This window comes from Chlamydotis macqueenii, chromosome 1, assembly GCF_036417535.1.
Source record: "Chlamydotis macqueenii isolate bChlMac1 chromosome 1, bChlMac1.mat, whole genome shotgun sequence".
NCBI classification, from domain to species: domain Eukaryota; kingdom Metazoa; phylum Chordata; class Aves; order Otidiformes; family Otididae; genus Chlamydotis; species Chlamydotis macqueenii.
The window spans coordinates 48,442,908-48,514,996 of record NC_141556.1 but is presented as its reverse complement, the minus strand read 5'-3'; the positions used below and the strand labels follow the sequence as shown (position 1 = coordinate 48,514,996).

The 72,089-nt window shown below is 40.0% G+C and overlaps 1 long non-coding RNA gene across 1 annotated transcript; it reads right to left on the bottom strand.

Moving 5' to 3' along the window:
- Positions 1-48,120: 48,120 nt before the first annotated feature.
- LOC147602020 (uncharacterized) lies at positions 48,121-64,871 on the bottom strand. Its single transcript, XR_015257566.1, has 2 exons — positions 64,808-64,871; positions 48,121-50,075 (listed from the first exon to the last, which is right to left on the bottom strand). It is a non-coding gene; the product is annotated as an uncharacterized LOC147602020 (long non-coding RNA).
- Positions 64,872-72,089: the final 7,218 nt, after the last annotated feature.

The following is a 72,089-nucleotide window of genomic DNA, read 5'->3' as shown; positions in this document are numbered from 1 at the left end:
TGTAATAGTTTTAACAGCTTAACTAGAACAAATAGCCTGATTCTTTGGTATGGAAATTCCAGCTTTGTCAATATTCACAGGGCACTGAGTTTATCTGTACTAGGTTGAAAAATGTACAAGGTGTGCCACTTGTTATGTTCACGTAGTGTATTCACACATCATGTTAAAAGTAAGTAGCTTCAAATCACATCTGTTAACAGCTAAAGATAGCTAAGATTTTAAAAAACCCCACTTATTAATCCCTTTTCCTGTGAATCTTATAAATCTTTTTGAGTGGGAATGGGCAAGACAGAAACCAAGAAGTTTGCTTCCTGTATAAGTTTTTTCTAGGCACCTACTTCAAAGTTTTACAAAGCTTCTTCTGAATAGGATATATTCAAAATGAAAACAGGGGAATACTAAACTCTGTGTTCACTGTTAGGACACCACTGAGAAACCATCGCCATTGGGGGAAGGAGCTACCACTGATCCTGAATGTAACTGTCACTGAGGAATTAAATATAGGAGAATCAATCCATAATCTATATTATTAGTAGATTTTGCGACAGGAAGTTTCTCTGTTAAAATAGTCTTACACCAACAGCACTCTTCTCCCCTATTTATGAAATTGCATACCACACCTAGGTTAATCCATTAGATCAGATGAGGAGTTAGGAACACAACTATCCCAAATACTAAAATACAAGTCAGGCCTCAAGTTTTCCACTGCTTAAACTATGAAAATGTGGAGGAAGCAGGAATGTCAACTGACAGAGGAAAGCGGTGCTGGTGGACTGCGGCCATGAGCCTCTAGCCAGGAGAGTCCAAGCTGATGGGGTTGACAACAACAAAGTCTTGACTCCTCATACAGCTTCTGAAGACGACTACAATTCCCGGTATGGAACGTCTGTAACAGCTGCGTGGAGACCACATTCTGACCTGTTTGTACATGCCAAGAACCTTATCATCAAATTCCTACAATTTTTCAGCAAAATAAATGCATCGCTAAGGACTGAGAGCAAGGTATGGAAGCGGTAACATCCTCCTCAGCTTTATCTATTTAAAAAGCTAGGCCTCTACTGTAAAGCAACTGCTTTACCTTTCTGCAGCTGGTGGAAAAGATGACACCTCAAAACAGCACTTAATTCCACTTAATTCAGACATACTTTAGCTAGTTGGATTGTTCTCCAGAGACTAGTCTCCCTCCATTGACCACAGAAAGAGCTTCAGTAACTGCTTTACACTAGATGTCTAACTTTTAAATTGCTGAGGTTAGTGAGCTGAATCCCATTTCAATTCTGCAACTTCAGAAGGGTGGGGAGCTGGCTTGAGTTATTATTTGTTTGGTTATTTTGCCAGTGCTGTGGCTAAGCAGATGTTTCTATTGAGCTGTCCACAATGACTTCAGAACTTCTGAGTGCTTATCATTAGTTTAAAAGTCACTTATGTGTGAGCAGTTTAGCTTGCTTGTCCCAAAATACCTTTGTACTGAATTTTATCTATTTAAACTAATACACATAGGCCTTGTTTTATCTAAATATCTGTTGAAACAGTATAATGTAATAATCTGAATCTGACCCACAATGCTTTTTAAAAACCTATGTGTGCTAGCATACATGGGAAACTTTCTTGACTCTGATTTTCACTGTATATGCAAAGAATAACAGAGATGCAGATTCAGATAATAAAATTAATAGATTCACAATTAAATACCTGGCAGTCTGCCTCAGGAATTCTGAAGAATAACATCTCCCATCATTAAACGGTATTATTTCAAAGAATATAAACACACCTTGTGTTCATCATCAGACCAGAAATAAATATTATCAAGAGACATGAAATCAGGCCAGATGGAGCACAAGCCCAAGAGGCAGTTAACAAATAAATTAATTAACATTCAAATTAAAATAATTACAATTCTGATCACATACAAATATTGAGCTGTCAGATCTAAGCTTTGTTTGGAAATACAGCATTTGCCCATATTGATGGATGGAAGAATCAGAGTCACTATTGACTTGAAAGCTCAAAGTCTATTAAATACATCATCTCAGGATTCCACCCTTTGTTCACTGACACATCCCAGTGACAGTTGGTTAACGGTTTGGCCTTGATGATATATTTAGTGTAATCTCTCCCACAATGTGATTAACTGTACTGGAAACGCAGATGAAAATGTGTATTCAGTGTTTTGCAAAGGGTCGCAGATGGTGAGCATTACCTTCAACATTTGTAGCTATCTAGGCACAGAAAGAGATAATCCATACTCAGTGGCAGACTACCAGGACTTTTCATGCTACATGTAATGACCACACTTAATAGATTTCAGAATAAAATCTCATCCAACCTAGGGACAATAACAATCCCTAATAATTAAGGAAGGGGAGCAACAACTCATTATACAATGCTTAATAGGAAGGGTTGGAGGATATAATTACCAAGAGTTCTCACTTAGGTTCAGCCAATAATAGAGGTCAGACATATAAGAGTAACCTGAGTCTGCAAAGGGATGCGTATGTACAAATACTCACACATACTTGCACAAAGATATGCACAACCCATTGTGAACAGCATAATTGAAATCAATGGGCCTACTCACAGGCTCTGTGACTTATTTACTCTGTGGTTTCTCTAAAATGGTCTGTTAGCGAGATTGGTCTGAAAGTAGTCATGAAGTGTGTTTACGCTTATTACAATGATGTAAAAAGGCCTCATTTTAACTAAGAATAAGGCCCAGGGTACATTAAGTTAAATACATTCATAAATTTTTGCACAATTGGAGCTTAAGTGCATTATGCAAAAGGTCATGCTTTCAGATGCAGTAATTTGATATAAGGGCTGAGCATAATTCATGTTACTAAACAAATATGAAGAAGGCAAGAAATGTATATTTAAGAGAAATTACTCTGAAAAAGCTCATTACTTTCTGATTATTATTTCTCCTGTGCCCTTTCCTAGTTCACTCTTTCGTAAGTATATGTTGATATCTTCTATGCCAAGGAAAATGAAAACATATTATTCTCTTTGCTTTAAACTACTGATCCATAATTTCAAAGACCAGGAAAGCTTCCTCTCCCTTCATTCTCTCTCCAACAGGACACATCTTTTGAGCAGCAAAACAGAAGCCACATTTAGTTATCATTGACTTTCTTACGGACTTCCCATGCACCTGTCTGAGCACAGAACTGATGAGAAATGAGACTGTCCATTCTCCTCCCCACACTACTACACACAGAGGATGGGGTCTACGCTTTGCAACTGCACACTACGCAGTCCTCACCCATGTCCATGCTGTGACAGTAGCTGCCCAGGCATGAGCCATTCACCACATTCACAAAATATTTATTCTTTATATACATGTTTGGCCCCTCTTGTGGAAATATTATTATGATGGCTTGCTGTTTATGGGCTGGATGGAGTGGAAGTTTGGAAAATTATCATATCCCCTCACATATGGAGAACATACATGAATTGATCTATCTGCCAAAGGCATAGATTGAGTTCACTTGCCTTCTATCATTCATCAGTTATTAATCATGAACAGTTTGGTCTCAATTTGGCCTACTAGACAGTGGTTTAGGCTGCTGGCATTTTCTCCTTCTCCTCACTGTTTTCTTACAAAAAGAACCAGATAAGGCAAATTTTACAGTGCTGATAGAACTGAAGTAACGCAGCAGCCCTTCCCAGTCTGGGCAGCGTTACAGCGGTATTGAGCTATGTGAACATGATTATGTGCGTGTTTACATACTTATCACTAAAAGATAATCTATACTGGGAGGGAAATAAACTACTGGGGTAAGCATATTTATGATACTGAATCTATGCCCATCCCAGTCAAGCTATATTAGTAAAAATACCAGTATGTCAGCATATAGGGAAATAAAACCTACGGAGTTTGGCAGCTTAATAAATTGGTTAACAAACCCTGTGTATGCTGTAGCTGTCACAATTGCAAAGGGATGTGCATCAGCTTAAATCACCTGTGTTGAAGTTGAGCTGGTCACATTTCACTTTGCAAGGCGGACTGCTTAAGCATACACACCCAACCAGTTAGTGCAGCTCATATGAAAGGTTGAAATTTAGTATACTGTGATAGCTAGGCTCTTCAAAATGTTCAATTGCATGTCTCTATCTTTCATTAAAATGGCACAGGAACTGCTAACGTCTCTAGCTGTTCCAGTTGTGAAGAAAACTCATTAGTGTACTTTGTAGCTAACCAACGTGACAGTTTCAAGTTTTTAGATTACAAGAACGGACATCTCCAAGAAGTGTGGATAGCACTGCCAGAGAATGAAAGCTCAGATGCTCAGTGGTGGCGGTTTAAATACACTATTTATTAATTTTACTCACAGTGGTGGAGCAAGTATCATATTCAGAAGGCCAGCGCAATGTACTCTTCTGTATTTCGTTGCCTTAACTGGGTATTCTCCAGGGAGCTGAATTCCACAGTAACAGCAATATCCAACCCAGATGGGTGCCTGAGCTGCAGTGAGGAAAGCTGAGATTCATGAGTACAAATGGCCGGAGTTACATGAGTAGATCCTAGAAAACTAGCATGGATTACATTCAGCACATCGCTGAAGTCTATCACAAAGATAATGAAGGGACTGGAGTATCTGAGACATGAGGAGAGGCTGAGAGAGCTGAGACTGTTCAGCTTGGAAGAGAGAAGGCTCTGGGGGATCTTGACAATGTCTATAAATATCTGATGGGGCAGAGCAAAAAAGATGAAGTGAAATTCTTCTCAATGGTGCCCAATGAGAGGACAAGAGGCAATGAGTACAAATGGAAATACAGGAAATCCCACTTAAACAGAGGGAAAAAAAATAAAAATCAGTGTGAGGGTGGTCAAACACTGGACTAGGTTGCCCCGAGAGGTTGTGGTGCCTCTGTCCTTGGAGATGCTCAAAATTCAGCTGGATATAGTCCTGGGCAACCTGCTCTAGCTGACTGCTTTGAGCAGGAAGGTGGATTAGATGATCTCCAGAGGTGCATGACAACCTCAAACACTCTCTGATTCTGTAATTCCATATTGACATGACAGAGTAAATTTGCCTCTGGACGTAGCAAGATCTCTACCCTTTCTTTCCATCCCTGGAAACATTCAAGGCCAGGTTGGATAAGGCTCTGAGCAACCTGATCTGGTTGGAGATGTCCCTGCTCCTTGCAGGGGAGCTGGACTAGATGACCTTTGAAGGTCCCTTCCAACCTTAACTATTCCATGATTTTGTGATTCATATCAGTGTTGCTGTTTGTCCAGATTGTGATTATTTCCCTCTACTCTCCCACTGACTTCAAAGGGAAGTAGATCATGTTCTACAGGACATAATGTTAAAGCATCAAAGATGCCCACAGTCTCCACTGAGGAAATTGGCAGGTGTGAGATACTTAGCCCACCTGTGAATTTCTGTGAATTCAGCTACATTCCTAAAAAATTTTTAAACATTTTTGTCCATACAAATATCTGGCCCTGATAGTTTCCTGACCCAAATCAAACTCTTCTGTGTTAAGAATTCATCCCCTTTGTGAATCTACAGCTTTAGTCACATCATTTGTTCCATTCACTACTTTTCCATTTTCTATATTATCTATTGTGGCCAAAGTTATCTTTTTAAAGGTGAGTGTTTTACAAGCCCTTGTTAACTCTATTGCATTGACTCCTGTTTTCCCTTTTTACTTCCTCCTCCACCTCCATCTAGATTGTCTTAGAGTTTTTTTTTCCTGTCAAAGTAGAATTTCTTTAATAACCACAAGACTCCTTTAAGCATGAAAAATTCATCTGCAGCGAAGCTTACAGAACTTCTGACTGGACTTCAGCAGTAAAAGCTGAAGTTGTGTTATAGCAGTCAAAGTTGGTTTTTGATTCTGACAGGAATCAGTTCAAGCTTTTGAAATCTTTGCATGAACTGATTACATGCCAAGTAATTGTGAAAAAATAACACTAGGACCCCTGAATAAGAAGAAATTTTATGGTTTTATGATATAACTCTCTCTTCAGATATAAGAGGAGAGTGCGTGCAAGCAAGCAAGCATATGTACATACGTGTATATGTGTAATATGAATATACATATATATTTCATTCATATATATACACACAAATATATATATATGTACACAAATACATATATGTGAATATATACACACGTACTTCACTCAGTTCTAATCACAATATAGTTCATTGATTTTGGTAAATGTAGCCATCATTTCCCTGTAATGAAAACACCTCTGCATGGCTGATTAGGAGGCAATATTGGATAGCACCGACTTCTCTTTACTGTACTGCAGGTGTTAATGCACTTAGAAGTCCTACACGTCCATGATTAAATTTGCCCTCAGGAAAAAAGGAAGTATTTGCTCTTCATTAGCATTTTTGCTAGATAGGATCCCACAATCCTGTCTCAGGAACAAATGAGGCATTTTCACTCATAACTGCAGATGCAGTATATTTGTGAAATGGGCTTTTAAGAAATGTAAATTAAGCAAAAGCTATGAAAAAACATGCAGACAGGAAAAAATCCCAGACTACTGATACGAGTACCACTCCTCTTTGGCAGAACACTCTCCTGGCAAACTGCACCGTTCAGGGCTTGAAGTCACCACCCTGACTGCGCTTGGCTGGCAGCAACTATGAATCCCTGCAGCTCAGTGCCTGTGAGTTTTCAGCAATCTATAGGAAACAGGCTACTGTTTTCAAATGTTTTTTGGTGGCCCACTGCTCCCATCACAGAATCACTACACTGACCTATCTTGTAACCTTGGCACAGAGAACAGTTTGCAGGGAGATAAAACTGACCAGCTCCTTTAACCCTGAGGGTGGTTTGCCAGACCACATTATGAGGTACTGTGGTGAATTTTTTATGGCAAAGCATCTCTTCAGACATAATGCATTCAGGCTGAGAGGCTGTTAATCCATCCACTATCATGAGCAGTGTGTTTTTTTAATTATGTTCCCAGGCAAATAAAGATCTCAGTTGGCTGAATCCTCACCTCTCCTCTCCCCTCACCACCCCACCTCGCTCCCATTTATTAATAATAGAAAGGCCCTTAAATGTGGTTAAGTATCTTCTTCAAAGAGTCATTTACTGTAAAAATCAGTAGACTTCATGCTGGATAATATGTCACTCAGATTACTAAGGAAAGATCTAGTGTAGCATCAAAGATGGTGGGAGTCACGAAATAAAATTCTCAGGGAAATCTTAATGTTTCAGAATATGCCTTACTTCTCATCAGAAATTTCCAGAAGAATATGAAGTTCAACAATAAATACTGACTAAGGATTACTGGAGCATTTATTTTCCAGGCAAAAGCAGTCTTCTCTATTCATGTAGTACATGGTACATTGTGGTACATTCTATGCAGGATGATATATTAATATGACTGAAAAGCCTAAACAAAAGGAGCTAGAAGTAAAAATGGAATATTTTTATGTTTTTATGTCAGAACAGCTCCTTGCAAAGATTTACCCCAGAGTATTTAATTAGAACGGATTTATTAACTCAAAATATTTCAATTTCAATGAAATGGTGTTTTCCAATGGAAGCTCTTTTCCGCACTTTTTTTAATCCCCTTTCTTCGGTATTTTGTTAAACCTGAAAGCATATTGCTCAATCTTTTCTTCCTGGAGGGAAATGCTCAAGTCCCAGACACATTTCATTTGGTTAAACTTAGAGATACTTCTAATATTTCTTAGCACATTTTGCACCTTCCTTGTCAGAAAGCTATTGAAATGAATAATTTTTTAAGCCATTACTGAAGAATTTTTATTTAATAAACCTCCACTCAGTAACTTAAACACTACATTTTCTGTCTCACTTTTATGTAAGTTTCACACAGGTAATATCTGAATTCCTTAAAAAACTACACAGATTCAGAGTTCAAGATACTACTTCTGTTGCCTGCCACAGATATATATTATCAGACCGAAATTTAACGCTGTGTTGCTAAATGTTTCCTTTCATCACACTCATGAAATATTGACAATATGCCCTGGAGAGGCTAGACTTTGTTCCTATGCAGTACTTTTTTTTTCTGTGAAGCTGTCATAAAATCCTTTTTTTCTTATTTTATTATCTCATTGGTAATATCCTGGACGCACTATTCATTTTTTATGCATGCATACTCTTTTCTTTCATTAGGCACAGTTCAACTCCCTGCAAGGGCTGGTCCATGGCACATAGATGAGGGAGGAGAACCCATTTGAAGAAGTTGTTGACTGGTTTGCTTCCCTTATATGAGCTGCTTATTCCCATTGCCACTTCATGGTTCATTTTTTTCCACCGGCTCAGCAGTATCTGTGGCACTGCAACGGCTGAAAAGAAAGGGTTATTTTGGGGAGAGTCCTTCTTTTAACTATTTCTGTAACATACAGCGTGGCCCCATAAACCACTCCTTCCATGGTACCAAGGGGGTGAGGGAGAGGAATCAGCAGCGGGACGGATGGGAGATGAATGAAACTTCATAACCCAGCTTTGCTGCCGAAACACGGCTGCTCCTGAACTATGGCTTCAGGCAACTTTGCTAATGTTATGGTAATTGATGGTTTGGAAGAATAAGGGCTACATGTCAGCTATTTAATTTTTAGTTTTGTGCTTGACTAGTGTTAAGTAAAATGATACAGGATACACAAACCAATCAACCCTGAATCCTTTGCCCAGACCTGATTAAAATAAAACATTTGGCTGGTGCAAATCAAGGGGATCCCATGACCTTTTGGAAGAAGTAGAATGGTTTAGTGAAAGGAAGGAATGCAACAGAAAGAGAAGTAGGTGACCAAAGCAGACATTAGAGCCCTCTTGAAGCCAACACGAGATTATCTGTTAGCTTCAAGAGGGTACAGACACCACACTCTGCTCCTTGATCTGAAACAGAACTTAATTATGCTGGCTGCTGTGTCTTCATTTGCAACTTTTCCAAATAATTCCCTAAATACTTCCAGCAATTTAAACAGAGAATAAGCATGTGGATACAACTCCTCAGTGACCCCAGAGGTCTGCATAACGCAGCTGAGGTGACTGGATTTTTGCCATGTTTTGTGCTCATCCAGGCTCCAGGCCAACATGTCTGTGAAACACCTGTCTGTCTTTAGTCAGACAAAAAGTATTTTACCTAGTACAAAGTAACTCTGGGTTGGACTTTATAATAGATACAGAATTAATTAATAACTGGACCAAAACTTCATGCTTGCTCAAGGACTGGTCATCATGCACTGCATAAAAATAAAGTAATGAGACCTTCCAAAGAGAAAGGAAAAAAAAAGAAAATGGCTGGAGACTGAAGTAAGGCAAAATCAAAGCAGAAATTATGTACAGATGATTAAGAAATTAGTACGTCAAGTATCTTGTGTTGTGAATTTGACCTCTCCTGGCCTCCCAAATTCTTCACACTTAGGAAACGTTCGTTAATAGAAAACCAGGAAAAAGTGAGTTGGATTCCTTAGAACTTCAACCTTTAATATAATAAATTTCAATTTAAAAGATGTCAGAAAAAAAAAGAAGAAAAACAAAATTAAAAAAAAAACCCTCAAAGCACTAAACAGCATTTTCACAAAGCTAATTTTGTGACAAAATAGTCTGAAATGGCATGCCAGAATCTGTTTGCCTGTCAGCTCTGCTGCTATGTAACTTACAAATATACGCTATTAGCATTCCAGCACCTCATCCTAGCACTTACTTTCATACAAAATTAGCCTTGCATACAAGATGTACACACATGTTTTCTTGTGACATAGCAACACTGATTTAAAAACTGGAATTCACAGTAACCCAATAAAAATGAGGGCTCTAAATTAACTGGGCATGATGTTGTCTTTGCAGTTCTGCAGAGTCCTTGAACAAATAGAAAAAAAAAATGAAGAAGAAATGTAAGTGAAAAGAAATAGCTTTTTCTTCAGATGGTCTGCATTTCTAATTGAAAATTTAGGCTGGCATTAGTTGGTGGGAGTATGGAACACACAGCATGAGAGGACAATAAATGAGTCTAACACATGAAAAAAATGCCTTACTGGAGCAGCTGATGGACACAATCTGTTTTAGAATTACATGTCCTGCTTGTTTACCCATTTCAAAGCTCTTCCTAACACCAGTGATACAAGTCCATGATATTGACTGACAAGGACCTAATCAATTTAGGCTCCAAACTAAGAGATACAGGGGAAAATATGTTACTACTTAATGTCTATTCTGTTCACACAGCTTGTAGAAAAAACATATTTGTAAAAGGTATAATGCTGAAGAGAAAATACACATTTCATTCTGTAACAGTAATAGGCTGTGTCAGGGGTATTTTAATGGCTTGGAAAATGCTAGTGGTGTATAGGAAGAGAAAAATTAAAACCAAGCCTTACAAAACATACCTGAATCATGGCAACACCTCACATAAATCCAGTGCTGTGTTATTTAACAATTCACAGTAATTGTATTTTAGACTATTTTGTGCTTAGCCTCAGGGAAATTCTCTGTTGACTTCTACAGTACAAAATGAATATCTTTATTTAGACAATGAGTCCTCCAGTGGCAAAAACTGTCTTTTATCATGTGTCTTTTACTGGGCCTGGGACAGCGGGTTTTCTCTTGATGGTGGTGTAATACAAATAAGTAACGTGTCTGAAAGCCAGAGGTGCACTGTAATCACCCACTTTGATCTCCCCCACACAATGGGATGGGTTTAGAAGGATGCAAGATCTGTTTGCTTAGGAAACAAATATGAACTCTACAGTGTAAGGAGTTTAATGGCTTCCTACGTAACAAAGTAATTAATCACTAACAAGGAGAATACGAATCCTTTTGCATTCATTCCACAACCCCAAGCCACTCACTAATAATAATAATGAATAATACCAGAAGCAAGCAAGATATATTTGATTTCCTTTCATTCCATTCTTTTCAGAAACTCAGCAGTGGTTCTGTATGAAATCTGGTGGTTAGATTAAACTAAATTTTCAATAGTGTTTAAATTCACAGAACTAGAGAGTAGAAAACCTGCTGCACAGGGGTAAGTCACCCTCACTCTCAGGCACCCATCCCCATTCATGTAGGTTCCACTGCAAACACTGTCAACACTGGAAACTTTTGGGTGGTTTCTGGATGGCAGGGGTTTGCAGTGGGAGATGTGCCCAAAATGTTCAAGATTTATATGAAGAGAGATGTGCCCTGACTTCTAATCTCTGCTTCAAGGAGACTTTCAGCATCCGCTGAAGTTGGTAGTACATCTGCATTTTACAAGGAGCCCTGTCCTTCTGCATTTGTGGTCAGCACCCTGAATAGACCCACGGGGCAAAACAAGCCGAGGAACAGCCAAGCCCAGGCGTGAGGAGGTGCTGAGCCACTCCAAAGCCAGTGCTGTCTCTGGGTATGGGCACTTCTCTGTGCTTGGAGACCTTCCCATTACAGAAAGAGGAGGCCCTGGCAAGCTCAGGCACAGCCAGGATTAGGCAGCAGTTATTATGTTTGTTTTCAAGGTTATGATTTTGTTCTGTACTCCTTTTGTTTTTGGCACTAAAGTTCTTTATTAGAGTCAGCCCCAAGAGACTTGCCCAAGGTTGCGAAGCGGCAGTTTATGGGAAAGCCAGGTCTTCTCAGTGCAAGTCACAGCAGAGGATGTGGTCATGGACAGGCAGGAAGGTATCTATAAAAATGCAGTGACCTGGGATGAATCAGCTCTTTCTCTCTGAAGATCCCACCATGGCAACACTGACTTCTGCTTGTATGGGAAGAAGAATGAACAGCAAGAAGCAGGGATAGATTAGCCAGGAGGTAAGGAAGGAGGTTTTACAGGCAGCAGGTCAGGAATCATCTTTGTCCAACCTGCCTACATTATGCAGTAACACAATATGCTGGATTTCTGTGAGATAAGCCACTGTCAGCTTTATTAAGGAAGAATTTTCCTTTACAGATTAATGCAGGCAACAGGCCATTTCAAAACACCACTGGACGGATTGTGGGAATGAACATTTAAGTGCAGCTTGTTCAGGCTTGTGCTGGTATTTGATGCTGAAAAGAGCTTTCAGTGATGTCTGTAGGAAACTTCAAATAACAGCTTTAAGAATTTGCCTGACAATGAGCCTAGAGAAAATACCCTGGAATTACAAGATATTTTCCTTTCAAAATAATCACATGTTAATCATACACATTATAATGAGTAATATCACTTCTTCACTAAAGAAAATTCAATTTCTATATTTCTAACACTTGAATCTGGGCTCAAATCACAAGTAGATAATACTGTTTGCAGTTACCATTTTCAGTTAGAAGTGTTTTTTTAACTTTGGTGGAATGAGTAAGACAAAAATATATATGTGTTCAGGAAATGTATCTGTTTTGCCTGTCACTCAGAGTGGAAATAAAAAAGGAAGAAAATTTATTAAAAGAAAAAAAGCCAGAAATCCAAATTCAAATCAATAAAATATTTCCTACAGTTTAAACACGAGATTCAGCTCATTCAATTATCGTTTACAGTGTGAGCATTTACCTTGGAGCTAGTTATCGTACATCTCTTTTACAATCAATAGATGGAACTAAACATTTTTAAGGTGCAAAAATCCAACCCATTTTTGATATCTACTTCAGGAATAAATTAATTTGCCCTTAGTTTCTTTCCACTGACCATCAAACAATGTCATGCAACTAGGCATCTAACTTTAATCTGATTAATTCTATTTTAATTGACTAACAAAATCAAGCTCCATTGAATTTAAGGCACAGTTGGAGTTTTGAAGTGTTTTAGCTGAGGGCTTTTTTGCTGTTTTTTTTTTTTTTCCCTCTCCTATGAAGCACTACACTTGTGCCACAGCTAGCTATGACTGAGATGCACTCATGTTTCTAAATGCATTAAACCCCCTTGAGTGGTTGCTCTGCTAATCCACTCGGGCTAAACCACAAGCAGTGGACACAAGGAATATTTTTACCCTGGATCAAATTGGCTGAAATTTGTGAATTTTTTTTCCTCTCTGTGAAGCAGGGAATTTGCTCCTCTTTCTAGGCTTATCTGAACATTTTTTTTTTTTTTTTTGAGCTCCCTCTTACAGGTGTCCAGATTTTCACCTCTGCTTTCCTTCTGTCCTGGTCTATTCCTGCGCTGTGTTACAGTTCTGGCTGGGTTTGCTCTTGTTGAGATGCTACTCTGGACTCTTGAAAGCGCTGTGTAGTGGTGAGGTGGTGCGACGAAGATGTAGGCCCTTCTAAATTAGGCTTTTTAATCTAATATGGCACACATCATGCTATGTTAACTAAGATCACAGAGAACTGGATTTGAGGGCTTGGATGGTCCTCTTGAGCCCTCTGTTCCCATGCTCCCACAAAAGCATGCAATACAATCAGCATCTTGATAAAAAAAATCACTGAACTGAAAACTCATGAGTAGTCATATTGTCATCAATGGCATGAACTAAAGTTAGGCACATATTTGTCAAGGGCACATGCAGGTCAAGAAAGTATAAAATGGCCTTTTCATAAGGTAGACATACTTGTATAATTGAAGGTATCATAAATTTTCTGAATTATTTGCCAGAAGGTTTATATCAAGGTTCATAATTTTTCCTGGAATAATTCCTAGGTCCCTGTAGAAGTAAAAGCAAATACAAGAAAACCAGAGAATTCACCCAGTTTCATACTAAACCTAAGGAGCCCCAAAGAGATTTTATTTTTAACATCATCTAGATAAAGCCAATCTCATTCCCTGTGTAAATTCCCATTGACTCAGATGGCATCTGCTTTACCTGAACATAAATATCTTCATGTGATAAGTATTCATACAGGGCATAAAAAGGAAGGAAGGTCATCAATAACATGATAGAAAAACAAATCAGAATATGGCTTGAATTAATTTTGAAGATTTTTTAGGAGATTTTCATGTTAGTCCAGCCCCTTCACATCATGTAAAAGGGATGAGGCAGCAGGAGGTGTTATGTAGGCATTGATAAAACTCTGCTTTCACAGGAGGATATTTTCTGTAGCTCAAGTGCTGCAGAAAGCAATCAAAAGTTTTCAGTCTGGATCAGTCCTCTTAGGCCCTGGAAATGATAGAAGTATATTCCTGAGAACATACCTGAGACCTGTCGTAGACCTGAGACCATCCCCCACCCACTCTGTGTCTTTCTCCTCTCTTGAACAGTAGTTGAAGAAGTGGGAGGTGATGCACTAAATCTCGTTAATACTTTTGGTTGGTTTATCCTTTCCATCTTGACATCATATCTTGTATCTGTCATTTTTATAGATGTACATAAAATTGGTTTAAGGAACAGATTCGATTTGGCATCCGATTTTTAACCAGTGTTGCACATAAGTCATATGCAGTATGTGTCAGTTTTAAGAGGAAAAGGCAAGGATGTCCATGGCTTATGAATTTCTTGTGGCTCATAAATTCTCTTCGAAACCCAGCTTGTAGTAATGTGGGCATACAGTTTCCACTTCTATGTTTCTGTAACTTTGACTAAGCCTCAGACCAAACTTTAAAACTTGATTTACCATAAAGAGGTCATGAATGGCATCTGTTTATTAATTTTGTTAGAAACTCAGCACTACTAAACCTGACAGATTTTTCTCTGTCTTTGACTAAACTGATAATATTGCTGTAGATACATTGGATGAAGGGGAAGGTTTACTTTCCTAAATTAGCTATGGAAGTTTGAAAGTTGTAGAACCACTTCGTATGCCTCCGATTTCCAGAAAAGTTCAACTTGCATTTTTGCAAGTTGCATTTTTGCAAGTTGCATATCAACTTGCATTTTTGTGCACCAGAACTATATCTTTGTCCTTTTGCTTTTCTACATCAGTTCTCTCATCTCTTAGGCAACTCTTAAAACCAGGAACCAAACCAGTACAGATCTCTTAAAGGTGAGTATTAGAGAAAGGGCATCTTCTCCCAGGAAAGTATCTTTGATATCATAGTTCTATCACACCAGGAAGAGTTTTACACACAGACTGAAGCTAACCATAATTTCTGAGACTGAAATGATATTTTTGTTGTTTCTGGAGGAAAACGACATTTCTTTCATAGAAACAGTGCTGATTTCAGTCAACAGTAACAAAATACTTTTCTAGCATACTGAAATGCATAGGTGATGTTTAGTGCATATCTGAAGGAAAAACGGTGACTATTGACATTTTTGAGAACTTGACATTTTTGTCATTAAAACTGTCAGGAAAAATCAAAGCATTTTCACAAAGTCATACTAAACATTTTTTTTTTAGAGGGGAGGGATCAATTAAAAGCCTTTTCATAAAAAAAAAATTCAATAGTGATTTAATTTAAAACAAAACATGTCTGATAATACATTTTCACTTTGAGGTTCATGAAATTTAAATTTCGGACTTCTGATTATATCAAATTTATGTCCTGCTTTAAGACATTGAAGACTTCATTTCTTCTTATTCCCATGAAATGAATAATCCTTTTCTCGGTTAGCTATTAACTATTACAGTCACTCCATGTTTTCTGAGCTCTTCATATATGCATGGTACAATGATCTTGTACCTGGGTCTCTTATACCTCGTTTTGCAAGGGAAACTCTTGTCTATTTGGTTCAAGCTTCATAAAACTGTAGTAGTTTAGATCCAGAGATTCCCATACACGTGAAAAATTTACACAAATGATTTCATGAAGAGGTTCCACTTTCACTCCACATAGAAATATTTGTATGCCCATTTTTTTGCACTTATTGAATTCTGTAACCAATGCATTTTTAACTCTAATTTGCATCATATGGGTGGAGGTTGACTTCCTGCTTTAAGCAGTAGCTGTTTTTTTTCACCTGCAGTCTGGGACAATGATAGTCTCTTATTGAGCTGCTGTGCTTTTTCTTCCTAAACTAGTATTTCCAGAATTACGGTCCTGACCTCAAGTCAAGACACTTTGTCACTTTTTATTTGTGACTCTTACAAGGAATGCAAGCCCAAGGGAAATTCAACTGCAGAAGTGAGGCTCACAGGTGGAAGTGAAATTACGGTTTGCAAGGGAGGGAATACAGCTGAATAGGGTGGTGTGATTCGTAAGTACTACTAGAAGGTGTTTTTTTTTCCCCCTAGTCCTACTTTGCAGCCTCAGTAGCAGCTCCTATTTCAGCTAATTGTCTTTCAGAATGATTTTCTGAGAAACTAAAGCCCATCTATGATCAAGGATGTGCAGAAGTAGCAGAGAATCAAAAGCTTTTCTCTCCCTGGCTCAGAGAGGAGAGAATTTGTGAGATCAATTTCCCCACAGCATGGGCTTGTCAAGTTTACCTGCATACTCTTCCAGAATTTCTTTGTTTGGATTCCCTCTCATCAGGAAATCAAACCATCTTAAAAGTGGTTCCTTTGTGGACTGGCTTGGGTGTTACTTGTCTGGAACACTCTGTCAACGACATTAATTACAGGCAAATGTTATCAACACATAGCCTTTACATTGCTAGAATAAATTCTCCCTGTGATTTAAAATCCAATTTAAAAACAATGCATTGCTGATAGTCTACGAAGGTCCTGGTGCATGGAATAAGTTTATTCTGATAGACAATGAATGTTCTTTTACTTGCTTGGATTTAATTTAATTTTACTTATTTTTAGGACCCTTCACTAAATGCTGTTCCTTTGAAATTAAACATGAATTAAGAACTAAAGATCTCTACCAACTCAGGTGTTCAGTGATACATTCTCAATTTATGTGACGTACTGGTCACAGTTTACCATTTTCTGGCAACACTAGGATTTGCAGTGTAGCTGCTTATATAATATTATGCAATAAATATATTAAGAATCAATCGGGAGTTTTCTTGCTTTATAGGTATTAGACCCATGGGATAAATTAAGTAAAAACAACATCCAATAAAATAACCTTTAAATTATTCTTTTCACATTTTATGAACATAAAAACGTACATAACTTGAAGGCAAGTTAGATAATATAAATATTACGCTATACTTGCATTTCCAATTCTTTGGCTTGATTCACGTCAGAAACTAGGAGGCCATTTAGAAGATGGGCAAGGATTCCCTTTGCAGTATGATTCCTAATGCTTCCAATGTGATGACGTAATTTACAGTGAAAAAGAAAGCAAGCAAGCAGGAAGTAGAGGATTTTTGGCTCAGAAAGAACATTTAAATAATCTGATACAGTGAGGGCTGTAGGTTAAATTATACCTCACATAGCATTTCCCGAGGCAGGAAGGATACCAGTTAAAGAATTATTCCTAAAATCCCGTAACTTTAAACAGAATGTTGAGTTGAAGAGGTGCCATTTCCAGAGAAAAGTAAATATTTGATAGGCCTACTAAATATAATAACACACTGCTGACAGAGGTAGTGAGTTCAACAATGCTTGGAGAAACCTGTCTTGCGTGCTGTAAATTGATTACATGATTGTTTATATAGAGGACTGGTCAGTGGGGGAAGTCAGCCTGCTTTTATCCTCTAGTTTGCAGTTGGAAAAAAGGTCTTTCCAAACCCATGGAAGGTGAGTGAATCTGCTGCTGGGCTTCTGCTGATGCCATTCTCTAGTAGCACAGGCTGTTCTTGCAAGCACACAAGTGATCAGGTGAATTAAAGGATATAAATGATTAAAAATGAAAAGGAGCTATTTCTTTTACACTGTGACATGTCAATGATTTCTTTTCTAATACAGAGGGTTTAACGTTGCTGATCTGGAAATCGTAGGTTTGATTGTTTAACATGCTGTTTTTCTGATCTGGTCATCCCACTAATGCAAATAGAGATATGGGGACCAAAATCGGTGTAACAGAAGAGCTGGTACCATAATTTTTTTTTAAAAAAAAAAATCCTGTCTTAAGTGCCCAATGACTGCCATAAATTTCAGCTTCCTCATTTTCTTTTAAATAAACTTTTTATCCTGCCTGTGTTTTGTGGAGTAGAAGTGGTGATTTAAAGCAATATGGCTGGAAAAACAGATGACAAAGTAAAAGGAAACTGCACATATTGGGTTTAAAATATCATTATTTTTAAACTATTCAGTGATTTTGAAAGCAAAGACTGATTGTATCTCCTGTGACTTTAGCCGCAAAAGTACACAGCACTGGAAACTGCAAAATGTTCTCTACAAACTCCCAATTAAAAAAAAAAAAACTATGTATGTAATTGAGTAATGTAATTTCATTGTACATATTCTGGCATTTTTTTTCTGCATATATATGCATCTATTTCCGTATTTGCTTCCGTTAAAAATATTTCTGTATATGTATTTCATCCTCTGTTCTTCAGGAAGAGTTCCTGTCCAGTCTTTGTCTCTGCATACCTACCACACATTCAGTCAAAACCAATACGGGAAACAAGAAAAGAAAGTGTTAAAGATTCTTCTGTGTAGCACTATTCATCCTTGTCTTTGCTATTAACATAACGGCAGAAGCTATCAGATCAGGGTATTTTTCATGTCTGTGAGCATAGTCTGTATCTGACCTTCGCTCTTTCCTGAAAGGGTTTGGTTTAAATAATCCCTGTAGTACAAAGTCTCGCATTCGTAGTCTTCTATTTTAGTTCTACTTTCAAGGGAATTACTGCAATTTTAACCTGCCTCTTCCTCTCTTTCCTAGCGCAAAGCTGTGTGATTACAGGGGAGGGGTGATGAAGCACATCAGTTCTGTCCCTTAATCTTCTTATAAGCCCTAACAGATTTTGAAGATGAAATCTGGGAAATGTTAATTGTATGTGCAGAATTCATGCTGGGAAAATCTCCTTCAGGAAAAAAAAAAAAAAAAGAAAAAAAGAAACATGAGAAAAGCTCAGTGTACAGCCGGACTGTTACATAAGATGTTTATTTCCATCAAATCTAGACCAGTGGAGGCTATGCAAAAAATAGGCCAAAGCTGCAGAGTAGTGACATAATAACATCATCAGAAAGGTCAAAGAAAACACTGGCACACTGAGAAATACCGGTTTGCAGTACTGGTCATTTTGTTCTATATTTAATATCTTTTTTTTTTTCCCCTACATACTGGAATCGAGCCTGATAGTGGTAAGCAAGCCTGGGCTGTTCTAAAATTTCCAAAGAAATGTGTTTGTAATGGTACACGGCAGCACAGGAACACAGCTGTGAGAACTGCTCACTGTTTTGATGACAAAACTGAAAACCAGAGAAAAATAAGAAAATTTGATAGAATGTGAAAAGCTGCATTTAGCTAAAACTTTATTTTGGAATTTTGTCTTAAGAAATTGAAATATATTATGTACAGATCATGTGAATTTGTGATTTCTTAAAGAAAAACCCTATTTTTTTTTCCTCAGTTAGTTCAAGACCAAAATAATGAATTAATTTAAATGTCATGAAACATTTTTTTTTTCTGTTGAATAACTTAATGATTAGAAACATTTCTCCAGTTCTTGTTGTATCAGTATCAGGCTCAGAATGGCACTGGTGCACATTTGCTGTTCTTTTCTGTCCTTGAGGAATTTCCAGTTTAGCCAGGCATCCCATTACATTCACATGGATGGCCTCTTCTCATGTTATGACTAAAGTGAGGCATATATATGCTCAATTACATAATAAATTCTACACAAAGTAAAAATTGTTAATCCAGATTTATTTTAGCTTTCATACCTCTTCACACTTGTGGCGAGATTTAAAAAACACCCAAACCAAAATCAGACAACTGTGTTCACAAAAATACGTTACTATACAGACACAATTGTCTGAGTATAATACTAATTTTAAGTAGTTTCTTACATACTGGTTAATGACTATTTTTAAAATTGATTTTGTTTTCTTATATGCGGTACATGAAAAAAAACCCAAATACCGGGGTGTTTTAAGTCATCATATGTATGTATTTTGGCTCGGGTACAGGAGAAGGCACTGTTAATTCATCTTTTAGTCCCTGCCCTGTGTGAAGTAAGTCATTTCAAGAAAGGAAAGAACGCGGTGCTGATAGGCTAGTGCTAGGTTCTTATGAACCACCAGTGTGACCTGATAGCAAAGGGCAGTCAGGAGAGGTCCATCACGTTTTGGGGCTCCAAGCTGCCGCTGCGATGCGGGCAAGGCCTCAGGATGGGCCACAGGACGTGCAAAGGCACCTATGTAATACCCACTAGATGCCTTGCTGCTCAAGAAATAATGAAAAACATTTAATCTATGCTTCATTTTTTGTTCTTGCTTTTTTAGCTACACAGATTGGATGACAGTCTTCTGTAGACTCTCCAAACAGAAATTTGGAAACCAACCTCAACAGCAGATTGTATTTGCCTCAGCTTGTCTGTGCGAGGGGAGGAGAAAGCAACAAGGATGAGGATTCATCTGACCAAGCGTAGATACCTACTGCACAGTTGCCGGATAGGCTATTTGCCAGATTCATGGAGAGAAATAAGCACTGCTAGAGAGCAACATTTCTCATCCTAAAGCAGACATCCAAAACAGGTCAGATGAATCATGCCATAAAATATCTACTCCAGCTCTGCTGCACAAGGGGAACCTCGGGTGACTAAAACACGGGAACTGCACTATAGATATCTAAAGTCAGATGAAATGAATCTCACTCCAAATCTCCTTTTGCATCTTCGTCCCTTCAGGGAGAAGGAGTCAATGTAGCTTCTCACATGGAAACTTCTTTTGGGCACGCACTTTTGTGGCACTTGTATGGTGCCTGGCACAATGGAGACTACTTCAAGGATTTGTTCATATGGTGCAACACCTACCTCCCAGGGATTCTGGGACAATATCCTTATCTCAGGGATATTTTCCAGGTGCAGAACAGATCTTTTACCATCCAGCTCCAATGCTCAGTGATATTTCAGTATTTCTAGACTGACTTCTGTGATTAACACAAATTTTTGAGCCAAAAAAAAACCCCTAAAGATCTTATTAGCCTGAAGTTTAATTTATGATGGCAAATTTTTAGCTCAGTACTATAAGCCTTTTTTTTGGGGAATGCAACCTATTATTGCTTGATTACTTGCTGACGGGCACTTACACACATGAAATGACCCCAGAAGTACCTGCAGGGTCATGGCTACAGGTCTGTGCTGCCTTGGCAAACTAGAGGACCAGTCTGTGCTCTTGTGGGAACCTTAAGGCACATACTCAGTGTCTGTAATTTTGTACCTTGTTTGCAACTTTACACCTCCAAGCAACACCCTTGTTGCTACTGAGGAACGGAACATGTAGATAGAGGCACACAAATATTTATTTCACTCCTGTGAAACCCTCCGGCCTTTAAGTCTGAATGAGCTGTGCCCTTTCCTATTTGCAATGTGTAAGCCAATCTCCCGGGCTGATGCCGGACTCTGAAGGCAGTAGAGGAGGTGCTTTCAGCCTTGAAGCTGTTCAGATAGCTTGGCCTTCCCTTTTGCTATGTTTCTTCTTCATTACAGACTAAATACTCATCCCACAAAGGTTAAAACTTTGTATGCCAGGAAAATCAGTTCTCGATTTACTGTCATTTGCTGTAGCTCTGTCCCTTGGCTAACTTCCAGTGGGATTTATTTGATTAAGGTTTAAATGAGACAAAATGGAAGTGTAATAGGCATTCAAACAAAACCAAACTTTGTCATGATTATTCTGTGATTTATAGCTGATATCCAGAGAACAGAGCAACGCTAATCAAAAGAGGAAAATTTTGCATATAAAACCCAGACAATCCCAATGCAATCAAAACTGAATCAAACAAATGACAATTCAAATTAGCCAACATCTATTTTTCTCTTTTCCTTCCAGGCACAGAATGACTTTCAACCTAGAAAGGGCTTGAGATTATTACAAATTTAGGTCTGCTGTACTTTTATGCTTTAAAATAGTTTGATATTTTGATTACACTAATCTTGCCTCTGTCTTAAACCATGATGGCTCTCACCACTCTTTGTAAAAATAGCTGCCTCACGAAGGCTCATTCTGTGTTGAATTCCAAAGAGTACAAGAACTTACCACTTCTTCAGTATGTGTGAAGTGTGCGTTCACAAAAAAAAGCTTTAAATCAAACTTCTCTGTGCATCTTCTCGATGGTGGTGGAATGACCAGTATTTTCGTATTTTTTTCAGAAGGACGGTCCTGATAACTGCTTTTTCCTTTCTAGTTCCCTCAGCTGTTATTTTGCTGAACAAGGAAAATAACTTTCCTGAACATTAGCATACTTTGAAGGCCTTATGTATTAAAAGCCTGCACATCTTTATGCTTGCCCTTTTGATTTTTATGTGAGTGACAGTGAAAGTTTGACCTGATAAAATTGTTAAGAGGTTTCATTCTGTTATCTAACATTCCCTTTTCATCTTCCCAACCTCTGCACATCATCAATATTAATGTTTCAAGTTACAGAAAGCTCGATTGTTGGAGCTTTCAGATGGCAGCTATAGATGAGATTTCCCAATATTGATCCCCTCTCCCCTAATTTCTTTTTTTTTTTTCCGTGTCTGAATCACATCTGTCTGAATTATGAGCCAGCACAGATTTCTTGCTCCAGCAGATTGCATTAGAATCACCTGGCGCTGGGCTTCAGGTTATTGATAAGTAGCAGACTGATTCCACTGCTTACCAGCCATTTCTTCTTCTGCCAGAGACATTTCCATTCACAAATACCTGCGTGGAGACACAGAACCTGCTGCATTCTGGGGAAAGCTGCTCTGCCATTGTTTGAATGGATGTTAGCAAAAGGACCAAAACTATTCTCTGTCTTTGATGGGCATCGGACTTGATATAGACATTGTAGAGCCTCTTTTGACAAGAGGTGTGCACGTTGGGAAAGACTAAGTGACCCCAAGGTCTCTTTCAGGCCTTTGCCTCTATGATAAACAAGTAAGAAAACCAAGTGCTCCATGGTTACTGATACAAGTGTAGTGACTTAAATGAGGTTAAATTTGGGGAAACCTAGCCAAGACTGTTAGGCTTGGTTCACAAAAAGAATTAAACATGGCAGCACTCAACCTCATTTTAAGGTGCCTTTTTGTCAGTTGAATCTGAAGGTGACTCACCACATCATGCATGGAAATGCAAATGCCTTGGATGGATTCTCATGGTGGGGATGTGCATGCAGCACACAGTAGTACGTGGTATTGATTTCCCCGCAGCATGTTATGTTATTCACCAGAGCAATTTTTGTCTTATATTGTTATTTTAAAGGGGTCATCCACGAGTGCCAACATTCTAAGATAGAAATGAATGCAGAATGCTAATTTTATAAAGCCTGAAAAAGGTGCACTAGAAAGGAGAGTCAATAGTGTACTATTTTAATGAAGCAGTTACGAAACGTGGCTGAAGTAAAATAAATAAAAGACTCTACAATATAAACCAATATAAAGTAGTACTGGTACAAAGGGTATAGCCAAATGACTACGACTCTTTCAAATACAAAGCTTGAGAAGTATAACACACAGCAAGCGACAGAATTCCTACATGTAGTTCCCTTATTCTTCCTTCTGAGGAAGAGTAGTTGTGAAGACAGATTCACATAGTGAAGTGCCAACTTTGGAAGAACAGTCACCTGAATCTCCTAACATGTCAGTGGAGAAAGACAGGAGATGCAAGAAGGTAGCTCCAACTCACATGTGCTGGATTGCCTTCTAGAGCTGCCCGTATTCCTCACTGATCACTTTGGACGCACACAAGAGGCAACAGTGGAAAGTCCCAAAAAGGAAATTATAGTCGGGTTACAGAAGAAAATCTCTTCAGGATGAGGGTGGTTAGGTACTGGAGCTGCTCAGAGAGGCTGTGGGTGAGGCCCTGATCAAATTCACCTTGCTTTGAAGTTAGCGGTGCTTCAAGCATGTGGTCGGACTAGAAGTTGGACCAGGGACCTCCAGCTAAAACCCAACCTCAGTTGTTCTATGACTCTGTGTACTCTTAGCTTAGCTACTCTGCCTCCATCTCCAGATCCTCCTGTTTTACAGTAGGATTGATCCTGGACATATTTACAGCTGTACGTGGTCACTGATCTTGCTAAGAGTATCTGTATGCACAAAACTAAGCATATTAATGGTACCAGGCTATATAAATTTGTGGATATTGGTTCAACATTTTCCCTATCCTACCTTTCCCCTTTCCATAAATGCTTCAAGAGCTTTTAAATTTTATTTTTTCCTAACTCCCATTTCAATTGCTGTTTGCATATTGCTATAGCCCTTTATCTTGATTTTTTGTCTTGCTCCTACTGAGATTGTAAATGCAGCTGATGATACAGAAATAAAAGATCAGTGATCTTAAGAAAACATCTTGAAAATGACTGAAAAAAAGACATTATTTTAATGCCTCAGAAATGGCTTGCAATTTTTGAGTAAGAAAGGTGACTGTTTGAATGATATCTGTGAATGTTCAGAGACTGCCTCAAAGATGACTCACTAGAACTGGCAAATGCAACCTTGAAAATGCCAATAAGCTGTTCTTTCTGTTTGTCATTACACTGACTGAAATGTTACCTTGATGTAATTTTAATATACTAGTATTATGGTCTCCTATATTACGCTCCATGCAAATTGTGTTTACTACTGTTCTTCAAATGGTCAGAGGCATATTATTTATGTTAAACATCACAGAAAAATTTTACCAGAGGTGGTAAAAATCCATATAGCCTCTGATAAAATCTGCAGAGCCTTGCAGGACCAAGTTAAATTTACTTATCTACATAAATTGAGTAGAAAGGATATTTTCAGCTATATGGAGGGCAATGCAATTATGTGAATGCTAACAGTAAGAGACTGCACATGCTTTTCTCATAAAAATATATCCATATATGTGTGTCTAATTTTACCCTTAGTACATACTCATCTTTTCTTCAAAAAGAATGGGAAGGCAGAGCAATTGATACTATTTACTGACTTTAGTATAGGCCAGATAAGCAGACGATGGACTGGCTGAGCTACCAAGCTCAAAATGTTGTGATCAGCAGCACAAGGTCCAGCTGGAAGACAGTGACCTGTGGCACACCCCAGGGGTCAATACTGGGGACAACACTGTTGAAGCTCTTCATTAACGGTCTGGATAGTGGGATCGAAGGTAGCCTCAGCATGTTTGCAGATGACACAAAACTGGGAGGAGCAGCTGATACACCAGGTGGGTGTGCTGCCACTCAGAAGGACCTCAACAAGTATGAGAAATGAGCTGACAGGAACCTCATGAAGTTCAGCAAAGGCAAATACCAAGTTCTGCAGCTCAGCAGGAATAACCCCACACACCAGTATATGCTGGAGACAAGCTGGCTGGAAAACAGCTCTGCAGAGAAGGATTTTGGGGTCCTGGTGCACAACAAGCTAAGCATGGGCCAGCAATATGCCCTTGCGGCAAAGATGTTCAACAGCATCTTGGGTTGCATTAGTATCATGGTTTAACCCCAGCTAGAAACTAAGTACCATGCAGCTGCTTGCTCATCCTCTCCCCTCCTAGGGAGGGTGGGGGAGAGAATCAGAAAGTAAACTCATGGATTGAGATAAAGACAGTTTACTAGGTCAGTAAAGGAAAAGATAATGATAACAATCTATGAATATATTAATAATTATAATAATGATAATATTTTTAAAAATTATAATAGAATATACAAAATGAACTACGCACAATCTTTCACCTCCCAATAACCCAATGACTAATACAGCCCACCCTGAGCAGTGATCATGAAATGGACCGAGAGCAATCTCAGAGCGATCCTGAGCAGCAATCTCAGAACAGCACTTTCCTGAGCAGTGACCTCGGAACTGCAATTTCCCAAGAGAGAGCAAGCTGCCCACTGGTCACTCCCTCTTACATACCGAGCGCGATTTCTATGGTAAGGAATATTTCCTTTGTCCAGTTTGAGTCAATTGTACTGGCTATACCCCTCCTAGCTTCTTGCACCTGCACATTACCAAAACATGGGAAGCTGGAAAAAAGTTCTGGATCTCTTAGCAACAACTAATAACATCATTGTATTATCAACGTTCTTCATATACCAAATCCCACACTAAATCCAAAACACAGCAGCTACTGAGAAGAAAATTAGCTCCATCCCAGCCGAAATCAGGACAATTAGGAAGACCTCAGGGTCAAGGAAGATGATCCTTCTGCTCAACTCACCCCTGGAGAGACACAGCTGGAGTGCTGGGTCCAGTTTCTGGACTCCCCAGTAAAAGAGAGACAAACTGGACCAAGTCCACAAAAGTGCCAGGAAAGTGAGTAACAGACCAGAGCATCTCACATACGAGGAGAGGCTGAGAGAGCTGGGACTGTTCAGCCTGGAGCAGAGAAGGTGCAAGGGTATGTTATCCATGTGTGTAAACACCTGATGAGGGAAAGTAAAAAAAATGGAGCCAGGCTCCTCTCAATGGTACCCAGTAACAGGATGACAGGCAATGGGTGTGAATTTAAATACAGGAAATTCAACTTAAACACAACACAAATATTTTTTACTGTGACAGTAATCAAACACTGAACCAGGTTGCCCAGTGAAATTATGAAGCCTCTATCCTTGGAGAAACTCAAAACCCAATTGGACATAGCTCTGAGTAATCTGCTGAAGCTGATCTTGCTTTGAGCATGAGGTTCTCAGTAGATATCTCCAGAGGTCCCTGCCAACCTCAACCATTCTCTGATTCTCTGTTATTTCATAAATATCCAAGAGTAGCAGTTGGCATAGTCATGAACTCAGGCAACACGACAAAGAAATTATCTAAAAAACTTGTAATTAAGTTAGCTACTCTGAATAATTAGGAAAGATCATTGTTCAGCACGCTTATAATAATAACTACAGCTAATAACATATGGACAACTATTTTGAAATACTATAAAGCTAAAAAGATGTAAAACAAGAACGAAATTTATGAGCTCAAGAAATCACTCTTTAGAGAAAAGTTAGGGAAAATACATTAATATGACAGAAAATGCTAACCTTCTGAAAGGTTTTTGCACCAGGCCATACAACATAATGGAAAATTTTACTTCCACAGAACTCTATGGGATACTTCAGAAAATCTAAACAAAGGCTTCCTTTTCTATCAAATCTGAAAGATATTTAGTATCATTATCATAGAACCATATTACTTCCCTATAGAAGACTCCTGGCTTCCTCACATCATTCAGATCCTCAACAGTAGTGTGAACACTCATTTATTTTATTCTTATTATTTTTGACTTTCCTTTACTTTCACTGGATAAAAACCTGAAATCCTAATAACGATAAACTCAATTCAGAGTTGTGTCTAGTTACTAGAGCATGCCTTGTACCTGTCAGTCTTTTAGCCTCAGAGAATGAACAAATGCTTTTAGCCTTTGTGACTCCTTACGAAGAGTGCATACCTTACAGTCTGTTTTTATACCTACTTCATGGGCATGCAGTTTTTTTTTACTCTCTGGTATTCTCTCTGAGGCATAACAGCTAAAAACACTATTTAGCTTCAAGTCTAGAGCAGGATAGCTATGAAAGATAGGAGATAGAAGAGTTTTGTCTTTTTTTTTTTAAGATGATTGTCTTAAGAACTTTCTTTCAAAAGTTACGTAAAATAAAATAAAATTATAAAATAAAATAAACAAAACAAAATTCCGCCCACTCTTCTACCAGTTCATCTGAAAATGTGCTTAACAGTTTTGACAGATATTTGACAATTAGGCAGGTCTGTGATTATCTCATTCGTGGAATTACAGAAAGTGCATCATCCTATTGTGTAAAACTCTTCTGACATGCTTCCCCAGACACAAAGTACAGAGCCTATCTGCCAGCCGAGCAATCACTGTAAGTGAACTTCAGGCTTTAGAGCCTGAAGAGCATTTTAGTGCTGTACATGCTGCGGTTTAGCCGGTCTGTGCCTTCTCTTGTTGGGAAATTCTGACATTAATGAACTGTCTTCCACTAAACCTAAATCAGTTCTTACTCTCTGCAAAAGAATCAAGTGAAAAAAACTACTGTGTGTGTTTTCATGGCTGTTACTATTCTTCCTCTACAATTTCAAAACACATGAATCTGGTGATTTTCCCCATTATTTGCTTTTGCAGAAAAACAGGTATGTTAGTGATCATAAAATACACTGAGAAAGAAATCCAGACTGTGTAATGGCTGCTCATTCTTCCCTTTGATGTTTCCCTAACAATCATCATCTAACTGTAAGAATTTGGTACCTACCCCTTTCTTCCTCTGTATTATGCAAAGCTCTACTACTCGCTAAAAGCTGTAGCATTATGGTGAAGAGAGAGGCTACATGAGACTTCAGCAGGTGCTTGGAGATTTTCTTCTATAAAAGTGCCCTTGTTAAGGAGAGCTTCAGTTACATTTTATTAGGATGTTATTTACGTGCATGTATTTCTCCTCTGAAAGTTTGCAAAGGGCAAACTAGGTAATGTGATTAAGTGGCTGAACACAGTAAAGGTTCCAAAAACTAGGTCATTATTGAGATTAACGACTGGATTAAAAGGATTTAGGAGAGTGGTAGGATTTTGATTTGCATATTACTCCAAAGACCTTTGACTTATGTAAAGCCTCCTCTTAAAGACTATCAAGCCAAAGTATTACATCAAGCAATTTAGTTGCAGCAAATTACTCTTGCCTGTTTTTTGACCTTGTGTCTATTACCCATATTTCTATACTGGAATAATTTGTCATAATTCAGCACTGGGATTGCTCCTTTGGATGTGGCAAATGCAGAGGGTGCACTAATGTGAAAGAGATAAGTTGTAAAATAATTAAATCTTACTAAGTATAAGCTATGGGATTCTTGAAGGATTTCACCTGAGAGTATTTTAGCCAGCTGCTAAAACAGGAGACCTTGTTTAACAGCAGATCCTAGCAATTCAATCAAAATCAAGCCTCCATCAAAAGCCTCACAGATTTATTTATATTAACCTTTGTGCCACTCTACAAGAGTATACACAGCTGTTTTGGTATGTGAAAAATACATCTAAGAGCTCAAGCCTATAACTGCTTCGGGAAATGAAACTGGAGGGTCTGCATGGCTGAGGTCACCCATTTAGCATCAGCTAAAGGAAAAAATTAGTTCTGGAGGTTACTTAGTACAAAAATCCTCCCATTGACAGCATGCATTTGTCTGTCAGCCTGTGTGAGAAGGCTATTTATGGTATTTATATACCGTATATAAAGAGAGAACACTTAGATCATCTAAGGGATTCATGTACATACATTATTCACAACATGCGTAAGTTTTTTTTTTCTGGGTACAGGGGGAATGGATGACAGATTTCCCATGTAAAATAACCTTAATTTTGCAGTTCATGAATGAATACAGAATCAAGGCCAAGGAACAGTCCAACATGATGCCTTTAGATGTGTTGTTCATGAGGTGTTTTATTGTCAAGATTTCATTTGTGCAACACTGTATGAGACTATCAGAAACTTTTAGATTGAAAAACAAGCCCAAACTGAATCATATGATTCTAACATACAGAAAATAACGGTGCTGCTCTCTGAAGGCAGCTTCAGCTCTAACTGTGGCTTTCAACATTTTCTTCTGTCTGTGGCAGTTATGATGAGTAACACAGCTTTTCCCACCTCCTGGCTTCATCCACTGCAATTTGCTTGCAGGCGAGTTGGGTTTCTATTTCTACAACTTTCAGATTGCATCAAATGCTTTCTCCACTCTAAAATGTTATTTTTCTTCCTTTCCTTAAGCACTTTCCCACCGTAATTACAGAAAGCAACATTATATAAGTACATTGTGAAAAGGTGTCATTCATGTGGAGAACTCCAAGAGAAAAACTCTGCATTTTCAAATCTGGTCTCTGAGATCTGGAGGCTGGAATGGGCCATGTGGCCAGAATCTCACCCTGGTCCACGGTGTTACTTACATCTCTACATTGCCCTATATGGATCAGTTTTCAGAAACGGGGTTCAAGAACTATGTTCAGTAACGACTTCACTGCTTCCATATTTTAGATGGTAGTGTCTAACTTTTAGATGCTTGGCCACATTCCTAACTGTTTGCGCCAGGGCTTTAAGTACTCCTCAGGGTTCTGGTCTAGGGCCAGTTCCATTCAATATAATCATCAATGATATGGATGCAGGAGTTGAATGCACCATGAGCAAGTTTGCTGATGATACCAAACTGTGAGGTGCTGTTGACTCTTTTGAGGGACAACAGCCTTGCAGAGAGATCTAGATAGATTGGAGCATTGGGCTATGATTAATGGGATGAAATTTAAAAAAGTTGAAATGCTGGATTCTGCACCTAGGACAGAGTAATGCTGGGCACAAGCATAAATTGGGAGAAGACTGGCTGGAAAGTAGCCCTGTAGAAAGGGACCTAAGGCTGCTGGTCAATAGCAGGCTCCATATGAGTCAGCAGTGTGCCCTGTGTAAAAGACTCCGTCAAAAATTTGTCTCAACATTGTTGAAACAGCGGGCCCCCACCCGAGCAATGGCTTCCCGTTATCTTGCAAGGCTAATCCTGTTGTCTTGCAAACCTGAATGCAGAGCTGGTTCCGAGAAATCTAGCCCTACCGCCCCACCCCGCGCCCAGAGATACATAACACCTGGTAATGGGCATGCATATTGCCCGGTAATGGATCACCTGGTAATGGGCATGCATATCGCCACCAAGTGAGGGGTGCGGCTAGGAAAACCAGCTCTCGAAATACAATGAAAACAACCAACATAAAAAGGAAGTCTTCTAGACTTAGACTTAGACACTTCTTCTACACTTCAAGACTTCTTCTTCTACACCTCTTCACTTCATTCATTCAACGGAATACACATTCACCGGAATACACATCCACGGAACCGACATCGAGACGACCAACACCGGCCGGATCGTTCCCCCATCGAGCGAACTGAACTGTCGGGACGCTGCAGCTCCGTGGTGGTAGCTATTACAACCAAAACTCTTTCCTTTCTCTCCTTTCTCTTCCATTTACAAACTTCTTGTTGGGTTAATAAAGTTACCTGGCACTTGACTCCGTTTTGAGTCTTAATTCTGTTCCCGAGAATACGAACAAAACCACGCTCCGGTGTGTGAGAGGTTGGTCCAGCCGCCCCTAGCCTCCCAGACTCATCTGAGGTCGGCTAGAACGCACGGGGGCCTTCCTCTCGTCCGAAATCAGAACGTGACACCCTGGCACCCAAGAGGGCAAACTGCATCCTGGGGTGCATCAAACACAGCATAACCAGCCGGTCAAAAGAGGTGATTATCCCACTGTATTCAGTGTTGGTGTGGCCTCATCTTAAGTACCGTGTGCAGTTCTGGGCCTCACAATTTAAGAAGGATGTGAAGGTCCTTGAAGGTGTCCAGAGGAGGGCAACAAAGCTGGTGACAGGGCTGGAAGGCATGTCCTCTGAGGGGTGGCTAAGGATATGAGTTTGCCAAGTTTGGAGAAAAGGAGGCTGAGGGATGACCTCATTACTCTCTACAGCTTCCTGAGGAGGGGCAGTGGAGAGGGAAGTGCTAATCTCTTCTCCCTGGTATCCAATGATAGGACACATGGGAATGGTTCAAAACTGCACCAGGGAGGTTTAGACTGGACATTAGGAAGTATTCCTTTACCCAGAGGGTGGTCAGACACTGGAACAGGCTTCTTGGAGAGGTGGTCAATGTCCCAAACCTGCCAGTGTTTAAGAGGCACTTGGACAATGCCCTTTACAAAATGCTTTAGCTTTTAGTCAGCCCTGAACTGGCCAGGTAGTTGAACCAGACAGTTGTTGTAGGTCCCTTCCAACTGAAATAGTCTGTTCTCTTCTTTTCTAGTATACAAACCTGGTTTTGTGTTGAAGTGTCTTAATGAAATCTTCTACAAAGACCTCATGGTCTCAGGTTTGGAAGGCACAGCTCATTAGAACAGAAGTGTCATGAAAGACAATGTCATTCCCACAGGTTCTCTCCAGCCCTCCACAGAGGGGTGACGGTGGTCCTTCAGCCAGCCCTGCCTGCACGTTCCTGGGAAGCGCTGGGCGAGAGCTTCACCACATGCAGTCTCTGACTGTCTACAAGCAGTTAGTAGCAAACAAGCTCATATTGGTGGATTATACTAGTTCATCACGACTGACACAAACATGTTTATTATTATCTGCTCTTGGCTTTGGTAGCTGTTTCTTGTTCCAGCAGAGGTTTCTGTTTAAGGAAGGATTAAATTATGTTCTCTACAAAATGAAGAAAAAGTAACTAAGCAATATTTCTTTTACTATTGAGGATCAAAAAAAAAAATTTTTCAAAGCAAATGTTTCAATGCACAAAATCTGGATAATTTTAAGGGAAGATTAGTTGTTTGTTAATTACTAATTCTTATTTGCAGAATCTAGAAGGAAGCAGTCCTGAAAGAATAACTCGTAAACATCAGTTACACCAATAATGCAGAACAGCGTCTTCATAACTCTGGAGTAAAGACACTATCCTCTAAAACAATTAGAGATAAACCACAATTTTTCATCATAATTCTTTCCAACACTATGTTTTGGAAGCAAAGTTCTGGTTTCTCTCTGAGTATTTAATCTCTCTGAGGCAGTGAAAAACAGCTGTGTTCTGCTTAAACATAGCCAGTGGAGAATATAAATTCCAGAAAGAAGCTCCATATTGGTAGATAATCAGTGAAGTCGAAGTATTTGGCCAATGATGGCTTAAGCAGCTTGGTCAATACAGCTGATGAACATGTGCTCAGAAAGTCTGCGACCAAAAAAAAATCAAATATTCAATGTACTACTTTAACATTCTTGTCCTCTAGCCAAGTGAATTTGAAATCACTTATGTGTAGGACAAGGAGAGGAGGAAGTGATTCTTGGATTATTTTTTTTTTAATGAAAACAAATTTTCTTTTAAGAAGAAGACACTTAAGAGTTATTAAAAATTGATGTAATATCTCTGTTCTCACTTTCACACAAAGATAATTATAAATGTTAAAAGTAAAGTGTGTACATGTGTACAACATACACTTCAGCAGGTCAACATAAGAAGAGCTCTAACTCACAAGAACTGTACAGTACCATTGGTAGTTTAAGATTTGGACTTCCCAGCAGTTTCAGCAGGTCTCAAATAGCCCCAAGATCTTGATGCCTTATTCAGGCATCTAGACATAAAGAGTCAGTTTTTCCAAGATTATCAAGATAGCTCGGGAAGATGTCAACAGAAAATTATTGGCAGAAGTCAAACATGTCTGTACAAATTTAGGACATTTATTGCTGTTGTTGTGGAACATTTTTGTAGGTTTTTTTCTTTTTTTTTTTTTAATTTTTAATTTTTTAGATCCCATAGATATCTCCAGGAACGTTGTTCCCCAAACAGCTTCCATTCTAAAGATAGGATTCACCTACTTTTACCTATACAGTACTTGGGCATCTGCTCCAAGCTAGACAGCTGCATTCCCTCTAACATGTAAGTGGATAGCCCACTTTCAGAGGGCAATTCATTCGAATCTGGCTAAGTTACCTTTTTTAGGATAAATTCTACCACCCTCAGAAAGTTTCCGTCACTCTCCATTGACTCTCATTTAGACTAGATTATTAACTTCTAGATGGCTAAAGCTAGGTGAATCCCATCTGAAAAGACAATTTTTAAATGATGAATGGGATAAATAGGAAGGTGACAAGAGAGAAGAACAAGAAAAGGGGTTTTTAAAATACATTTTAGAATTTATCAGCACAGTATCAAATCAGCACCAGAAACTGCATTTTTTTTAGTAATCTAAGTTTTCATTACTTCAATAATTGCAAGAATATCTATTAGTAAGAGGAAGCTGGGATCTGCCACTCAAATTTAACCTTCCAGTCAGAAAAGTCCTTGCATTACAGAAACCAATTAAATTGTCTGCCCTGTCTTTTAACAAAAGGTAACTCAGATTACAGACTATTTCCATCAGGATAGGTTGTCACATCAACTTAGCTTAAAGCAAGTAGTCTGATCATATAATATTTTCAATACATACAAACATGCACATTTCTCCATATTCCAGTCACAGAATGGAGTGACTCCCATTTCATATTTCACATGATACAGCAGCTGTGCATATACCACAGAGCAATATCTGGATCTCTATGATTCTCTATGTGAATTCTGGTTGCAGGATATCCCCATGCATCCCAGTGTCCTCTAGCAGGAAATCTGGGTGCCTGTGTTGCTTTGATATGCTCCAGGAGGTTTCAAAATCAGCAAAGGATCGCATTGCACAGCTCAAAGTGCACCTACTTTGCAGCACAGACACTGCCAGTGAGAGGTAATTAAATATGTTGTAATTAAAATAGAGTTAATTCACTAGTGCTCGTTAACTGAAAGCAGAAGAGTTCTGGCTTTAAGTTGTGACTGCCTTGGTAAGCATTCATCAGAGCAAGCTTGTGAGCAAATTCTAAAACTGCCTATATTATTTTTAGGTTACCAGCATCTTGTTCATTCTTGCTATCCTTGTGTAGTGCTCCCACTCTGAGTTTGCAAAAGCCCTCTTGACCCTTCCCCTTTCCCTTCCCCTTCCCCTTCCCCGTCCCCTTCCCCTTCCCTTCCCCCAAGAGCAGCCATTATGTTCAAAGAGGAAAAAAAAATCAATCAGGGTCACACATGGTTCTTTTCTTTATGAACTAATTCAATTACCTCAGACGAATTACTGTTGTTTCCAACTATGTCGTTTAACACTTCCCACAAGTGATTTATATTGTGGGATTTATAGTCTACAAATTTTACTAGCCAGTGTCTGAGATATCATTTTACAACCAAAAAATCTCTGAGAGATACGAAATTCACCATAGCCTGATACCTGTTCACACTGCATGACTGAAATACAGCCTTGGGCAACCACCATCTCACACAACAGAACGGCATCTTCTGTGGCTCTGCATCCTCTATGCAGAGATCTACAGCGTGGTCCAAAATATCACCTAAGTGCCTAAAGTAAAAGATCCAGCTGGATTAGACAATGTCTAGACTATGGGTGAGACGTGCTCCACACCACAGCCCTTATGTACTCATGATCCCACAACTGGCCAGACCGAACTCCCAGCTGGAGAGCAGTGCTGTGCAGGCAGCTCCCTCCTGGATCGTGCCTTAGGCTTGCTACCTGCACAAGGGGTGGCATGACAGCAGTGACGGCATGCCACAAGGGGCAAGATGTAGCTCAGGTCCTCCCAGAAATGAGAGTCACAATGAAATCTTGAGGTCCCACAACAAAAAATAAACTGTACTCTGTGACTACAGGAGTTACTGGACATGTGCAGATCCATGGAACCAAAAACTCAACATTTTTCAAGCAGAAAGATCAAGAGAAAACAGTATTGTCAGTGGTTCATTCCAAAAATCTGTGGACAAGGTCTTCTTTGAGTATCTGTTTATGCAATTTATTAAACACATCTCACATTACAGACTCTGGAGAAGAATTAATGTGGAAACATGATTCTTCTTCTCTCCTTCTTGGCAGCAGATAGGAAACTAAACTATGAAAAGCTTAAAGAAATATGAAGGAATCAAAATCAAGCCAAGCTGAGTCAGCAAAGTCATGCTTATGGCCATAATTCACAATTATTTGGGGGTGGAGTGGGGGTGTCATTTTTTGTTTAGCTTAGTGAAAAGATCACTTTGGGTAAGGCATTCTGGCTTAATTTTTCAGCTTGGATTTGTCCGTTTCTGTCAGTATCATGGTTCAGAATCAAAAGATTAGATCCAAGAATCAGACTTTAAAAGGTTGGAGAGGTTCCTGTCAAAGTTACAGCCCAAATTCACACACTTTGTACAGAGGGAACTCCAAAGAACGGGGATATCTTCGTATTGATTTAGTCTGCAAAAAAAGACCTTGTAGATATAAACAGAAAAACTCCTCCAGTTTTGTAGTCAAAGACAAATTTTCACCTTTTGTCTTTTCTCTTTCTTTTTCTTACATTTTTAACTATTTTTTTTTGCAACACTACAGTGAATTCAAACTCAGGGAAAAAATTATGAAAGCTGAGTTGCCATTTTCTCTACTTCTCCATTTTTTAGTTTCCAATTTCATCAACATCAATATTAAAAAATGCTGTTAATTTTCCTCATACCCAAGTAGTCTCATTTGAGAAAGTAACTTAAGACAGAATCTTGACCTTTCAGTTAGTATGTTTTAGGCTACATCACGAGTTAGAGATATACCCAGGGTATTATTTTTTAACTAATCATTCATTAATTGTAGTCATAAGGCTACAATTAATAAGGCTATTAATAACTTTATTAACTTAGCACATCATTGTCAGTCCTGTTATCCTAGACCCCCCTTAGATACATTTGTCAGGCTCTGCAACAGGCTGCCCAAGGCAATGGTGGAGTCACCATCCCTGGAAGTGTTCAAAGAACATGTAGACGTGGCACTTCAGGACGTGGTTTAGTAGGCATGGTGGTGTTGGGTTCACAGTTGGACTTGATCTCGCAGGTCTTTTCCAACCTTAAAGGTTCTATGATTCTATGATTAACAAGTGTTCCCACCAAAGCTATGTGACATGCCAAGACAAGTCTGGATGAGATTTATCTCACAAAAGCTTCAGCATCGATGAATCAGATGTCTCCTTTTTGAGCTCCTCTTATAGAAAACTGAGAGAAACAGGTACTCTTAGGGAATAACTAATCTGACCTATCTACTTTGGAATGAGAGAAATAGAATCATAGAATCATAGAATAGTTAGAGTTGGAAGGGACCTTCAACGGTCATCTAGTCCAACACCCCTGCAAGAAGCAGGGACATCCCTGACTAGATCAGCCTAGACATGTGTTTTTCTTTCCTTTGACTTTAAAGGGACTCTAGTCTTCTGACTGATACCCTTCTAGAGCTATGTGATCAATTCTAATTTTCCTGACCATAGACATATCGTTCAAGTTATGGTGAAATGAAGCTCTTTGCTTCAAATGCTTTGAGCATAGGCTCCTCATTTCTGGGATAGGAATCTTTGGAAGCTTCGGGCATTTTTGTGAATTTTAATCCCATAGCTAAAATGGTATCCTTTAAAAAAAAATGCGGGCATAATAAGTGGTACTGTAAAGTAGTATTCCTTTCTTTAGAGTCACTATTATTCTGCAGAATTAATAAAAATGTGGATTTAACACCAGAGATAGAATCACAGAATCATAGAATGGTTAGAGTTGGAAGGGACCTTCAAAGGTCATCCAGTCCAACCCCCCTGCAAGGGGCAGGGACATTCCTGACTAGATCAGGTTGCTCAGGGCCTCATCCAACCTGGCCTTGAACGTTTCCAGGGATGGGGCTTCCACCACCTCTCTGGGCAACCTGTTCCAGTGTTCTACAACTCTCATTGTAAAAATTTTTTTCCTAATTTCTAATCTAAATCTACCTCCCTCTATTTTAAAACCATTACCCCTCATCCTATCACAACAGGCCCTACTGAACAGCCTCTCCCCATCTTTCTTGTAGGCCCCCTTGAGGTACTGGAAGACCACTATAAGGTCTCCCCGGAGCCTCCTCTTCTCCAGGCTGAACAGCCCCAACTCTCCCAGCCTGTCCTCATAGGAAAGATGCTCCAGCCCTCTTATCATCTTTGTGGCCCTCCTCTGGACCTTCTCCAACTGGTCCATGTCCTTCTTGTGTTGGGGGCTCCAGAGCTGGACACAGTACTCCAGGTGGGGTCTCACCAGGGCAGAGTAGAGGGGGAGAATCACTTCCCTCGATCTGCTGGCCACACTTCTCTTGATGCAGCCCAGGATGCGGTTGGCCTTCTGGGCCGCAAGGGTGCATTGCTGGCTCATGTTGAGCTTCTCGTCCACCAGCACTCCCAAGTCCTTCTCCTCAGGGCTGGTCTCAATCCGTTCTCCACCCAGCCTGTATTTGTGCTTGGGATTGCCACAACCCAGGTGCAGGACCTTGCACTTGGCCTGGTTGAACTTCATGAGGTTGGCACGGGCCCACCTCTCCAGCCTGTCAAGGTCCCTCTGGGTGGCATCCCCCCCTTCCAGTGTGTCGATGGCACCACACAGCTTGGTGTCATCGGCGAACTTGCTTAGGGTGCACTCTATCCCACTGTCCATGTTGCCGACAAAGATGTTGAACAGGGCCGGGCCCAGCACGGACCCCTGAGGGACGCCACTCGTGACCGGTCTCCACCTGGACATCGAGCCGTTGACCACCACTCTTTGAGTGTGGCCATCCAGCCAACTCCTTATCCACCGAGTGGTCCATCCATCAAACCCATGTCTCTCTAGTTTAGAGAGAAGGATGTCTTGCGGGACAGTGTCAAAAGCTTTGCACAAGTCCAGGTAGATGATATCCGTTGCTTGTCCCTTATCCACCGATGCTGTCACCGCATCATAGAAGGCCACCAAGTTGGTCAGGCATGATCTGCCCTTGGTGAAGCCATGTTGGCTGTCACCAACCACCTCCTTGCTCTCCATGTGCCCTAGCATGGTTTCCAGGAGAATCTGCTCCATGACCTTGCCAGGCACAGAGGTGAGGCTGACCAGCCTGTAGTTGCCCAGGTCCTCCTTGTTCCCCTTTTTAAAAATTGGGGTTATGTTCCCTCTCTTCCAGTCATTGGGGACCTCACCAGACCGCCACGACTTCTCAAATACAATGGCCAGTAGCTTGGCAACTTCATCCACCAGTTCCCTCAGGACCCGCGGATGGATCTCATCAGGTCCCATGGACTTGTGCACCTCCAAGTTTCTCAGATGTTCCCGAACCTGCTCTTCGAGTACAGTGGGTGGTTCTTCATCCTTGCAGTCCCTGCTTGTGCCTTCCACAGCTTGGGTGGTGGGACAGGAACTCTTGTCGGTGAAGACTGAGGCAAAAAAGTCATTGAGTACCTCAGCCTTCTCCATGTCCTGGGTAACCAGGACACCAGTTCCCTTCCAGAGGGGGCCTACATTTTCCCTGGACTTTCTTTTGTCCCATACGTACCTATAAAAGCTCTTCTTGTTGCATTTTATATCCCTGGCCAGATTCAGTTCTGCCAGGGCTTTGACCTTCCTTACCTTATCCCTGGCCACTCGCACAGCCTCTTTGTTCTTCATCAGGATGCACCTCTGCTGAGCTTGGGGTAGGTGCTTCTTGAATGTGGACCAACTTTCCTGGGCCCCTCTTCCCTCCAGGGCCACCTCCCATGGTACTTGGTCCATCAGGTCTCCGAAGAGGCCGAAGTCTGCCTTCTTGAAGTCTAGGGCTGAGAGCTTGCCATGTAGTTTCCTCGCTGCTCCGTGGATCTTGAACTCCACCATTTCGTGGTCGCTGCAGCCAAGGCTGTCCTTCAGTTTCACATCCCCAACCAGTCCCTCCCTGTTGGTGAGCACAAGGTCGAGCATGGCACCCCTCCTTGTCGGCTCCTCTATCGCCTGCAGGAGGAAGTTGTCATCCACGCATTCCAGGAACCTCCTGGACTGCCTGTGCCCTGCCGTGTTGTCTCTCCAACAGATGTCAGGGTGGTTGAAGTCCCCCATGATGACCAGGTCTTGTGACCATGAGGCTGCTCTTATCTGGCTATAGAGCACCTCGTCTGCTCTGAACCTCCTGGCTTGTTTACATTTCTTCCTCTGACAGGTTGTTGGCCAGACTGCACTTCACTGAGCATTTTGCAAAATTTACATTTGTGGCTCTGCAAAGCAGGTACTAATTTCCCTTTGCGATGCCCATCCTGAGGGCTCAGACTGACCCTCATTTTCTCCTAGGCATCAACAAAATTGAGCGCTAGTAGACTGCATGCAGAGAACTAAAGGCAGCTCCTGATATGCCAGACTGAATTTTCAACTAAGCCATGGCTTCATTTGCTTTTTTAGATTTCCCTCCAGCAGGTGAATTCCTACCTAGTTTCTGCTTTTTCACTCTCAAGGGCATTCAGAACATATTTGGAACGAGTTTAAAACAGCTCTGGGGTTCTTTCCAATTATACTATTCTAAAAGAGCAGGTTGCACTGATATTTGCACAGTGAAATTTCTATTTCAAACATCATTGTCTTCAGTGCTGTAAAGAATGGTACCTTTTCATCTTCTTGGAGCTCCTACAGAGTTCTTTAATGGTTTCAGGGTGGAAGACCATGATGTTGTTCAGCAACAGATTTACCTCAAAATTTCTGACCTGCTTACCATTGGGTTGGTCCTATGCACATGCATAACAACAGCAATGACACATTGTTGAAATAAACTTTATTTATTTTAAAACCAGAAATTCCAGAAAGTATTTTGCGATATGTGACGCCATCTTGTAACGTTAGCATCTCTGGTAAAGAGTTTAAATATCTATGTGTATTCCTAGTAGGAACAAATTGTGTATAAAAGTATGAGTATTTTTCTGTATATGCGTATGTGCAAAAGGTTGGGTAACAAGTAATGAAGGATTCGCTGAGTATCTCACAAATGTGAAACCAATAATAAAGGCTGAAAATCTGACCATTCACCAAAGGGATAAAAAAATTTATTAAAAGATACTGACTGCCTCTCAGGAAATTTCAGTTTATGCGAAATGAAACATGTCTGGTACTTTAAAACAGTTACTGACTGCTCAAAAGATTTATTTTCTGCACGCAGTCCTGCCTTCAGTTTCCATACACTCAGAAAACCCACTAACTATTAGTAATTCCTCATTAGCACGGACCTGACTGTATCCTAGGAGAATACTGGGCTACAGATGCAGCACTCTAAAGAGGGTATCAGTTATTTGCCTTTATCATTGTCAACCACAGCATTTAAACAATGCTCTGCCTAATGCTGAGAAACCACTCCTGAACTCAAACTGCATAATTATCTACACTACTGCTATTTTAAATTATTTTGCTTTTCAAATCACCAAGTCAACCAGTAAAAACTATTTTTTTTTCATGAGGAAAAGAGCAAACCTCTTATCTGCCCTTCAGTAAGAAGGGTGACCTAGATTTTAGATCTAATATTTGTTTAAAGCCACACTGTGCTTTAAATACAGCTCTGTACAATGGGTAGTAAGAACTCAGCAAAAGCCCAAGGCTATCAATATGGTAAGTACGCTGTGCTTCTGCATGGGTTCTGACTCATATTCAAATAGTATCAGAAGTTTCCTGTCAAATCTGAGGCTAACAGGATGGAAAGCAGGAGAAAGGGAATGCAATAATTATAAGTGGAAGCAGAACAGAAAGTAAAAACACTGTGCAAAATTAGAAGCACAAAGTTGATAGGAGCAGGGAGAGGATGATGACATCCTTTCCATTCAATACTGAGATGTCTACCAGGACTGGACTGAGGTCTCTAGCTCTGTCCCCAGCTCTTCACAAACACCCCACAAATATTCCACTTCTCCTTCAGATTGCCCTGCTTTGGGTAATACGATAGGCAAGGCACAAAGCTTGCCTGGACTCCTCTTTGAAAAGTCATCCAAAGGCTCTGCCACCCGCAATCACAGCCACCCTTTACTTGTGTGTTCACAAGCATTATTTTAAAGCCATTCCTGCTAAAATCAGGTTATGATAAACAACTAATTGGTTTGTGGAGAGAAGAATGACAAGACACTTTCACCTTAGATCCTTCACATTTCCAGATTTAGGAAAAGCAGCTGTACTGAGATGCAGAGGCGTCTTTCTCCTTGAACTCCAAATGACACAATTCACATCAAACTGGGAAAAGCCTGTAGAAAATATAGCACCATGGTCCAAGGTATTTTTAAAAAGCTGAGTGATTTTGTAGGAATTCCTTGTATTTATTCATCCTGGTTGCACATTCTTAATCTGATTCGTAATGAAGAGCCAACAGTATAGTGCTGCTAATTCACATGCACACCATTCATCCATCTAAAACATGTGAGACTAAAGTGGGCTCTCAAGTCACGGTCAACTAAGGACTGAATAAGCTTGTACTAATATTTGAAGCAGACTTCTTTCCTCACTAATGCTCAGGGTTATTTAGGATTAGGACTCCAGAATAATTTTAAGAAGGAAAAAGACCATAAGACCTAGAGAACAAGTGGGAAGCAAAGATGAGCACAAGTTATGGAGAGTTACAAAATTTAGTAAATTATGAAAAAATGGTTGAAAGAAGTTTTGACAGAATTTCGTACTCAGCTAAGCTGATGGAAGACTATACACAGAAATTACCTAAGTCAGTGGATTTACTGCTGGTTTAAATAGGACCACATAAGGCCACTCAGCTAGAGTTTTTTGAGTAGGGAAAGTCTTCAACTACCCTTAACAACTACTTATGCTCCTGTATCAGAGAATAATGAGCTAAGAATGGATCTTTTATTTTTATTTTAAAATCCTTTCATTATGGAGCTCTTCACATTAAACATTTTTCCACTTGGCAGTGCAAGTAGTGTAATTTGCAAAATATAGCTTGCTCCGAAGATTGCCAGTATACATTTCAGTCTGATAAAGATTACTTCCCAGCTGCTTCCCATTCACAGACAGTATGTGTGGCCTTCCCTAAAGAGGATGGAAAATGTGGTACTATATACCACTACCACATGTCTTATACCCACTTCATGTGTTTATGTTGACTTTTTGTTTCTAGTTGCTAAAAAGCATGGTTTTCTCAAGACACCGCTTCTTGCTATATTTTGTATATATATGGTTTTGTTATTCTTATTGTTGCTGTCTTTTACACTGCTGTTTAAGAAAACATTTGTGGGGCTTCAAATGGCAAATAAAACTGGGTAACCTCTTTCCAAGTTTACGCAAGTTCCTTGATACTCTCATCACTCTAAAGGAACCTGTGCCCCAGCAGGCTCAGCTAGTGTGCAAAATCCAGTGTTAGCTACAAATTGTTTATCTCATGCTGCCCTTTAACTGCTAGCTCTACTGTCAGCAGTCATAAAACTAGGGGACAGACCTTGGGAGGTAAGCCAGCCATTGATTCACTCCTGATACCTGACTGTGTTGGCTGATGTGTGATCTCTTGGTGTCACAGAGATAAAGTGCAAATTGTTTTTCAAAATCATTGCCAGGAGTGGAGCGGATGCTTTTTCAGAATGTCACACCCAGTGAGCTGTGACACGCAGCCAAGCTTTGGTCCCCCTACCAGGTAAAGGAATTAGGTTTATGTTTTACGGAAAGATTCAAGATCAGCCCAGCATTGTGCTGATTTAGTCTTTTTTAACCTCTTCTTGTCATCAGTGTTCTTCCTGAAACAAACAGATTAACATTATATCTGCCAGCAATTTAGTGAGCAAAGCAACAGCTTTTCAAGAGCTGGTGAACCACAGCATGCATTAAATGCATACCCTCCCAACTTGTGTTTATTATCACACTGATGTATAAGGCACTGCACTGGTGTTCTGTGATGCTCATGAAACAGTCCAGCTCAAAAGGAGACTGTGAGGCCACCCCCAAATGGAGCAACCACATTCCTCTCTTCCTGATGGCAGAGGAATGAGAGGCACTGTCCTCAGCACACCCCCCTTGTTGGGTTACATCCAATCAGCTTCCAAAAACAGAGCACTGCCAGGGGTGTGCTCAAGGATAGAGGGGATCTCCAAATGTATCACACAGATCAACTCCCAGTGCTTGCTTGACTGGAGGTGACTGGAAGTGACTGGGGTGGCTTTCCAAAAGCCTTTCCCTCACGAAAGGAAGAGGACATGACACTGAGTGCCATGGCTTATGCCCAGGAAGGCTTTAATTGAGAAGTTTGCCTACTCTGGCCATCTTTACATTGAAGCAAGTGCTCCTATGAACTGTCCTCCCAGCTCTCCTGCATAGGTAGCTAAATTCAGCTCCATGTTTTCTACCTAAAACCACCACAGTAAGGGCTGGTCAACTCGCTGGCAGTGGCAAGCCATGGTAATGCAAAGACACAGAAAGCTCTTCGGCTGTAAACTGCTGGGAGCTGGTAGAGCACTCCATGGCAGGCAGCAAGGCATCTCTTGCCCTGCTCTTCTGCAGGCAGCTGCATATGCTATATGTCAGGATACCATGTTGCCTTGGCTTTTGGTCCTATTTGGTAGGACATCCTCATTTAAAAAGAGGAACGGCTTCTCCAGTATCTTGGAAACATAGTATTTGAGCTTTTTGATTGCCCAGCCTGGAGAAGCTGTTTGTATACCAGATACTGATACCTTGCTCAACTTCTTTGTCATTTAATGTAATAGGTCTTGTTGGCAACAAAAGACCAGTTCTCAGCCATACAGGTTTGTGGAAGAAAGTTGAATAATCTTTAAGTACCATTACTGGTTTCTATCCTACAATTCAGGACCCCCTAGCATAGACTCCAGAATCAGTTTAAGATACTGAAAAGAAGGAATTAAACGGAAATATCTCAAAATAGAAAAAAAAAAGGAATAAATACTACTATTTTCTCCAATGGAGTGAGCTACTTCATTTGCTTATCTCCCTCTGGGTTTCTTCTGTTTTGTACATCTGCTTGCACAGTATGGTTCTTGGGCAGGCAATGTCTCTTGTTATGTTTATGTATGCGCACAAAGCCAAACTCATCAGCATTACAAAATGGGCATTAAATTCTAAGCTCTGTGGTGAAGGGTCCCACTCCAACTGAGTACCTGAAGACCCAAACCACTGTACAGAGACCCCAGTATAATCTGGAACTTCTAGTGAGAACACAAGTAAAAAAGACAAAATGGTGGCAGGGGCGAAAGAAGATAGAAATGGCAGTGAGACTCAGCAAACAGCAGAGCCAAGACTATGATTTCTAATTAAAAAAAAAGAGTGTAAGGAAACTACTGCATCACTAAATGTGGCTGAGCTTCAACGACAGTCCAGAAAAAGGGGCCAGGAGCTGGGTGGGAATAAAGGGCACAAATAAAACCTTTACAAGATACTCAACACTGAAAGGAAACTTCTAAGAGATAAAACTTGTACCAGAGATACAAAAGCGAAGCAACAAACAGAGAGGCTTGCCTAAACAGGAAAATATCTGCTCCTAAGACAGAACTGTAGGCAAATGTGCTCCAAAAACATAATTGTGAAGCATCCCCAAGAAAGAGGTCACCCATGATTTAAGCGACCAGCTGTCACGTCCTCAAGGAGCACCATGAGCAGTCCCATAGCTGCTCCTCTCACTACAGAATCCAGCTGAGTACAACAACAGACTTCCCCTTGCTTTTCCAATTTTCTTAGAGGGAAGGAAAATAATTCTTTTAGCAGCTTAATAAAATTAAGGAGGAAAAAAAAATCCCTAAATAATTCCTCTAGCAGTTAACAAAATTAAAATGTGGTTATGAAAATAATGAAATTACAAATTACCTTCAAATGTAAGCCCCAATCAAGGTTGCCAAAATTCATAACTTCAGTGATATTTATTTAACATACACATCTAGCATAATGCAAATAAAAACTAACTCCAGTCAACGTCCAAATTGCAGGCAGCATCATACCAGCTTTACTAAATAAAAATCCTTGGTACCTTTGCCCAAAACTTGGTCTGAACCCAAACTAAACATCATCTGATGTTCACAAAGCTCAGATAACTCTGCTAATTCTTTTAATTGCCACGTCTCTTCATAGTTCCCAGAATTAGAGGCTGGAGTGCCAAAACTGTCCTGGAACCTGTTCCAGTGCAGTTATGTGAATGACACAAAATGGCCACCAAAACTTTCCAGCTGATTTCAGACTTGACTGAAGGAATTACCAGCACAGGCAGGGGAGAGATAATCCCACACATGGACTGGAACTAGCAGAGCATAAAGAGACACGAAAGTGCAGTTTTTCTCACCTGTTTTTTTTACTGCCAGCTGCTGTATTTTATCATGAAAATAGGAAAGGAGAAGAAACAAAGGAACCTGATTACTTGATTTTTTCCTTTCCCCCTCCCTTTTAGATGTGAGAACATCCTTCTGTGCACAAGTCCTTTACCAGAATTATTCCACACAGTTCAGTCCACCCACAACCATTTCTAAGTCTCTCCTGTCCTTCGGTGCGTGTTGTTGCAAGGATGGTCTCTGCAGTTCTGTGGCTGTTCCAGTGTCTCACTGTCACTCAGCATCTCAGAGCACAGCACTCACTGCTCTCTCAATCCAGAGCAACAGAAACACACTACTTCGAGGCTAATTAACTGAAGGTCAAAGTCACGAAATAATTGTGCCCTTGATTCACAGAATGGTTTTGCTTTTGGGGCAGCATGAGGCGCAACTTTATACTATGGAAAATACGTGCTGAAATAATGCCTGTGAGGTGAACTGCAGCCTGAGTGCGTGACAGGGTACCGCGGGTTTAAGCAAAGGAGTGTTTGGCTGGGAGTTGAAATTAGAGCTTATTGTGTGGCCTTGCGTAAACAGAGCTATAATGGGTTATTGAGACTGCTGACTTCTAACAAACAATGCTCTCTGTGTAAGCATGACATTTTAAAACCATGAAGCCTGAGGCATGTATGCTTATTATCACATGTCTTTTTATCGACTCATTTTACGTAATGCTTTTGAAAGAACACCACAGAAACACACACAGTATATGAAGGGAACAGAGCCGGGGTACATGGACAGGACTGTCACCAAGTATTGGCATGTGCCATGATGATGGCCAAGGAACAAAAAAATCTAGGTCAACACTTTAGAAGTAGCGGCAACTATAAATTAGCAACATAAATTTGTTCCAAAGGTGTGGCCTCTCAGGGAAATTTTCAAACTGGAACTTGATCTGGGGACGGTGCGGACATACAAAAATCCTTACAATACTGTTCACACAATGGACAAAGAATGGGGTATTTTTCAATCCAACTTTGACTATTCTTACCATGAACAAGACCAACATACTTCTTTGCCAGCATTACATTGGTGAGAAGATGGGGAAGCTTTACAGATTGTTTCTGAATTAGTCCCATGTCCTTGGGGTCTCTTCTGTACAGTCTGTCACCTTCACTATTTTTACAAGCAGTTTGCCAGTTTCTTGTAGGATCAAGCCCTAGTGAAAAGGAAATTTAGTTTTCCTCTGGTTAGTATTTTGGATAAAAATAATGGGCAAGTAGAAAAAGCTCTGTAAACCGGCTATTGAGATTTTCAGGACTCTAAACATTTCAAATCATACCCCTAGAAGGAAACTGAGCTGCCCTTCTCCCATTTCTCATTCCTGTCACAGCCTGAATGAGCAAACATGCTGCTGTCTTCCATTCCCATTACAGACGGAGGTGCTGGGATGGGAATGGATCTATCTTGTGCCATGGGTCAGTTCTCATTTCTGTCTTTAGAAAATGAGTTATAGCAGCAAGGCAATGACAGCAACTCTTATTATAGACTCATTTTGGGGACAGAGAGAGTAATAAGAACAGAAAAGCACATTAAAAAATAGAAACCATTTTCTGACATTCATAAAGTTGTGAGGAAAATAGAGAAAAAATAACCCATTTTTGGGGTGAAAATTCTCCTGAAAAACAGGGAAAATTTCTTGACAATTATTGCTGTATCACTGACAGAAGTGTCATGACAAAATGCATACATGATAGGGTTTCGTCTGCAAACAAATAAGCTCAGAAGTATCATTCCCAAAGAACACTGCAAAACGTCTTCCTTAATCTCAGTTTGTGTGGTAACTCCCTGGCTTACAAGGCCCAATACTAAAGCAGACTGAAATTTAAAGCAAAAGCTTTTTAATGAATTTGATTTGACTTGGGAATGTGAAATCTCAAGCTAAATATTGCATCTTGATTTTCCAAATGGAAAACAAAACAAAAAAAAAAAGGACTGGAAAAAGCAGAAATTTCCTTGAGAATCAAGCATCAAAAGCTTTAGTCATGACATCTCCTCTCCTGGCCACAGCTCAGCTCCATCCGAGACGCCCAACTTGAATAAGTGATTACAAATAGGACTTAAGTGTGGTGCCTATCTGTGAACCGCATACCCTTCCTCATTTCTGAAGCAGGAGCTCGCGCTGTGCATTTGGCTCATCTGGCTTTGTAAGACAGCAGAGCTCCACTCCAGTTTTTGATCCTGGGCTCTTCTCAGGAGGAGCCCAAACCAGAAGGAAAGGAGCCTTGCAAAGGGAATGCAGAAATAGCATTTTTGCCATGTCCTTGCTACTTTATTACCTCCCATTTCCACCCAACATACACAGAAACCCTTTGTGTTTACTCATTTTCCAATATACTCCAGATAGTCAGGGACTGAGGCTTCATCCACACTCTGGATCTGAAAATATTTATAATATCAGGCAGTAGCATACCAAAAGACCTGCTACACACAGCAGAAGCTCATGTTAAGATGCACCCCACCATTGAACATATTGCCTATTTCATGTAACAAAACAAATCTATTTTTCATATTTTATTAAATACATAGAGAGACAAATGCTATGTTAAACTGCCTGAATGCTCTTGGATCGGTGACTGTAGTAGAAGCTCAGAGAAGGCTGAGCTTTATTTCTTTTATTTTGACTGTCTTCAACTCAATTTTCACTTATAATAGCAGCAGGCTTGAAAGATATACTGTAATTCATATCAGTGATTTTTTTTTTTTATTTATGGCATTATGAGTTAGATGACGCATCTGACATAAGAGCAGACAACTGGTATCAAGTTCTTTTTATTTGCCATTTCTTAATAGTGTTTTTTTGCAATATTTAAACAGATGCATCCTGTGGGGCAGAGATTAAATACTCTGGGAAGAGTGTTAATATACTGGAATAAATATGAAAGGTCACATAATGTGGAAATACAAATAATATCAGCAAATAGCTGCAAAGAAGGGAAGTGGAAGAGGATTTCATTCAGCTAATTTCTCACTACATCATACACAATAAGTTAACCTCAGGATAAGGAAATAAACTAGTTTCCCAGGTGACCTGGATTCTATTTCTGGCTCTGCCATAGATGTGAATTCTGACATTGGGTGAATCATTTTATATATAAATAGACATTTAAAATATATTGTTTCTGGCCAGCAGTCAGACCACAATCAGAACCAGATGAGTACCACAGCCAAAAACAGAATCTAAGGTATTTTAGACACCTTTACTTCCAAACCCTCTTTGTCTCAAATGCTCAGAATATTTTAGATACAGATTCTCATTTCTACGTGCTTTTATAACAGTCAATACAGCAGGATTTCATCTGAGACCTACAAGTACGATGCAAATAATAGCAATACTGCACCATCCCCATATGGATAGTATAAACTTTTGGACAAATACATCTGGTACTCTTTCAACATTGTTCTCTCTTTTGTCTTCTTCCTCCGGTTTCCTTTCTTTCTTTGGTGTGGCTATCAGTGCTTCATTCATCACCCTGCAGCAAAAGGACTCTGAATTCTTCTTTTTGGTGACCCCAGGAGAAATATGGAGGAGGCAAAAGGAGATCATCCAAATTACTGATATGTTTTCTTTTTTACCATCTCACATTTTGCCTTGCTCATGACTTCGCCTCAGCTATCCTATTTTGCAGCAATTTCACATTGCTGTGAAAATACTTTATTGGAAAGGAGTATGCTAAAGGAACTTAAAAAAACTCCGCAGATTAATATCCTTACAAACATCCTTTTTTAGCACAAAAACGTTCCCAGCATTTTTCCCCAAAGCCAATATTCCATTTTATGTTTCTGTTATTATCGCAAAGCTGCAAATAAGCTTTTATTTCAATTCCTTACTAACTTTATCTGAATTCATTCCCTACGAAATGTTACTTGCTTTATCTTATACTATGTTAAGACTAATCCAAGAAACACAGAGGAAATCATCAGTTCAAAATGATTAAGGCTGTTTGAACTAGCTTTGATGCTTATGTGTGTGATCTAGACATGAAAGAGAGTTACTAGGAGATATCTTTATATCTCTAATTAGTTGGTTACAGTAGTTCTACCATCTCTGTCATCAATCCTTGGTCTTTTGACTCTGCACAATCAGTTCATGGATGCCACTGAATATCTGAAGTGCAAAAAATTCACATAGCATTTTTTCACTGTAGTTGGATACAGGCACACAAAACTCCACAAATGGTTTCCATTACGATATCACATTTATCAGTTCTAAATAAATTCATTTTCAACAAAGTCTTTACTATTTGATGTGCTTTTTGACTCATCTGCCAGAGGACTTTGCAAAGGGATAATGGTGGAGGAAGAAAACTAAAAGTAAAAAAAATATCTTTAGACATTTGAATTAGTATTAGATGAGTTTAGTGTGTGTGTATACATATACATATATCTATCTGCTTATTTTTATACTAACTAACTAAAAGAATAAAGATTAGATTCTAATTTGATTCCTGACCGGGCTCTATTGAAAAAGAGCTACTGCAAGATCATACACAAATGCGGTAATTTCTATTATTCAGGATGTGTAGTGATGCAGAGCACATGTCTTAAATTAGAAGCAGCCTCTTCATCAGTATGTCACCTAAAGACCACATCCTAATCTTAGCCATGTGCCACTCTGCACAGCACATGCGCGTGCATCTGAGATGAGAGTGTTGTTCCAAGATGCGGCATGGAAAAGCGGCTGTTCATCTTGCTATGCTCCACGAAGCACCTTGGGATTAAAAAAAAAAAAAAAGAAAAAAAATATCAGGTGAAAAGTCAGCACTGTACAGAGATGTGTCTGACTCTGAGTTGCTTTAGAACGACCCATTTCAAGCAGTTAATTTGTCAGTGTTTTTTTCAAAGTGAAAGGACAACACAGTATGAACACACAAAGAGCATCTTAATCACTGCAGCGCTCGTCACCCTCCTTGCATAACAGCTTTATGTAAGCATCTGATTTGCATCAGTGTACAGCTCTGCTGAGAAAGCAGTTTGCAATTCAGTAAGATTCATACACAACGTTGCCTTTCTCTTATTTTCTTGCAGTAGTGTTGGTAGCTGGAATTATACATATTTTTTCCTCACGCTAACAAGCACCAAGGTCACTGTGAATAATATGATTTTTGTCTCTGGATGTATTAAAAGACCTTTCAAGACTGAGAAAGATTGTTCATCTTTCATATACTCAAAGCTCAATATGAAAAAGACAAAAAAATGTCACTAGGTCAGGAAGCTCAGACATACTGATTTCTTCAAAGAGAAGGATGGGATTACTCTACAATACACTTTTAGCTCACAGTGACTGAACCACTTGCTACCTGGAAGTATTTTCTTGGTACTGATGATATCTAGCACCTCTGAGTTCAGCATATTACGGTTTGATTCAGAAAAAGCAACGATAACATTTCTAGCTCTAAATCGCTAAAAAGCACAATAGAGACGAGAGCTACAATCAGGGACATTTACAAAAGGTGATGTCTTCTACAAAGAGCCTTCAGGATAACCAGAGAAGACAAAAGAGTCAAGAAGCAAGGGGAAAGTTGGGATACCCTTTCCATTGTCCATGTAAAACAGTGAGTATTAAAGAGCTTTATTAAAAAGGGCGCAACCGAGTGGCATCAGAAAGCCCTGGGCAGAGCTAGAACCTGTAATATGGAGACCTGCAGAGGACTCCTGCCTGACGCTTCCACCCAAAAGCTCTGCAGGAGAGCTACAGATTCCTTTTACAAAAAGGTCTTATATGTGTTTTAAAACAAGTGGAAAGTCTTTTATTAGTTATGTCATCAGGGAAAGTAAACGGTAGAGAGGCAGCTACCATAACCCAGGCAGAGGTTGTTAGCCCTGTGTTTGAACCACTGGGTTACCAGTGTTTTTGTGAGAAACCATTCAAGGTTTGCACTAGAGAAGGCTGTGGAAGAAGTGCAGTATAATGTCCACCTGGAGACTGAAGGGGATGTTCAGTGGCGTGAGTATCCAGCACAGGAAAATGTGCTTCTTCATTGCTTTTTTTTTTTTTATTGGTGAATTCTGATGACTGCAGCAATATCTGAATTAAACTATGAAATAAACACTAGGGAACAGTGGCAAAAGATTAAAATGTCTGGGTATTGTAGGCAAAGTTACAGGAACACCAAGTATTTCTTGTACAGAAATTGATTACTTATTCTTCAGCTATTTATTTCAAGGATAATGCAGTAAACAAATGGATTAAAGCTATTTTTGAGAAGTATACCTCAAAGTAGGCCACTACGCCAGAGCTTTTCAAATTGGCCTTTTTTCACCTCTGTGAATTCAAGAGTCTCTCCTCATATATGACAGATGATTGAATACAGGTAAAAGAAGAATAGTGAAGTCTTGGGTTTTTAACTTTCCTGTCCCAGTGTACCTAGATTTTTCAAAACCTGTAATTGAAAGAATCGAGAATTTATTTATAAAGAGTTCCCCCCCCTCCCCCTTCTGGAAGAATGAAACATTTGATATACCCTTTGGCAATTACAGCATGTGAAAAAAAAGTCAAAACAAATGGCATATTTGAACCCATGAAAAAAAAATCCTAGTACTAAAACAAATGAGGTCTTTATTAACATGAATGAGCCAAACACATTACATCAACAGCTTCTGAGCTGCTTATGGATTTCTGTAGCCAGAAAAGTTCATGACATTTGTATCTCTATTAGTCATTGTATTTTATTGAAGAGACTGCTATGATATTTCTTTCCTCTTTTTTTAAAACCCTTTAGGATTCTTTACAAATTGTACTGCTAATGATCTAATATTTTAGAGCACCTTTAAATTATATTAAACTTTTGGAGGTATTACCAGCTTTCTACAGAAACACACAATAGAAAAAGAAGGGATGCTTCTGTTGAAGCGTTATTCTGTAGTGCTTACCACTGCCAACATTTAAGAGTATTTTCTTTACTCTCAGCTGTGTGATACAGTAAGAAGGATCACTCCATACGTTTTACAGCTTGACTGATGGAAGCGGACAGTTAAGACGCAATGCACGTATATATGGGTGAAAAACCACAAAACACGGCTCTTTTAAATTGTGTGTGTAAGGAGGATTATGCTCACTTAACAGCCTTAAAAGGACATGAACAGTACAATTTCAAGCTCACAAGGGTTAAGGAAATATAATGAGACACCTTAATTCAGTGGGATCAGGTAGTATTTTACCAACTTTAAGCATATGTTCATTTTTGTTTTCCACCAACTGCTGATCTGTGCAATACTCATTTCTCCTCATTGTTGACCCCCGGTATCACTTACTTTCTTCCCCAATTACCAGTCTGCCTTTCCCTCCTCAGCAAGTGCCAGCCTTCAAGATCAGCGTTACTTTGTAGCACCAACAACGTCTAGTTCCAGTTTATTTCACGTTCTTTGCTCTGATTAGTTTAGACCAGATCTCTGTACCATCAGCATCCAACTTGAATGGCATTCTTCCCATGTGCATGGGTTACAGGGCAAAGAAGAGAGAACAAGACATATTTTTAACCACCTCCTCTCCCTCACCCTTTAATGTCTGCCAGGGGTCAGCAGAGAAAGTAAACAATTTTTCCTGGTTTATAGCATGATCAAGCATGGATGGATTTTTAAACAAAAGGCAAAATAATTGTTACAAAACCAGCTAAAACCAATTGAAAAAAAGAAGAAACCCCTGTTCATGGCAGAGACTCAGCATGAGAAAACTCAGTTTGCTTGGCTAATTCCAAGCACTGCACAGTGCATTTTGTAATGTGAAGCACTTAGCTGTCTGGAAAATGAGTGTTGGTTACACCAGGAAAACCTCTCATACGTTATACAAACAGACACCACACACTAACCCTTTGCTTTTTCTTTCTCTGTGATTCTTCTCCTTCCCTTAAGTTTCACAATTTCATTCTGCACTCATGTTGCCCCATACAGTGATTCTGCAGCTTATTTCAATTAAAGTTTGGTGTTTTTTTCTTGTCTCCCTATTCGTTTAGCTTTTTTCAGAAACACTATAGACATTAAATCGAACTTTGGAACACATGTTTTTATAACAGATTTGAAGTACAAGACAGATGTAAAGGCAATACCATGTCCTCAAATTCATCATTACAGAAAGGCAACTGAAGAGGTTTTAGGAATACAATAAAAACAGAGGTGGCACAAGGACAACATAAAAGAGTCTTATCAACAAGGTTTTTTTTTTGTCATCTGACTCAAACGCCTTTTCATTTCTTGGCTACAGGTGATCTTTAGAAATGTGTATTGAAAATGGCAAGCATTTCTGTCAATTTGATTTTTAAAACTTCTAAGTTATCTTAAGTTTCTTCTTGCAAAACCTAACTTCCAAGGCCCACTAGTACCAAATCCAGTATTACCTTCCAGAAAAAAGAAAACATAAATGTTCCCCTTAATTTTGCTTTAAGCCTTAAGTTAAAATCTGAGTTACAGTCTTAGCTCAGAGCTATAATTCTAAGCCTAACCCTCAGCCTTCTGTATCACTCTTCCTCACCCTGCACATTAGTTGATTCAAGAGGCATTATTCATTCCTCTCAAAATCAAGACCCATAATCACAAATTCTGCCCTCCCCTGCAAAGGAGTAACTTAGATGTGAGAGAAATGCAATCTATATCTCAGCTGAAAGTATTTTTTGTTCCCTTTTATTGTGAGACAGAGAAGTGTTTTCTTTGCCAGAAGTGAGGGCTTGCACCCTCTCAGCTATGGATTGAGATTCATAGGAACCCCCACTACCAAGTCCTTCTGACATCCAACCACCACCACCACCACTCCGCCTATCGATAGTCGCAGAGCTTCACAGGTTACAGCTGCCTTGAACGTCACCTCCAAGGAGGGCTCTGGGAGTGGAAACGGAGTGTGAGACAGGACACATGCAGCCATGCTGCCTTCAGACATGTCTTTGGAGGATGGCAGAGACCAGCAGACGTGGGAAACTCTCCCCCTCTCCCTGCTAATTTTCCACAACTGGTGCTCTGTTGAGAAACCTCCATGGATCATAGAGGAGGCATAACAGAGGTAGATTTTTGACCTTCATCATGCACATTAAGGAACAAGTGTCCCAAAGAATCTCTTCAGATGCTAATCCTCCAAATGAGCAAGAAAGCAGCAGGCGTTGAGCCTGAAGGCACTGACAGCATCAGTAGTATGCCCTCCAAAATACTAATTCAGGAGCATGCACTCCACCAGATGTATTCCTTTAGGCTTAAAGTCACCTTTCAACGGTTGCTTTATTGAAATTTTCCCTGAAACAGCAGTTGCACCCTGCAGCACCTGCAGAAAGCCCCAAATAACTCCCAGTAATAGCAATAATGAGAAATAAGAGAATGAAATTGATAAAAAAAAAATCTGTATCAGCTAGTACTAAGACATACACAGAGGATATACAAGTTAAGGGAAAGAGTTTATATTCACTTTCAGTATCAGATATGGAGTAGGTCATATCCACCTTCAATTCCAAATGCCTTATTCTGTGCCATCTCCACAAAGCAAAGCAAAACCCTGCAGATTTTACACAAACATCTTTCACAAGAGCGTTGTTCCAAATAAAGCATGCTGATGGCACTGTGAATACAACCAGTTCCCATGAAGGGACTGAAAGGAGAATTGACTGCAAAACTCAGCCTTTGAGCCATTATGCAAAAATACTTTAACCACTTTGGAGTCTTTCTTCGTAAGTGTTTTGTATCTATTTAGTGTGAAATTAGCACAGGTTGCTTATGATGGGAACACAATTGCACTGATTAAAAACTAAGCCAATGAAATCAAGAACCACTATTGGTAAAATCCACCAAGCTGTGGAGAACACAGGTTGTCTTTATGACTTGAATTAGTTTTTTGAAATAGCCAGAATATGATTTTCAAACATTTTAGAGAACCTTAGAGTGTCTCAACAAACACACTGCCAGACTCTCTCTCCTTTCTGAATGTTTTCCTATGAAAGCAGACAATCACAGTATAAGAGAGGGAATAGAAGACCAGTAAAGTAAAATCTGTAATTGTCCTGCATAATACAACATTTTATTTACAGACCGAGGACTCAGTCTCACCTTTCCAAGTTCACAAGGTGATGATCCATCATCCACTACCTTGTACTGAAATTCTTTGAAAAAACAATGCAAGAAGGTCTTTGTCCACCGTTCCCTGTCATACCACCACCCGTGAAACAAGAAATGAACTGCATGCTGCCCGAAAGGAATTGTGGAATTAAACCTTTCTATCTTTTTTTTTTTTTTGCCTGGACTCTACCTGCCATATTTCAGGTATCAGTAAGTGTGTGAAGTTGATCCTGTTAGACTGCACTGTTTCTCTCCTCAGAAAACTCTCACCTCTCCAAAACTGGGAATGGACTACTCATAGTTGAGCTGTCACTTTGATTTTAACATATAAGGTGCATTTTGTGTTCCTTCTTTTGAAGCTTGACACTTGCAGCTTGTTTGTCTTGCTAGCATCTTTGTACACTAAGCTGCACATACCAGCCTTCTCACACAGAAACTGAGGGAAAGCCATAAAAATATCATACTTAACCAACTGGGCAAAATCAACAACTCCAGAAAAACAACAGCATTAGAGGATGGATTTAGGTCTCCGGATACATTTCTAAAATACTGACAATTTTTTTTAGTGATGATGGGATGAGTCCTGTACTGTGGAGGAACAAAGAATTTTGGATGGAGAACTAGGAATTTTTTTAGGGGTATATGACTCATAGAGTCAATAAGAGATTTGCTTTATTCATGATTTACTTCAGGGTTGCTAGTAAACTCATTACCTTAGAAATACTGAACAGAGATTAACAGGGGAACTCTGAGAGATAGAAAAGAGAAAAACAAGACACGTCAAGATATATATGCTCAAAGAGCTACGTCAGCTGGCCTTTGAGAAAATAACGGTACTACAAGTGCAAAAACTAAAAAAAATCAGGTAAAAAAGCTCAGCATTTGTATTTAAAAGCTCATAAAACTCACATAGTGAAATCTGCTGGATATAGTTCAAATGTTATCTTAAACACACAAAAATATAGAGAAACCAATGGAATATTGTAATGTAACACATTTGCAATGATGTGAAATGAGCTTACAATAAACAGCTCTCACCCAGACTGGATGCTTTAGAGGATTTTCCAACAGTGTGCTCTCTTAAAAGGGTTTGACAGCAGCAATGTGACTTCCTTTTCTAACACTTTAATGACTTCATGAGACATAAGACACCAGTGGAGACCTAACAACTCATTCAACAGCAGATTTGGCCTGGACAGTCAGACCTTCCAGTAAAATAGGATCACAACTTAGACTAGAAGGGACTGCTTTACTGTTCTCATAGTGAAATATTTTTCCTTATATTCCATCTCAGTTGCTCTTGTTTCAACCTATGAACATTGCCTCATTGCAAAGAGCCTGGCTCCATCTTCTTGATGGCTGCCTAATAAGCCCCTCCAAAGCCACCTCTGCTCCAGGCAGAGCCAGCTCCAGTCCCTCAGCCTCTCCCCACAAGGCAGGTGCTCCAGCCCCTGACTGCTATCAGTAGCTCTTTGCTGAACTCATGCCAGTTTCACAATCTGTTTTAGCACTGGCTTCATCTCATACACCTTGAGGATCTGCATCTAAGTAAGCTCTTCTTGCATCTCTAGTTTGCAGAAAGAAACATATAGCCTCAAAGGACCTATCATACAGACCTGTTATTGCACTGGCTGAACTGACAGTGCTTATTTTCCCTCTTTAACTGGGGACGGAAGTCAAACCAAATAAACCCATTTCCTCAGTCAAGTTACACTACAGAAAGTTCAACCATAATGTCACCCTTTCTATTTCCTTTGAACTAATTTTTCAAAAGATTTTTAAAAAATAAAAGAAGGGAAAATCAGTTCTAGGAAGTGGGTCACTACTTGTGATGCTTGGTTTTGAAAAGATAGTTGCTGAGATCAACAAGAAAATGACACCAGTCAGCAAGTTTTTTGTTTACAGTTACTTTCACTCTGTAGCCCTATCATCTTCATCGGTTTGACTTTCATACAGCTCAGGACACTTCTTTTTTTAACAGTAGTTTTCTGGGTTTGCTATTAACATTAGAAGAATATTCGTTTTTACTAGGTTTACCTTTTTTTCCTCATTTTTTTTTGTTTCAACAGGGATGCTGAAGCGTGTCTGTGAAGTATGACTTGCCAAAGCACCTGTTGATGCCAGTCAGAAAAGCAAAAAGGTTCCTCTCATTTGCACTGGTAGGCATTGCACAGATTGGAAATGATGCTGATTAATCAGATTCAATAGAATGAACCAAAGCAAATATTTAAGAGAGCAGGGTGAACAGTCAAAGCAAACAGTTTGTAAATAACTCACTGGCTGAAAATTCAAATTCACCCAAGTAACTTCAGCAAATATGAACCACTAACACACTGTCCAACAACCAGGAATGACTTCCAGCCAGGAGAAAAAAAAAAAAAAAAAAAAAGCTAAATTAGCTTGAATACTATTTGCTCAGCCTTAAACTTTACATTAAGTTCTATGAGGCAACACTGTTACACGTTGTTCAGCTTGAGGATTGCATAAAAACTCTCTACAAAAGTTTATTTACACCTCCAACCCAAAAAATCGTTCTTGTTTTAGAGTCTCCACCTAATGGGAGTATCACATTTTGTTCAAAGTCTTTAAAGCAATGGCAATTATTATTCAAAGGTTTTACACCACTGTTCCTCCTTTTTGGCATTTTTGTATCTGGCAGATTTTTACAGATTTTATTCACAAGATCATAGGTAAAACTCTCAAAAACAGACTTATGATACATAAATCTTAGTTCCTTTCTTTTAAGAATGTTCTAAGTCAATTCTTCTCTTACCTCCAAAGGCAAAATTACAATGTTATACGAAGACTTCTTGATGTTTATGTCTTGAGCATACCCTTGCTTGATACACTGGTTTGGTAGGGAATATGCCTTCACTAGAAAGCAGCCCTTGCTCACTGCATATGGTATCTTATCTTTGCAGGAGAGCCGTCTTTGAACTCATGTACTCATGCAAAGTAAGATTTAATGATATACAAGACTTGCATGCAATTTAATTACATTGGAGCCTAGAACACTTTTTTTTTGTGGTTCAATGATAAAACTACAAATGAACACTTTGAACAAAATCCTTAAGTGGTTAAACCACATTATAAAGTAGCAACATTTGGCTAAAGAATCAAAACCATACAAATAAATAATTATATATGTACATTTGCGCAGGCTGTGCATGTGAAGGAAAATGAGTCACTTCATTTTTTTTATGCTGGCCTTGTGACAGCTGAGCAATGTAATTATCTTCTTTTGCATTGTGCTAGCTTTATCTCGTTTGTATTAGATTTTTATTTTTTCCATATTCTAATTTCTGCAGTGGGTGAAGTGCAAGACTCAGGGAAGCAAGTCATTGCTACAATTTAGTTTGCTCAGATTTCATCTAAAGAATATTTCAGTATTTTTAAGCAAAAATAATGCCAAAGTGGGTGGACTCTTGTTATTATGCACCCAAATAAAGATCAATAAATACTCCTACTAAACAGTTTTAAATTGGATTAGTTTACCTACATTTAAAATAAGGAAAGAAAAACGAACAAGAAAATCCTTTCAACCAGGCCAAAGGGTTTACTGAATCCATACTATGCATAAAATGTATTTAAGAAGGTATTTAAAGCTAGAAATATGTTTGGGGCTTTTTTTCCTCATGCTAAATAAAATAAAAAAGCAAAAACTACTATATTTACAGCGATGACTCTGTTGGTTGACTTATGAAATATGCGTGAGCACAGGGCAAATGGTAAAAGGGATGCCAGGCTACTATTACCACCACCAAAACACATAGACAAACAAAAAATACACAAAAATCTTGAGGCTGCAAATACATAGCAGAAAACTTGGGTATACTCTTACATAATGAAATATTGACAAATATTCCTTTCCTATTATCACATGTATCCCAATTGGAATTAACGCGATGTCAAAAAGACTTCTACAATATAAGGCTTTGACAAGATCCTTGTAAAGCCAGCTAAGTTGGACAACTCTTAAGACAGTATTAATTTTAGAACCACAGTTGCTTCTCTTTTTACTAATGAACTTGAAGACCAAGCCCTTGAACAGGCTTGATCATCGGAAATAGATTAATGGGAATCTAAAAAAAAAAAAAGAGAAAGTGCTCCTGGTAAAGTAGCATACAAAGAGGAAGGCAGTCATATTTTGCACCAGTTTGGAATATGGGATTCAAACTATTAATATGAATGTCTACAATAGACATAGACATAGACCTCTTCAACAGTAGACACAGACATCTACACAGCACATTTAGACATGTACACTAAAAGGAGATGTCTGTGATCTAGAATAGGCCTCTGTAAAGAAAGTATCTAAATTTGGTGAGAAGAATCTCACTCGAAGTGACGAACAGTACAGTAGTCAAGCTTTTACTTAAAATATTGCCCAGTAGCGTGAAAACAGTATCAACTTGCATCTGATTATCTAGGCTGATTCAGCAGCCAGACAAAAGCACTCACTTGATGGTAGCCCATGTGCATAAAAAAAGGGAAAACCAGCCTGGATTTCAGACCATCTCCACTTTCTAACCAGTATCACCGTGGCCTTGCTCAGGTTGCACTTCAGCCTCAGAGTACAGGAGGTGTGAGTGGATTTGCAGCAGCTGCTCTGCCAGAGCTCTGCTGGAACACGGGTACTCCCGCAGTGCTACAGGTGCTGTCACGCAGCGTGAGCTGAGGGAGGCACACTCGTTGGCAGCCAAAAACACCAGACCAAATCCAGGTTTCACTACTCATTTTGTAGCTTGGTGACAATTCCATCAACTCATACAAGCTCTAACAAAGAAAAAAGTAACTTGGGACCATCGACTCTGGAATCCTCTGTGCTGCAGTAGATACTCTTTCCAGCCCATAATACTGCTGAGTGAGTCATATAGAGATGTTTAGGAATATAAAAAATCAGGATTTTTTAAGATGACAACATGTCATTTTGATCTTAACATTAAATTCTGAACTTTTGTGGTGTAAACCAGTGCAGATTATCTTTTCTACATAAAAGTATTCCAGTACTGCACAACTCCCCCAAGTAGCACATTTTGCACATGCAGCAATTTTCTTACGTGATTCTGAACAGTAAGCAATCTACCCGCAACACTATACAAGAGTAAAAGGATGAACAGCCTTACACACAAAACCTATTAAAACTAAAACCACTAGGCTCTCTGTTCAAGGCACTCAAAAGTCAAAGTCAGAAGCATTACTAATGGCAGGCACATGTAATAAGATCTGTGTGGTGAAGCAATGAATCGTTGCGGACAGATTTAGAGCCAGATCATCACTTTAGAAATATCAATAGCTGGATAAGCTCCAAGTTACTTCCTCATCAAAGCAGTACGACTCCTGACTCCAGCGAAAATAATAACCTCAGTTTGCGGAGACAAAGTCCTGATCAATAATGAATCTTAACATATCTATGGGATCTTCTGCCTTCTCAAATGTGAGTTAGTACTGACACCTTCTTGGCACTCCACCAGCAGTGGCTGTTCACGGAAAGTTGAATAGAAATATGATACTATATATATATGATATGATATGATATGATATGATATGATATGATACTATATCTACTATAATATGATGAAACTATAATATAACTGTAACATGTGGCTATGGGAAAACTAGAGAAACATTTGATTGTGGTTATTATACTTCTGATATGAAATGTAGCTTAACACACACATGGTTTGTGCCCTAAAAAAATCACACAAGGCCTTAGTCCTTCAGGTTTTGGAGCCAAAGGACAATCACCCATCTTTTCAAGTTTCTTGTGAATTGCCAAGTAGCCTGCTCACCAAACTTGTAACCAAAAACACTACCAATTTTGCTGTTTAACAGAACACCACAGATTAGCTATAGGCCACATATCAAAGCCATAGAAATTCACAGATCTGGACCACGCACATTCCATACTGCCAGCTCCTATTTCTAATGCTTTGACTTTCCAAATAACCCAGTATTCACCAAGAAGGTCTCCAGAAACCTCTGGGAAAACAGGAATTGTTTTACTAAATTAGACCCCTGACCCATTTAATCCTTTCTCTGGTAACATAAAGACTTAAGAAGCTAGGCACTCAAGAGCACAAGGATAGGTTTCACTCTGATTTTCAGTGTAACTCAAGAGATTGACTTAAATGCTAAATTGCAGGCTTTGCTCTTCAATCTGTATTTTTATTATCATAAATCTGGATGTGAATTATAGCTTTAGAATTGCTATATTCCTAAAATATATTTCAAAACATGTTCTGAAGGTCTCAATTCTATAGCTAACGTTCAGACGAGGAAAGGGGATAATTTTAAACAACTGGCTGTCCAGGTTTCCTCTACGATCAAGTTCTACACTATATCCACAAGCATGCTGACACAAACATAGAATTCCTCATGCTCTGGGAAATCTGTTCTACCAGCAGTAGGTTAGGACTGAGCCCTCAAATAAACGTCTTGTACGTTTTATGTAACACTTGTATTCATTTAGTAAGTGTTAAAATAAATGTTAAAAAGTGGAAATATTCACAGACACCACTGTGATAGAAATGTAAGTATCTCAAACATGCATTTGAACAGATATTCCTGCAGGATCAAGTGGAAATTCATCAAAGAGCAAAAATGCTTGCCTAAACACCTACTGATGTTGGCAGCATAACCATATGTGAAACTTCTGACTGAATCAAGACCTCTAACTGCTTCAAGCCATTTCTTCATCTGGTCTTCCAGAGACGTCACTACCATTTCACTCACATGTCCTGCACTGCACGGTTGCATGGATAATGTTTCATACATAAATGCATGATATATACAGACTCCAGAGGCCAGAAAAATGCATTTTACTCATAGCATTACAAATCTCCCCTGGAGCACATATACATATCTTAAATTCTAGAAACCCTGACTTTGTAGTATTTCGGCAGAAATTAATCTTGTCTAACGTTTTCACAATAAAAAGCTGAAAATCAAGCTCCTGAACTCATGTTTATATGCTTCAAGAAATGACCTTATTTTGAAAAGCACTGAGCCTCAGGTGACGTGAGTGGATTTAGGGGAGAGGTATTCTAATACAGCTGAAATGAATACCTAAACTGCTCCCTTTGTGGCTGGTAGGAGTATTACTGTTGGCTCAGTGAAGCTCAGCTGCTAACTTTTAGACTTCTTTTTTTTAAAACTGGGTAGTCATAGGAACTGAATACCAAAGAACACTCAAAGAGCTGGGCAGGGTTTTCAGAATACCACAACTGAAACGCACACCCTATTTCTGAGTGTTTACTGTCACTGCTTGCTTGAAAGACTAACAGGTGTATGGCAAATAGGATACGAGAAAGATGTCTTCTTGTTTCAAAATAAGTTTAATCCTATGGTACTTCCTATAACCCCCCTTGCCTGAGCCTTGAAAGCGGAGATATGCCATCTGTTTCAATAAAAACTGAAAAGCACATATTTATACAAACATACACTTGATTGGGGGCAATGCTAGAACTAGGGAGAGCAAATAAAGAACCTTATCTTAAAAATATTTAACATGCAAACTTATGAAACAATAAACCACCTGTCCTTTCAGCACTCTGTTCTTCAACACTTGGGGAAATGTTTAACTACTATGGTTATACTCATAAAGTTTCCTTGGAGTATTACACTTTTGCGACCATCAAAGCTACAAAAAGTTTATCATTTTAATCAACAGACTGAAGGAGTCCAGTAAACTCAACTCTATTTCTTTTTAATTTTCAGTTTGGTTATTAGTAGAATCTTCTCAACCATGTTTCTCTTCTAGACACATTTTCTTTTAATGATTGAGTTTCTTCACATTGCAGCTGATGCACTTTTCAGTGTTTTAGTTATAATTACCAAATTCAGAATGAAAATGAAAGCCACTTAATTACGTAATTGTCATACAGACAGTACCATAATTAAAGGCCTCAGAAAAGCAGCCCAGAGGCATTGGCTGTGCAGAAAGGTAAAGAAAATATAATACAGGCATCTCAGAAAAGGACTAAATAAAACATTGTAGGGAAAGAAATTATACACGCATCCCTGAACAGATGCCCTGAAGAACTGTATACCTTAATCAACACAAAATATTGTATTTACATAACTGGGCATGTGTAGCAAGACATGTCACCATAAACTGGCTATTCAGATGTAATAAGAGACTGAAGCTATAAATGATATTACAAGAAACAGTATTGAAGATTAAAATAAAATGTGTGACAAAGATTAAGGTGAAAATTTAAAATATAGGTGGGGTTAATTTGCAAACAAAACAGTTAAAAATCTACTAAGCAATGTACACAAAATAATAAAAGCTGAAAATGACTTTGTTGAAGGACTAATCTAAAAAGTTAACTCTAGTGTTGTGACAAATCTTCAAGCACAAGTACTGAAAGTGTGTACAAGTCATATTAAAAGCCAGTATAAACTTCTTCAGACACAGATCTCCAAGCTCTTACACTTTTTTAGACTCTGGAAGTATCTGCAGCTGGCACACAGCAAAACCAAAACCAGCCAGACTCTCTTTCTCTACAGCAAAAGGGCATATCTAAAGTCTTTTCACGTTTATGACTTGCATGAGAAATCCTTCAGTTAAATCCAAGAGAAACACGAACATTTACCCTGCTAAAAAGCCTTGACCCCTTCATTCTGGCTTCATGAGGTGATGACACAGGAGAGGATTAGGCTATGATCAGATAGCGGGACTGGTTAAAAACCCACAAAATTTCTGCTGCTGCCCAGAGACAGGAATGACTGTGTGCACACTGGATAAGTCCCAGCAGCTGCAAGGGGTGATACAAGCCCTCAGATGTGCTCAGAACCCAGGTGGAGAATGGTCCCTTTGTATATAACTTGCACCACCTCTGAATGAACAGTGCCAGAATTATTCTCCTGAATGCCATCACCACACAGCAAATACCGTTACATTTGAAGTTAACAGAACATGTAAACAATGATTTTCTTTTTCATGCTAGAAGCCTCAAACTGCCACACAAGAAATCAGCTTCCTTCTGTTCCCAGCAGTTAAGATGCATTTCACGTGTGTTTTGGCACTTGGCAGTAGACAATTATTGGCAACACTCTTTGCCATGAGGTGCCTTTCTTTTATAATTAAGAAAGTCTTTGAATTGTGGACAGTTAACTTTTCTACCTCTAAAGATTACAAGCAATTAGTATGTAAATTACAAGTTGACACTGACAGCTCATATGGACAAGATAATGCTCATGCACTGAAGGCTACCTGCGCTTAATGTAAAAGTAATAGAAAATAATTATTTTCAGAAGTTTCAAAGCATTTAACTTAAAGTGGATCAGAACACAGAACTGCTTGCTTCCTTCTATTGGTGCCAACCAAAGCACAAGCTCCGTGAAAATTAGAAGACAAATTTCTTCAGGAGAAATTCTCCTTTCACTTGCCCTCTTCACAGTTCTTACCTTCACTACACTTGGACTCGCACCTGTGTGACGCTCAGTCTGTGTGGCACCCATAAGAAAAGAGGTTCTGAAAAAGAGATATAAAAGAGTCAAACCAATCCTCAAGGCCGTGAGATCCTTTAACAGTTCCAGAGGTGTTATCTAGTGTTTGAACAAATTAGGACACAGCATCCTGCTAATCAGCTCTTGCTTCTGCCTTTCAAGTTCCCCCACTGCACCTTTTGTGACTATACAGGACAAGCTGATATCAAACTTTATTTTCAATATGTCTGTATAGCTGTACTTATATATAAAGCTGATGTTTCTTTCCAGTGAAACTATTTATTTGATGCATTTACTATACATTGAATATCTATTTTATCTGAAATTAGACTGGGAGGCATTCTCCATTGCAGTTGTTTTAACATTACTTCTTGATAATTCCATGGAAAAAAAAATACGACATTTCTGCTCCATTTTGGTCCTTTGCACTACTTGTTGTTTCCCTGATTTCTGAATTTATCACCTCAGGTACTATTACAAAGCAGCCCACTTTAGAGCCTACAAAATACATGAAAACAGCTTGATAACTAATTCCTATGAAAAGGTTAAATTTACATGGAACTGCCCTTGTTATTTTAAGACACTAGTGAGGAAAGAGATGCTGCAAAAACCTGCCAGAGCGAGATTAGCACTGCGGATACCAGCAGCCCGACAGCCTGGAGGCCCGCGGATGCTCCCCGGGCCGCGGGGCCATTCCCTCGGCTCCCGAGCCCCGTCCGGTCCCCACGGCCACGCCGCCATTACCGGCATCAGGCCGGGCCCGCAGCTCCGCCGCAGCGGCGAGCGCCCCCTGCCGGGCGGGCGGGCGCACGGGCGGCAGCCGCGGTGGCGGCGCGGGCGTGCAGCGACCCCCAGCGGCCGGCGGGAAGCGGCGAGCGGCAGCGGGGGGGCTGTCGGGGTCAGGAGGGAGGGCGCGTGGGCTGCATGTGCGGCCAGGGCAGCTGCGGTATCGCTGCCCCCCCGAATTTTAGCTTTACGGAGGTGAAAGCACCTCCTACACGTCTCTTGCGACTTCCTCCCCGCGTCTGCCCGCACCCTCCAGGCAGCCGAGGGCCACCCCCGCCATCCCCCCCACAACCCCGGGTCCGGGTCCAGCCCCCCAACACTGTGCCGGCTCAGCCTGACCACAACTAAACCAGGCACCGGCCATCACCCTCCGCGCCCCGCCGCACCCCGCGCTCCCATAGGCTGGCGGCACCTCCCCGGCAGCCAATCATAAGGCAGTTGTCAGGCTCCGCCGTCTATTTTTAGCACGCGCAAACAAACGCACAGGGAGGCGGCGGAGGCGGCTGGGATACACAGAGAGAGGGACGCACGGCTACACGCATGCGCACAGACTCACCCGGCGGAAGCGAAGGGCAGATGGTGCTATGGTGGTGCTGCGTTGCTAAAGCCCCAGCCAGCGGGCGGGTGCTGCAAAGCAGCCGGCTGCTGTGCGCCTTCCCGTGGAGGGCGGGCGGGAGGGAGGCGAGGAGGAACCTAAACTCCCACCTCCACCACTGCAAGCAATGCAAAAAGAGTATTGAAACAGGAATTAGGTTAAATTAAAGTTTTAAAATTAAGATGTTATATTAAAAAGTTACTTTAGCCAAGCATGGCTCTGCAGACTGCTCCATTCCCTGTCCTGTCAGCTTCGCTTTCTCTGGCCTTGAGGCGCTGAGGCTGGTGGCCCTGTGCAGGTGCAGAGTGCAAAATGGCCGATGTTCACCACCAAAACCACTGTACCTCACGTGGCCTCCTGAATAAATTGGCCACAGAAGGGAAAGTTCCGATGAGTAATATGGGTTAAATTGTGCATCTTTTAAAGTTTATTTTCTATATCCTTGTTTAATTAAAGTCATGCATGAGGTAACTGGTTATCTCTGATACGCTCCTGATAATGTTGACAATCACTATTGACTGATGATAGATGCATAGATTCTTGAGAAAAAAAAAGGTAGACATAAACTCTTAGATAGTACCTACATTGAGTATTTTTGAGGATACAGGTATTTCAGGTAACTGTAATTGCATTATTTTCCAGTTTCTCACAACAATCCAAATATCCAAGCCAATAGAGTGTTTTCATAAATATTTGAATTCAGAAGGATTAGATGTGTGCTGAAGCCTTCAGTGAAGCACAGGGATGAAGCAGAGCCCGTAGGCTAGGACAGGAAATGCTAAAATACAGTAAGGAAAACTGTATTTCTGAGATATAAATCAAGACTTAGACCTGTAAGAATGTCAGTATATTGCAGAAATGTCAAGGAAAATAAACCAATCTTACTAAGAAAATTTTTAAGACCCTTGTATAAATTTGAGTAGTTTAGATGACTGTCTAAATACATGGACATTTAGCCACAAATGACCAATTATTTGGAGGTTTGCACATAATGATAGATTGTAATAGCTGCTTGGGCTTTGAAGTGACCAGCTCACAAAAAAAAAAAAAAAAATTAGAAAGACTGAATGAAATGCAGAGCTATCTGTGCAGGGAATCTGCAGCCCCCAAAAAGAGTTAACTGACCTACAGGTCTTGTGCTGACCCTGCAGCACAGGAATGGATTTTACTGCCCATGTGCACTGAGATCGAGTTTTGGGCACCTTGAGAGGAAAATCTCACAAAATAAGACAAACTCTCCAAAGTCAAACAACAGCCATTCTTTTTGCAATGGAAAGCATTCCCTGACAAATCTTGCAATATCAGAGCAGAAATTTGCCTGGCTGCTCCTTGTTGTCACTGGCCCTTAAATGATGGTCAGTGTCAGGCTGTTCTGAAATCCTTGCCCTCATTCTTCAGTCCCCATGGATGCTTTTAATTTGACAGTAGAACATACCAAATCGGCAGTGAAACAAAAGAACAAAGTCTGCTGTGACAATGTTTGGATGCTATTTCAAAAAAGTGGCCTGTGGATTTAAAATGTGCCTGGAAAAAAATGTTGTTTATTCTGTCATTGCCAGCACATTGATATAGTCAGAAACATTATTTCAGCGGAGTTTTTACATGCCATTGAACGTTTTCTCTGTGTTCACGGGTTGTCAGTCTTATGTGCAGATTAAACTAAGTTCTCACAGAGGAAGTTCATGCAGCGTGAATTCCGTTAGCTTTGCTGATCCCATTATGCACCATAATGCGAGAGTGAAGATTGCTCTGCATAAATATTCATCTAGCATCTTTCAAGTTTTCACTTTTCATTCTGCTGCTGCCTGACCCTGTCTGCCACTTTTCTCTGAATAATCACTACTGCTGAGCAACCCGTTTGGAGAAGAATGTTTTTGCAAGACTAAAACACCCGAACAGCACTGTACTTGTGGATTGTCACTAGGACAAGTTGCAGCCCATTGCAATGTATGGCTGTGGACATAAAATGATTTCATGTGCTACTTGGAACTGCTGTTCGTTTTTCTCTGCAAATGCCACGGCCTCTGGCTCATACAGAGGCCATACTGAATACGTGGGTGGCAGCACCCCAGTTTTTACTCTCATCCCTCCAAGTCCAAATTACAAGTTTTTCCTCTTTTGATTCCAGTAGGTTTTAAATTGTATTAATGATTTTTTTTTAGTGTAGTTTCTATTGACCCGCAGCCCAAAGGCTCTGCTTGTGCATTGAGGTGAACTGGAATTGGTGAAAATCACATAAACAATGTGATGTGTTTTTGTGGAGGCAAGAAGTCAAATCAAGGGCTCCTTTCACATCAGGTCAGTTAAAATGACTACACATCAGAGGATTTAGCCCAAACGTGATAAAATTGACTACAGTTCTCTTGTGAATCCTTAACAAGTCCTGGAATATGGATGTCCATTCCCCACAATTGTTAATACAGCCAGTAAATGAAATTCCTGATGTGGACTTTTCCCAGGTGTACCGCCCTGTGTTTCAGACTACGTGTTTCAGCACGTGAGAACAGGCACAGATTTTCTAGGTGAGCTAAGGGGACTGCATCCTTGTCCCCCTCTATTGGCGTTGCAGTGTGTGGAGTGTATTTAACTGAGCATGTGACGGCTGTCCACATTAGCTGTTTGGTTTTGGGGAAAAGTGTGCATGTGTTTGCCTCCCCACCTCCAGTTATGCAGCTGAGTTACCTACGTTTGGGAAAATCACAAAGTCAGCACCCCTGAAATGCAAGGAATGACTGTCCCTGGGAAAATTATGGGGTCTGACACCTGCATTTCCATGCTGTGACTTAAGGGAGATGAGCAAGGTAAGTTGTTCAATGGCTCAATCTTGCAATAGCAGCTCCATAATATAGAGCTCTCCTACAGAAGAAAATCCACCCTGCCAGCCAACGAGCAGCTGCCTGAGAAGGGCAGAGGCTCCGCAAGGATGTGTCCCCATGGCAGACGTGTGACAAGCCACTTCACAGGCTGTGCTGCAGACCTTCTAGAAGCTTTCCTTGGGCAAAGCATCGAAGAGCACAGCCTGTTCTCCCGTGCAGTGCTCTGAGACAAGCTGGCAAAGGGAGACACCCTCTTCTGATTCAACGGTGCTTACTTTTGACAGCTGTTATCATAACACCTTTTTTCTTTCCCTTTTTTTTCATCCAGTAAGAATTCCCATAGACACCACTTAAATAATTTCCCTGCCTATCAGCTTGACATCTTAATTGCAGAAACTGCACCAACAGGGAAAAGCTGCTAGCAAGCAGGCGCCAATGCCACAACAGGTCAAAAAGAGTAATCGTGTTACTCAAGGAAGACCAAAGTGGTGAAAATATGCTCTCCTCAAAACCAAATTTAAACCAGACATGTTTCCATGCTGACTGAAGTAAATTAAATCCCTTTCCAGCTAGACAACTTTGAGCCAGTCCTCCGGCAAAAAAAAAAAACAAACCCAGTGCTGGGTAGAAACATTCATGGGCATAAAGGGAGGTAGGTTTAGATTAGGTATGAGGAAAAAAATTTTTACAATGAGGGTGGTAGAACACTGGAACAGGTTGCCCAGAGAGGTGGTAGATGTCCCATCCCTGGAAACATTGAAGGCCAGGTTGGATGGGGCTCTGAGCAACCTGATCTAGTCAGGGATGTCCCTGCTTCTTGCAGGGGGGTTGGACTAGATGACCTTTGAAGGTCCCTTCGAACCCTAACCATTCTATGATTCTATGATTCAGAAAATTCTATTACCTCCTGACTTTGGGGCAGCAGTTCTGCATTGATGCACTTGTGTGTGTGTGCTCACAGAGACCGATAGAAGCCAACACATCAAAGAAATGGGCTAGGCATTTTCCAGCAGAAGACTGAGCTGTTGTTCTCTCTGTAAAGAGCTGTGTTCATAACGAAGCCCCAGTCTAGTTTAGTGGGAAGTTAGAATGGTAGTCATTTTCCCATTAGCAGCAGCATATTCCCATTTTTAGTGTGCGCTTCATATCCACAAGCCTTCAAATAGATCTTGTCTCTGTGCTTATGATGACTGATGCTGACATTAATACCTCTCAGTGCCCTATGCCTTTTTCTAAAATAAAATTGTAGTGTGAAAGACCCTTGTTCTTCTAATTAAAACCAAATAATTTGTGGAGTACATTATATTTTGGACCTATCACATCAGAGCATATGCATCACAGTGACTTATGTGTAGTGCAGTCAATCCACTATGTGAGGGAAGGATTGAGCACAGGCTTTCTGGATGCTTTGGGGCTTGAACCCTGCGAGCAGTAGATCACAGATGCTTTCTGTCACGTATTAATAGCCGGCTCAGCATGAGGGCTAGAAGCCCAGAGCTCCCATAAATGCTAAAAACATTTCACCTCCAGGACTTAGAATGCATAACTTAATGTGCCAGTGAAACACTCTGGAAGCTTTTTTTTCTTTTTGTCTCCGAGTCGCTTTTAAAAGGACTTCAAGTTCAGAGAAACATTAATGTGTCACAGAATTTTAAAACTAATGTGACACTCCATGATTGTTTTATTTTTGTAATGGAGACATAGCAGCTATTTTCACAGGCAAAAATGTGTTGTTTCAGTCATCTAAGGACACACTCACCTATTTGGTGTTCTTGGTTGAGCAATAAGAGATGAGTAAACCTGGCCTACCCTTGATTACAGCATTTGTTGTACAAACCTACAATGGTTTGCCTTTGAAATGTCAGTGAAGTGAAAGCGCTTTCTCTAATGGAGTCCCTGGTGAACTGACAAAGCAGTGTCTCCTAGTCCTAGTCCTGAGCCACTGCAGTTCACCAGGAGGCCTTATTAATGGCTGCATCCTAGGCCTTCGAAGAAGGGTGTTTTTTTTTTTTCCGGTTAGTGCAGGTTTAGCAGGGGATTAGTATTTTAATTTGGTTCTGACCAAACTGGACCAATTTTCAGCATTGTCTTGCAGACTGTCCCTACCTATGTGCAGCCTCAAATGGTGGAAGCATTACTAATAAGCATTTAGCAAAAGAAGAGATTGGTCTTTTGGGAGTGTTCATTTTGATACTGGAAAGAGAAGCTAATTTTCTCTGCTCTGTGCTACATCTGAACCACTTCTGAAAAGCAGTTCTTTGATGGGGAAGGCACATCCCCTTAGGAAATCCAGAGATCTGCATTCAATCCCCATCCCTGGTAAAAGGCCAACAGATCCAGCCACATCAGCTGATCTGGTCAGCTTCACATTCTCCCAGTTTGTGAGAGTGTGGAAATATGCTCTGCCTTAAAGGACTGGGAATGAGTTTGATAGCGTGTAGAATGCAGTCATAGTAGAGGAACAATGTAAAGATGGGGACTAATCCCATCCTTTTCCAGCCGTGGCTCATGTTCAAGGGCTGACTAACCTGAATTTGTCAGTTCTTACCCAAGTTAACGAGTATGGATTACTCACTGCCCCTAGCTGCAGGTTTGAGCTCATATTCCAGGCCTGTTTCTCCATCCAGCCGTGTCTGGAGTCCTTCACTTCCTTGGTGGTGCCGCTGCTGCCAGTTCGATGGAGCCATCTGTAATGGTTCTTTAGACATGAGGAATAAGATTTAGGCCTATTCCTGTCTTGAGTGACTTGGAGAATTTTTCCTGTTACACAAGATACCTACAAATGGAGCATCTATGAGGTACCTCCTTTATTCTTCTTCGCTTGGGGGGTGCAAAAGAAGATTCTGCCTTGGGGGTCTGGTTTGACCTCTCTTTTTCTTACCAGTGCTTCTTTTAACCAGAAAATAGTTAACCTGCCTTGCCACTCTCCCTGCTTCATCATTGCTTTGATACATCCTTTTATGAACTGAGGAGGAGGTCATCAGATCTCTGGACATATCCTTCCTCTGTCTGTAGATGGCTTTAGGCAGAAGCAGGGCACACA